Consider the following 72,089-nt stretch of genomic DNA (forward strand, 5'->3'; position numbering starts at 1 on the left):
TTTTCAGAGATTGTTATCTAATGGCTTAAATCAAAGAATGCTAAACAAAAAAAACAGTACCTATTGGAAGAATCTTGTCAGAGGAAAGGCTATACCAATCTACTAGTACAAATAGTAAATAAACAAGAGTACACATATTTTAATTATGCATAAATAATTTTAATTCACAAAATTCTGTATTCATAGGAATGTCAGTCTTAAAATAAGTAAGATATGAAGCATGTTTATTAAAAATATTTTCTAAATTCTATACAAATCTTCTTTGCACAGAAAATTTGACATATTATGGATTACCTAACTAATGGACTAATGGGTGAACTAACTAAGAGGTAGTCCAAAATAAACATGGCAGGATGTTTAAGAAAAGAAAGAAAAGAAAGGAGAAGAAAAGGGAAAAAAGAAAAATCACGTTTTAATATGTCATTTTAATGGCCCATTTAATCCACTAAAGCCATTTCCAACTTTTTAATTATATGCACACTAATCATGTTTATTAATGAAGACAGAGCTAATAATAGAAATATGTCGTTATTGTACAAATGATGGTTCTATGTTTTTAGTAATTTAGTTGTCATTCTATGGAGTAAAATCTTGGAGAGTTTGAGGACATAGAGATGTTTCTGATTATTTGACATGGCTCCTTCAATTTATAGTTGAGGGTAATGAATCATAGAGATGTGGCCCCCATACTTTAGAGTTTAGACCTTTAAATCCCAAAGTAAGTTTTTCCCTTCCTCAGTTCAAAAATTTCCTCATTTTCTACCCAAGGGTTAGATATGTACATAATCATCAGTTAAATTGTTGTAATTTTGCCCAGCAATCCTGACAATCAGATAATATATAATTGAATATTAGCACATTTCCCAAAGTCTAGGCTATTGAGTCTTATCTTTGAATTCATTGTAACAGCAATATAAATGAACATTATGTTAACAGAATTGTACACAGGTGAAAATCCAAGTAGATTTTTAAAATAAGTAGGCAGATGGTTCTTTTCAGGGAAAATAAGAAAATTACCTGGGGTAAATACAAAGTCATATATATTTTTTAAGATTTTATTTATTTATTCATGAGAGACACGGAGAGAGAGAGAGAGGCAGAGACACAGATAGAGGGAGAAGCAGGCTCTGTGCAAGGAGCCTGATGTGGGACTCAATCCCGGGACTCCAGGATCACGCCCTGGGCCGAAGGCAGGCACTAAACCACTGAGCCACCCAGGGATCTCCCCAAAGTCATATTTCTAAAATAGATACTCAAAAACACTCACTAAAGAAAATATTCATGTACATTCTAGGTAATGCATATAACTGATTAGAACAGAATGTTTTAAAATTAAAATCATGACATGTTTATAATGATGTATTCACCATTTTTCACTTCAAAATTATGTCATTAGCATTTTAGTTACTATCACATTAATGTTGCACAAAGTTAAAAAATTTTATCAAAATGTGTTAAATCATTTCCCAATTATTGGATTTTTAAGATTTTCCCCAATGTTTTTCTATTCTTGGGTTTTTACACTTAAAATAGAAAAAAAGTATAGCTTTTTTGCTTTAATTTAATAAACCATATTTTTCTTTTTTAATTAAAAAAATTGTGCTGAAGAAAAGTTAAAAGGCATAAGCAAAAATATTTAAATCATACATATTCCCACAACCCAAAAGTTATGATGAATATTTTGTCATATGACTTTCCATTATGTGCATACATAGATATGTATCAATCTATATATATGTCTATGCACACACAAATAACATATAAGATATTTTAGTTTGGGGGAGTTTGTACCATAAACAAATGTTTCTAAGTTAAATAAATACTTCTTATAAATGAATTTTTCACTTCTCACCAATTTCCAGATCTAATATGTCATAAACACAAGCTTGCAAAGACTTATAAAGAGAAAATTTTGTATTATTATAATTTATTCTCTGATTTGACAGATTCTTACAAAGGATACATATTTTCTTGCTAGTCTTCTTTAAACTGAAGAATAAGGATCCCTGGGTGGCGCAACGGTTTAGCGCCTGCCTTTGGCCTAGGGCGCGATCCTGGAGACCCGGGATCGAATCCCACATCAGGCTCCCGGTGCATGGAGCCTGCTTCTCCCTCTGCCTGTGTCTCTGCCTCTCTCTCTCTGTGTGACTATCATAAATAAATAAAAATTTAAAAAATAAATAAATAAACTGAAGAATAAAAATTTGTTGGAATATCTGTATGTAATAAAAATGTAAATATTATACACACTATTTTCTTTTCTATGGCTTTTACATAGCTTTTTATGCTGAATATTTTATCATTTCTGCAATTACTTATTAGTATGCAATGTGATAATCTACTCAGGCAGAATCTTAAATTAGACTTTTACAGATTTTTTTACTCTTGTAAATAATTTTGTCAGTCTACGTGTATCTTTTAACTCCTGCACATAACATTTACTATTTTTGACCATTTTGTTAATGAGAAAATTGAGGTTTAGAAAAAAAAAGTGACTCTCCCAAATAACAGATAGTGACTGAATCAGGACTTACACCCGAGTCCTTTGATTAGTAAGTAGCTCAGCGCCACATACCTATACCAATGTTGGGGTAAGAATTACTTGAGACGACACGTGTAAAGCAGAGTGCCCAAAACACCGCACATTAAAATATGCGGCTATTTTTATTGATTTATAGGAATTCTGCCTTTTTTCTTTTATAAAAGATGATCTTGTTTATTTATTTATTTTTTAAAGATGATCTTGTTTAGATGATCATGGAGACAAATGCCACAAGCATGTAGGTTGCCATTTCACTTAAATCAGCATATATTTCCACTCTTTCATGCCTAATTAACTCATTGTTAATATATATTCACAAATAATTTCAAAGCAACGTATAACATGAAGAAGAGATAGTCTATATTTTATTCTACTGTCTTTTTCTTTTTAAAAGTTTTTTTTAAGTAATCTCTATCTTCAACATGGGGCTTGAACTCATGACTCCAAGATCAAGAGTCGCATACTCTACTGACTTAGTCAGCCAGGCGCCCCTATTCTATTTTTTATCCCATATGTTCCCTACTATATTTCTATCCCTGCATAGCAGATCCCCCTAAAATATGGTGGGTTTAAAATAATCAACCATTCTATTTGTCCATGTTCCTTTTTGTCTTTTCTAACTCATGAGGTTGCTGATGAGGCTGCAGTCCCTTGGGTTGTCTGGATGGTGGTGGGTCTAGTAGTCTGAGCAGGGATGGTTCTACGGTCTAGCTAAAAAGCGAGAGGAGGAGGGTGACAAGAATGGATTTAGTGGCACAGAACTAAATATTCTTTTCATTTCCATGACATACCGGTTTGTGACCAAGAAAAAATCCTGAGGTCTTTCCAACTACTGCATTTAGCTCCAATTCTGAGATCTCTAGTCTTAATGCACTTCTGATGGTTTGATAATTTATAACTAAAATCCAAGGTGTCTGTCTTCCAAATCCATCCTCTAAGAAGCCAGCGTAGGCTTCCTCCCAAGGAGCAAGAGACCTCAACAACCTTTGAACTCAAGTCACAAGAAAGCAAAAATAAAAGATTCAAGGTCTCTCAAAGTATAGACCCAGGTGGCACATCAATTCTGCTGCATTTTATCTGTCCTAACAAGCCATAAGGCCAGCCCAGATTTCAGGATGAGGGGAAATAGACTCCATCTCTTGACACAAGGAGTTGCAAAGAATTTGTGTCTAATCTTTATCATAAGTATTAAAACAATGTTTTGTAGAACAGAGAAAAGAAATAATAAAGGAGGGAAAGAGAACAAAAAGGAGAAAAAGGAAGAAAGAAGGGGAAAAGAAAGGAGAAAAGAATATTTTTACACATGTTGAAAACTAAAATACAAAGGGAAATACACAGAGTATAATAAACTCAATCCTTTAAAACAGAAAATTAACATTTAATGAATTTTAAATTAGTAAAAAGTGATAGCTTTAAAAAGATTCGGCAGGTCAGGAAAGAATTTGGCTGAGGGGTTCTTGCTTAGGCATCTCATGCTATTGAAGTCAGATGTCAGAACAGCAGTCATGTCAAAACTTCATTTCCAAAGTAGCTTATCCTCACAGCTGATAGTGTTGATCATTTGCCAGTGGCCCCATTTCTCCACTGTTACCTATCTCAGTGTATATGGCTGGTGGCACGGTGGCTGCCTTCCCTAAGAGCAAGCAGTCCAAGAGGTGAGACCAAAAGTTTCAGTGAATTTTATGGCCAAATTTCAGAAACCATACCCCATCACTTTTACTGTATTTTATGGGTCTCACAGGAGCAAACCCAATTCAAAATGGAAGAGGTTTACACAAGGAGGGAACAAGGAGGCAGAAATCACTGGGGATCATTTTACATACATAGCTCCGCAAAAACAAAGAAAAAAATTATAATGCAATAGATAAAATCTAACGTTTAAGCCACCCAACCTAACAACGGAGTTAAAACTGCAAGATTCAAAATTATTATCTGTGAGGTGAGGCAACGATCACAGGTGTTTTGTTTTGTTTTTTTCAAGTTCAAACTCCACAAATAGAAATGATAAGTGTCACTGAGCCTCTTATAGTGTGAATTACATGGAAGAGAATGAGGGAGGAAAAGGACAGTGGCATCTCTGCCAGGAGGCACAATCCTCTAGGGCTTTCATTTGACTGAAAAACTAAGTAGACTATCCCCTAGCAAGAATAATCTCTAAATAAATTTTCTCTGCACACGAGAGTCACCTTTTTTGATACAAAATAAAAATAGTTCACTGCTATGGACTGAACTATGTCCTCCCCAAATTCATGTATTGAAGCCCTAATTCCTAAAGTGACTGTATTTGAAGATTGGACCCTTATGGAGGTAATTAGGGTTAAGTGAGGCCAGAAGGGTGAGTCCTTAACCCAATATGACTGGTGACCTTATAAAAAGAGAGAAAGAACCAAAGATATGCATGCACAAAGGACAAACCATATGAGGACACAGGGAGCAAGCCATCTGCAAGCTAAGGTAGAGAGGCTTCCGGAAAAAAATGTGCTGACACCCTCATCTTGGACTTCCAGCCTCCAGAACTGTGAAAAAATAAATTTCTCTTCTTTAAGCCACACAGTCTGTGGCATTTTATTATGGTAGACCTAGTTAACTAATACACCTATCAAAATTTAAAATATATTGGAGGGGTGCCTGGGTGGCTCAGTCAATTAAGTGTTTGCCTTCGGTTAAGGTCATGATCTCAGGGTTCTGGGATCGAGCCCTACATCAGGCTCCCTGCTCGTGGAGAGGCTGCTTCTCCCTATCTCCCTGGCCCTCCTCCTTGCTTATGTTCACTCTCTCTGTCTCAAATAAAGAAATAAAATATTTTTAAAAATACATTTGAAATTAATAAGGGAAAACTGGCTGTTAGGGTAAATGTAAAAATTGATTCTCTGTTTTAGAGTTTACATTCCTGTCTTATGATTAATCTTTACCTTGGATAAATCTTGGACACTTCTCATCTATAGATGTTCTATGGCATAAAAATAGTCAGGGGCTTGGATGTGTGTTTACTTTAAATAAGCAACATTAACAAACTAGCATATCATTCCAATTCTTTATATATCTCAAAATTTTGGCCATTATAATTTTGAAATCTATTTTTTTCATTTTCATCTTTTAAAAAATTATTGAGGTATAATCGACACATATCATTATATTAGTTTTACACATACAGCATAATGCTTGCAATTTGTATGCATTGCAAAATGATCACCTCATTTAATCTAGTTAACCGTCACCATACATAGTTACAAATTTTTTTTTCTTTTGATAAGGACTTTTAAGATTCACTCTCTTAGCAACTTTCAAATGTGTAATGCAGTATATTCATCATGTTATACATTAGATCCTTATACATTTTTTTGAAACATAGAATCCTAAGTACATAATTTCTGATTGAAAGGATAGGTATGCTTTTCAAGCCTAGGTCATTATTGAAAGCAGGATGTACTACCCTTTAAACTCCTGTAACAAAGGATGGGCAGTTGGGTAGAAAATGCTTTTTTTTTCTGGTTGCCAGTGGCAATGGGAAACTCTCAGGCTGTTTCCTCTGTGTCCACCCAGCAGGTGGTCTGGCCTAAGTCTTCTTGTCTTCTAGACATTTTGTTTTCAAAGAGAGCAACCCTCCTTTGCAAAAGGCCCCAAACTAGCAGAATTAGGCCCCTTTGATGCACCTATTTCCTCCGAGTTGTATTTACCTAAGAAATTTTACGCACAGAAAGGAAAGAATGAAAAGGATATTCAGCTACTGTCTTGTAGGAATGAGATTTGTGTTGTCACTTCCTTTAAGTATCTTAAAACACGGCTGAATGGAGAAGGATTATGGGTCAGTAAAATACTGTTTAAAATATTCAGTGAATGAATAGCATGAGACATTTATCATAAAAACAACAGTGAGCCAAAGAAACAAGTCCTTCACTGAATGCAACTGCATCTACCCTTAATTCTCCATCACACATACTGCTGTGAGCCATCTTCCAATAGGCGGAGTTTAGGGATCAGAAACCCTTTCACTTTTGCTGAATTTTCAAAGACTTTCCTGTCATAAGAATAGTCATTTGTCGTTTTAGTTTTATTTTCAATACTTGCAGCCTTTCTTTTAGAAATAAGTCATTGTAGCATAATCATCTATCTTGAAGCTCTCTTATGGTTAATTTAATTTTTAAAGTCTAAGCCATGAATGTATGAGTTTTATTCATTTGATCCAGAAAAGGATATCATTTTTTATAGTACTCAAGTTTTCAGAGTATTTCCTGGGTAAGGTATGAGTATTAATTCAATTAGATAGATTATTAGCCAGCATAAGAAATAAAGAAGTGATACGGTTTGTAATTTAAAAATAAAAAGTGAAATCTAGAGTTAAAAACTTAAATTCTGGTCCCAAAGCAGTTACTGCTGACTATATAATATTAGAGTTAAATCACTTCACTTTTTTTTTAATGTTCTTCTTTATTCATTTAAGAGCTTGTAGGATTATGGTATTAATCTATTGTGAACTTTTTTTTTATCTGTATTTTCTACAAAGAAGAAAACTTCCATAAATGTTAATTGGAAAAATTAGCTGTCAAGGAGCAAATGGGATCAAGAAAATGGGTCTGCCTAAACATTTGGGGAGGTAAAGCCACTAGGAATGCTTTTGCATGTATGGCCAAAAGACTTTACAGAAAGATTCCTCCTAAAAGAAGAGAAAATCAGGCTCGTATGGCTAATCTCTCAGTTGTCAGAGGAGGCCAAGTCTGAGTACATCCTGTCTGTTCTGTTCTGTCCCATGGACTTATACCTAAATCTTAGCTCATGGGTAGCCTATGTGTTAAAACCGAGACAAAAACATAAATGGTGGTTTCTCTGGAACACTTGTGAAACACTGAGAGATTACATGATGTTTGTATGGAATAGGTAGGACACTTTTCCAATTGTGGAGAAAGAGACATTTTTGTCCACTTCTGCATAGAAAATAGCATGGTTTCTATGCGTTGATGGCTCCAGCAAATACAAGGGAGTTTAGTGCACCCACAGTTCTGCCCATTAACAGCAGCAAAGGGGATGGGACTCAGCCTCACGAGGACACGGCTCTCCTGGCACAGACATTAGGTTCTCAAGGTGGATCCTAAGTGGAGTCGCACCTTCAGACCACAGACAAAACACTTCAGGCAAGTAGACTTAGAAATAGCATTTGTGGGGCGCGTGGGTTGGCCAGTGGGTTAAGAGACTGACTTGGGCTCAGGTCATGATCTTGGGGTCCTGGGATGAAGCCCCACATCGGGCTCCCTGCTTCTCCCTCTGCCCCTCCCCCACTACTTGTGCGCGCTCTCTCTCTCAAATAGATAGATAGATAAATAAATAAATAAATAAATAAATAAATAAATAAATAAATAAATAAAATCTTAAAAAAAAAAAAACAAAAACAAAAGAAATAGCATTGGTAACAGAATACATTACACAATGTAGTTTTTCAGGTATTTTTAAATTCACAGTATCAGAGAACCAGAGCAGGTAGGAGAGGCAAGGAAGCATATTCTACTCCAACAGAGCAAGCATGCTCTAGATTTCTGTTTCTCATAGTTTTCCATGAAGCATTTCCCACAAATGCATGAAGGCATATTTGAGACAGTTTGTCAGGATGTTAAGAAAAGACAAGAGGAAAAAAATTGAGATAAATGATATATCTAAAGCACAGAAAAATGGAGAGAAAACCAAGAATCCTAGCCATTTTTGAATGAAGAAGCATAACTTGAACAGAAAGAATAAAAAATAATTAAAGCTTATCTGAGGTGAAAAAAAATCTCTCTTAATATTGTGTTCTTACTATGTGCTAGGCACTTTGCTAAACACTTCAACTAAATTACCTCATTTACGTTGTAAAATAATCTCCTCAGCTAGTTTGTATGAATCCCCATTTAGAGAGGAGGATATTTAGCCTTAGAATGGTTAAGTAAGTCCTCATTGCACTATGACTATATGACAGGGGAGAAAAAAGCCCCAGTGTGTGTGTGTGTGTGTGTGTGTGTACATATCTATACCTATATATGTATACATATATGCATATGTATAGTTTTATTTTTTATGCATGCATATTGAAAAAGTTTAGCATGAACTCCAGGAAAATATATTTATACCTAGATATAACTCAGTCACATTTTTGATGGTTATACATAAAAGCATGAAAAGTATCCAAGCAGAGCTGGTGCATTAATTATAAAGGAAAACTATTGGCCTGTCTCAGATATTTTCTGTAAAATACAAAATATTCAAAAACAAATGGACTGATGACTACATAGTTTTGAGAGAAAAAGTCAACAACCAAAGTGTCCTTTGTTTTCGTGAGCAACGCACATGCAAAGAGTCATAAAATATAGAACACAGGTGGTCTTTTAAAACATGAGGACCCAGAAATGAATACATATTAAGAACTGAAATATATGAATGACTTAATACAATTGAAAAGAGTTAACCATACAAGTAAATCTAAACAATTATAATCTAATTACAAAATTAAAGGCAAAGTTTTAAACTGTTCTTAAAAGAGAAAATACATAATTTCAAATTTAAGTTTAGTGTATTAATCTGGATTTAAAATAACAAAGTTTTTCATATCATGTGAAAAAAAACCCTAAGCCCTATTATTTATACAAGTATATAAATTTATAAACATGCATATATAATAGGATAAAAAGATTATCTAATACTGGTAAGAAAAGATAACAGCCATGAAAGTTTACAAGCAGAATAATATTTTATAGAGATATACAAAGTCAAAATTATTCAGAAAAAAAGGTAAAATAAGCCTGCAAATATCGTAGCAGGGGCTTTAATATGCATTTAAATCTTTTATGATTTAAGTAGGCCCAAAATCAATGAAAATCTAGATCTGTATATAATCTGAATCTGGTTGCTTAATAATAGATATGCATAGGTCTTAGTATACTCCAAATTGAATAAATATTTATTGAGTTCCCATGGTACATTTTCAAATGTTATCTGTCATAGGAGAAAAGGAAAATCTCAATCAATCCAAAAATGCTAAGTATATCTATAGATTTTTTTCAAATAATACAGGAAAAAAAATGTAAAGTTATACATAAAATAGTAACAACAAAAAAGGTAAACATGTATAAACTTGAAAATAGTTTCTAAATAATTCTAGTATCAACGTGATATACAAAATTACAACTAAAAAAATATTTAGACACTAAAGAATGGCAGTGCTACACTTCAATCCAATGTGTTACCAAAAGCTTTGTGCTGAGCTGAAATCATAACTGTAATTATGTTGGCTAGTAAAGAATTGGTGGAATGAACAAAGTCCTCAATCTACAGTCCTAATTCTGGACTACTCTTCGCTCTAACTTCCCTTGACTAAGTAATTCTTCCTTGTTACGCCTAATTTCTTAGCATGGTTTAGATTTCCACTCAAATGTCATTTTGCTAAGGAAGCTCAGTCTCAACCTTCAAATCATATTAGTCCTTGATTTTGTATATCATTATTTGTAATATATTTTGATTATGAATTCATAAGACAAGCACAGGTTGACAATAGAAATAGGAGTAGGATAAAAGGAGGTAGTAGAAATTAAAACTATAACTGCCAAAATGTAAAAGCAAGCCCAAGGGCTAGGAGATACATTTGAGGAGCCCCCTTATAGCAAAGGGCACAGGAGCAACGCAAAAAGCAAACCTAAGAGAACTCAAGTCAGGAGATCTGAAGGCTAACAGTTAAGAGTTCGGAAAGAGAGGTAACAAAGGGGGGGAAGGGAGCTTAATCAAAGAAGTAATAAAGATGGAATTTCCCAAAACCAAAGAGAGTAATCAATCTTACACTAAAACGGTTAGATGTTTACCTCTGAGGAAGGAAGTTTGGGTGAGGGAAAATAATTAGAATTTTAGTTTATATTTGTATCCTTCTGTACATTTTGACTTTTCCTCCCACAGACAGGAGTGCATTTTTAAGCTGACTTCATTTTTTTTTAAATTTTTATTTATTTATGATAGTCACAGAGAGAGAGAGAGAGAGAGAGACAGAGACACAGGCAGAGGGAGAAGCAGGCTCCATGCACCGGGAGCCCGACGTGGGATTCGATCCCGGGTCTTCAGGATCGCGCCCTGGGCCAAAGGCAGGCGCCAAACCGCTGCGCCACCCAGGGATCCCTAAGCTGACTTTATAAAAATTTATAAAAACAACATAAATTGGAGCATTAAGGATGAGATGAAAATTTATCTACATTTTTTTTTCCTTTTTGTCTTTAAACAAATCTTTTCAGTGTTTTCCATCATGGTGTTTGGAAACTCCTGCCTTCCTTTCCCTGCTGCAGTCCAGACCCTAGCTCTTCTCCTAAGCTTGGTAAGCCTCCAAAGATGTGGAAGCCAGAAAGACCTGTCAGGGGAGAGGGCCAGGAGTAGGATGAAGTGAATAAGGCACTCACCTCTGGTCTGAAAGTGCCAAAAGAACTCAGTAACTTTAATGCAATATTTTAAAAACTCAAAATTAATACAAAAGAGATGAAGAACAAAATATCAACATTTTCGATGAAGCTATGGGCAGTACTCCTAAAATTTTTTTTGGGTTTCAGGTTCCAATATGGTTTGGCACAGCACTGCTGCTGAGCATAAACACATTTCAGGGTCTGTGGTATCATTTTAAGGGGTTCAAGCTCATTACTTCTCCCACTTTGTACCAGCCCATGATGGCTTGAGGTGAGCGTCAGAACAGAATGCATCCTGAAAAGAGATTGGTTTGAGGATATGTATGGCCTGTGAGAGGAAGTGAGGCGCTCTTCCTCATGAGATGTTTCTTGAAGAATCTATTCCTATCTGTCTCTATAGACAATTTCACTAGGAGTGTGGGCACATTGGTTGAGGCACGGAGACTATTTACAGCTATGAAGAACAAGGGACATAGAGACATCCTCAAGCGATCGCAGTAGGATACTTACCCCTTCCTGACCAATATGTCATCTACCCCCAACAGAAAAGACTGCTACAGCAACCAACACCCACAAGATGCTGCCACTTATGGTTTCAGCACTGGGCTCCAGGAATAAGCAAAGAACAACCATGATACACCTAAGTGGATACAAGAGGAAAGACAAGCACAACACCTAGATAAGATGGTGCAGAGCAAAACAGAACTGTCAGAGGAAAAAAGATAACAACTAACCCAGAAAATAATAATAAAAACACATAGGAAAAGTTAATGACAGTACATGCATACACCCACACACACACATAGTCATACACACACACACTATAATCCTTCTAGGACTTAGGAAACAACGTGATTTTTAAAGTAAAAACATGGTGAACTAAAGAGAGAACAATTGCAATGGGACTGAATGGTCAAGTGGAAAGGAGAAATACAAATATATGGCAAACATATAGAAAAACACAGAGGAATTGGATGGCATGACTACTATAGATTGATAAATGTGTCCATAAACTGGTAGAATTGACAGAAATGGCAGGCACGGCAGCCAAAACTGCTTGGGTATATCAAACAAGTTGTACCCGTCCAAATGATTCAGAAGAACATCTGCAGAATCTGAATACACAGCAGCAACATTCTCCAAGGAAGATGCAAATCAGCTGGCCTCCAAAGGTCTTATTAAAACCTTAATAGCATCTGGGCGAATCAAGTTCACATCAGACTATCTGAGAGCATACCTGTTTTCTTCTAGGCCTTGCCTTATGCACATAAGCCTAGAGGACGCCAGAATGGAGCCTTGTCTGAAACCTGCTAGAAACCTCCTCACCTGAGCCAAGTGCACTTCATCAATCTTGAGGTACTCAATGCACAGTACGATTTCTACAGTACAGTCCCCAGCGCTCTGGTCTGAAACAGCTTGTCATGCATGTTCGCAGCCTCCACAGCCTAACACAGCTTGATCGAATTACCTTCTTGAGTGCAGTTACCCAGGGGTTTCTAGGAGAGCCCAGCTAGAGAGCCCATCCTGCAACGAAGCCTAAAATGGGAAAATAGGAGTTCCAAGGGAAAAAGCGACAGATGTTGGACAGGAAATTGTAAAGCGAATAACATTTAAAATTTCTCTAAGCAGAGGAAGGGCTTGCATTTTCAGATTATAACATCTCACCGAATTCCAGGAAGGGCTCATCAGAAAAGGCACATATTAATGCTGTATACATCCTGATAAAGTTCCTAAATTCTGAGGAATCATCTTAATAAACTTCCAAACAGAAAGAAGAGGATATTTGCAAAGGAAAAGCAATTACATCTAGCGTTGAACTTACTATCTGCAATAAAGGGAGTGAGAAAGGAATTCATCATTCACCAGAAGAAAAAAACAAAAAAAACAAAAAAAAAGATATGTGCGAATATGCAGAGATTCATAAATATTTTAAAATGTGTCCTCCACTGGAGGCACTTACTAGACAAAGGATTCTAACCAAAAGAAAAATTAGCAGAGCAGAAACCTCAAGAAAGGAGAAGACAAGAGGACAAAATTATCATGAAAACATGAACTTTGAAATTAAAGGCAACTATGTTTAGTTAATTTCAGGCCTTTGGGGTATAAGCAAATGAGATGTGCTCAACTTCTACGATATGTCTTTTCAGAGAAAGGTATTTACCCTGGGCCTCAGCTTTCACTTTGCTTGATGGTTAGAAAGTGGGGGAAAGTAGAGCAAACTTGAAAGACTTAGTTGAAAGTAAGAGTCACGGCATCAATCACAAACTGATCACACGTGTGAGAGAATTAAGCCATAGTGTTGGGTGCCCTGGATTGAGATCCCTTTGAAACACGAGCTTAGCTCAACTAATACAGTGGGTTGGACCAAATGAAATTGCTGATGTTCATTTAATAGTTATTGACCTTGGAAAAATGACAATTTTATATGGTTCAATCGAATAGTTCCTATTTCACAGATCAGTTGAATTTCTGTATCATAAACTCAGAAGTCTCCCAGTACATGTTTTTGTACCACTCTTTTCCTCAAGGGGACTTTGAAGGAGGTCCTAAGTAGATCTTATTTCTTCAGGACAGGAGGATTTCTTTGTAAACAAAGAAATGAGTGAACAATGAAAGTGACAAAAAGGAGAAATGCTATGATTTTTTTTAAATTTATTTATGATAGAGAGAGAGAGAGAGAGGCAGAGACACAGGCAAAGGGAGAAGCAGGCTTCATGCACTGGGAGCCCGACGTGGGATTCGATCCCGGGTCTCCAGGATCGCGCCCTGGGCCAAAGGCAGGCGCTAAACTGCTACGCCACCCAGGGATCACAAATGCTATGATTATATTCTGCTAGAGGGTATAAGGAGAGTAAGGCCTAGAGGACTCTTCTTTCTAATATTTGTTTCAAGAATAGGAGAGATTTTTGTAGCTATCTTTGTATTGTCTATTTGTTTATATTCCTCATGTGACATTTTTTCCATGTATGATTATTTTTAAAGCCTCAGATGAAGGTAGATTCCTCCAAAAAATACTCACGCTTGCTTCTAGCAGGTACAGAGAAATACTACCAATCATTTAAATGATTAAAGACTCATTTAAAATTAAATTTACAGTTTAAGTTGTAATATGATAACACAGGCAGTATTAGTTGGTGCTACAAATCCATGAGGGAGCTGGCATATGGCAACAACTTCTCTGGAAGTTGTTTTTCCTTCAGTTTTGGCTCAGGGTTGAAGCAAAGGTTTTTGCATTCTCCTGGGGGTAAAGAGAGATGCAAATAGCTTAATCCCTCTTCACCCTTATCCTGAGGCTTTAGCTTTTGGCTGTGTCTATTTTCAGGGCTCTCCAGGCAGGGCAGACCTGGAGCCTTGAATTCAGCCCTTTCCATCCTGCTTCAAATCTCATAACTGAAGGTCAAGTTCACCTCATTCAACAAAAGCTTCAGTCATTGTGTTCCTGCTCCAGGTTCCTACTTTGGTTAGACACTATCTTAAGAAGTCTTAAATTAATTTCTTAAAGTTTTTTTGGGGGGTTGGTACTTTCTTTTTTTTAAGATTTTTATTTATTTATTCATGAGAGACACAGAAAGAGAGGCAGAGACAGAGGCAGAGGGAGAAGCAGACTCCATGCAGGGAGCATATGAAGGACTCCATCCCAGGACCCTGGGATCACGACCTGAGCCAAAGGCAGATGCTCAACCACTGAGCCACCCAGGCATCCTGGTTTTTCAATATTTTCAATGATGTTTTTAGAAAATATTTTACTCAGCATTTTTACTTGTGTTGGTGGGAATATTGATTCAGATAACCTAGTCAGTCCTATTACCACAAATTAAAGTCATTGATAAATGTAAACAAATTATTTTCAAAGATAAATTTAAAAGAGTTTAGAATTTGATATATCCAACACTTTGATATCCACTCACTTCATGCACTTCCACCTCCTCTCCCCATTATTTTATTTACATCTTCTGATTTACATGGGGACTGACAAGCCAATTTGAACCCTGTATACAGGGTTCAAGTTATGTTTTTGGAATTGAAATTCCCATGTGGAATGCCAAAGACTCAATGGCTCTCGATTACCAGATATTTGATACTTGAGTATCTCTGATACATAGCAAAACATTCCTTAACTTAATATCAAAATAAATCTCCAACTATGTGTCCCAAATATTTTTTGCTTGATGATTAAAATCAAGACAGAAATTTGACAAAATGCATGAGGTAATTATAACAGAAAGAATAATGAAATGAATAGATATCTTAAGCCCTAGGTAAAAAGGAAAATGAGGATCCTCTTCTCAAAAATACATAATTTAGAGTTAAAATATTAGTCAATGAACAAGAATGCAGAACAATCCTCATCTTTCTATGAGTACAATGTGAAGTTGTAGTATTTGCATGTGCTGTTTCTTTCCTTTCTCATCAAGTTCTTCCTTTGAGACAATTTACAAAAGAAATTCTTCGTACATGATGTCTCCTTCATGGACTCTTAAAAGTATTGGCACTATAGACACAAAATGTGCAATGAAACATTCCTTTGTTTTTTACATAGTTCCATGGGAAGGAACTTATGCAAATTACAGTCACAGACAAAACATATCCTGATGACATCATGATTTCACTGAAAACTTTCCAACTCTAAAAAAACAGAAAACTGTTTCTTCCATCCTTACCCTCCCCCACCAGTGGCAACAGGCACATCCAGCTGTTGTTTTCACAGAAGGGAGTCTGTTGAAGCACCACCCTATTTTTGCTGGTCCCATCCTTCAGCATATTTTCAGAATGCTAAAATCAATTCCTCATGTTATGGTCAAGGCTAGAGTTCTTTGTTCTATAACTCCTTTCTGATTAAAATTTTCAAGAAAGTTATTAAAAATAATAAACAAAGAAATCAGAGTACATGTTATTAAGGGATACACATATTCTTGCTTGCCATCTTGATAAAATGCTAAACTGTTGCAAGCTGTTATAAAAATGAATATATAATTAAAACCATAAGTCAAATAAATTAAAACCTTTAAGAATTTCATCATAATAAGATATATCAATTCAAAACAAGGTTTTAAACTGATTTTGGTGGGGAAGTTGAAAATGTCATACTTCCTAGCTTCATCATTGTGGTTTAGGCAGAAATCATTCGGGCCAATGCAGATTAAAAATAGTGAATGCAACTAATTTCTTTTTAGAGGAAAATATCCCCACCAGTGCTATCATTGTTGTAGTGGCAGTATCAAAATCTTTACATTTCAGTCCCAAATCCCGAAGAAAATTTGTGGAAATTCAAAAATATATATATTTTCTGATTATATGACCAGGTATTTGGTGCTCTACCCTCCCAGGCACAAAAGAAGTCTCTGAACCCCCAGAGCAGAGGGCATAAGTGCCTAACACAGTGTCTGGTAATAGAGGTTTGCAATATATGTCATGAGATAAATAAATCATTCACCTTAATATAAACATGTGGGATTTGGTGAGAAAGGGGTAAAATGTAGGTATATGTTATTTCATACTGAGCTTTTTTTGCATAAATAAAACTTTAATATGAAATAGTGAGTCTGTTGTGAGAAGATTTATTTTTATTAAATGTATATCAGATAGCAATTAATTGGACTAAAATTCAGGAAAAGAATTTCCATTCCAAGTGCCTTACTAGGGCCCACTGCTTCCAATAACTGTCATAATGATAACTTACTAACAACCTGTTGAAGATGAGTTAGGAAGATGATGGATGGAAATACCAAGAAAAATAAATAAAAGCAAGACTAAGTCTCTGATGTTCTTTGGGGCCTTTCTGAACTTTTGCTTAGCTTCTTTTTCTGTACAATTAGAGAATTAGACTTGAATTGGTGATTTTTCCAATTCTTTTAGCCAAAGTGCCCTGACAGAAATGCTCTAACAGTGGAGCTGCTGTGACTGAAGCAGTCATCCTTGGGGCACGAGCTGCGGGCCTAGCTTCCCTATGACCGAGGCTGAGGACGCCTCAGAGTGCAGCTTCATGAACAATGCACCAGGCAATGAAAAGAGACTCGTAAACATTTAAAATTTTAGAAAAAAAAAGACAGGGTGGGGAGAAAAGAAAATGTGTAGGTAGTTAGTGCCTACCCCGTTTAAAATGCCTCCTTAATTTTACTCTTTTATAATATTTTGAAAAAACAATAGAAATTTTTCATCATTTTTACATGTTATTTTTTTTCATAAAACAGAACTGGAGGATTTTTACCTTCTCACTAGTTGTAATAGTTTCGTTATATCCATCCTAAGAGATAGTTGTGATATTCTACTTGGTTCCAACCAACATCTATTTCTCCCTCTTCCTTTCTAGTAAAATTTTGATTTCTTTTTCAGTATGGCAATATGCCCAGTTAAAACTAATTACTTCCCCAGACACTCTAGCATGTTGATATGGTCAGAATTCTGGCCAATGACATGAAAGCAGAAGAATACTAGGTGGCGGGCGGGGGGGGAGGGGGTTCAGGAAAGCTATTGTTTTTTAGACTTAAAAAATACTTACTTGTCATTAATTTGTTGAATAAACTGTTGGTACATGTTGTTTGCCCTCCCCCTTCTTATTTATGTCTGCATGGAATATGGACATGTTGGTAGAGGCCCATCAGCCATTTTGCAACTGTGAGAACAAGATTCATAATGTCTACAAGACAGAGAAATGGAAAGAGACTGAGTCCCAAAAGGCATTGCAGAACTACTGTACCAGCCTTGTTCTAAGTAAGAAAAAGTAAACCCTAATTATTTAGAGCAAACTCAATTCTTAACTGATATAGAAGTCAAGCTTTTCTTCCAACCATCCCCCAACCACCCACAAAATCTTTGCGCACACTGAGATAGCACCGCTGAAGCCAATGGTTAACATCTTCTAAGTTACAGAAATAAAAGCAGGTAATGAAGATGACAACACTCAGCATCACATGGAAGGAATCCAACCTGAGTGAGGCAGAGATTCACAAAGACCGAGGGATTAAGAGTGTATTGGGGGGGAAGCTGGTGGTGGGTTAGAGACTAACACACAATTGTGTATGAGGCCCAAAGTAAGAGACTGCTGCAGAGTGTCTATAGAGATTGGTCATTAAGAACTGTGACTGATAGAGAAGCAGTGAAAGTAGCTGTAGGCACATCTGTAGGCAAGGAAATAAATGGATGACTCAGAGGAATCTACATAAATCTCAATAGAGCAGACTTCTTGAGGAATGGCTAAAAGCAATAATGAAAGCACGTTCAATAGCATAAGGAATTGGAGAAATGTTGGGAACCTCCAACTAGTACAGACTCAGATCTATTCCTGAGCCCTCAATAATACGAGTTCAGGATTTTCATATTGTTATGCAAAGTGGGCTTTGAATTAGGAAAGTAGAGAGCATGTGTCTCAAAGAAAACTAAATTTGATTGATCAAATTAAAGGAATGTGACATGTCATTAACCCTAAAGGAGATGGTCATATATTAGGTTCACAAATGTAACACATAATTACTCTTATTTGCAAAGGAAATGCAGCTTCCTTACTTCTTTTTAATTAATCTAATCATCATCTTGCTGTCCCATGTAGCCACACAAGCAGTCAATTGTAGATGATGAGTAGGAAAGAAGCTTCCATTTATAAATGAATGGTATCTCAAAGTCCTCACATTTACACAGTTTAGTGTACTTCGATCTCTAGTTTGAGATTAGGGAGAGAGAAAGTTCCCATGTGATCTCATAGTAGCAGAGAATAGGTCTTCAATTTACTTGTCTTCCTCTCTCAAGGGGTAGCTACACTGATTTGGTCCATAGATCAATGTCCACTGGTTAGCAACTAGTTCTGTCTGGCGATTTGGGTAACAGGCTAGATTTTGGTCAGGCAATCTTAACACTCTGAGTCTGGTCTTAGACCAGCCTACCTAATCACTAAGAAGGAGTCCCCTTAGTCAAAAGAGCATTAAAAGCACTGTTAGGTGAACCTAAAATCTGTTCTTGAAATTAGGATTCCAGAAACTCCCATGTGCTCTAATACTTACCTGAAACCAATGCATTGTCTTTGAAGACTCACATTGAAACTGTCTGAACCTTCAAAAAAAAAAAACAAACTTTGAGTAACTGAAGCACAAGATCTATACTTAAGAACAAGTTTAGACCAAGTGGAAAACTGGTGAAATGGATCCAGAAGCCTTGATACAAAGTCTTCAGCTTTGGAAATATTTTATCTAAGTAAAATGAATCAGATCCAAACAAAAAGGCAGAGGTAGGCAAATTTGCTCTCTCTGCTTGAGCTGAGACATTCACCTTCTCTTGTCTTCAGACATCTGTACTCCTGGGCTCCAGGCTTTGACTTATACCAGAATTTACACCATCAGCTGCCACCACTTTCCCCATGTCCACCATTCCTCAACCTCTATCCATTTTAGGCCTTTGGACTTGGACTTCCATCACTGGCTTTCCTGGTTCTCTAGCTTGGAAATAATAGATTGTGGGACTTCTTGATCTCTATAACCATGTGAGCCAATTCCTACAATAAATCAGTCTTTCTCTCAACAGAGAGAGAGAACCCTAATACAATAGTATCATTCATATTTTCTCTTTTCTTATTGTGATTATTTTTGCTTAATTACTAAAATTACTGAGAAAGTTGTGTTAAAATCTCCAAATATGATTGTAGATTAGTCTTTATTTCCCTTTTTATGTATTAGTTATTATATCATGTATGTCAAAACTCCAGTTTTAGGCATATACACATTTAAATTAATTCTCCTGATCTACTCAACCTTGTGATTAATGTTATATAGCTATTCAGCTTTATTATGAATAGTATTTGCATGGTATATAATTTTTCATCATTTTTACTTTCAAGTTCTGTGTGCATCTTTTGGAGACAGCATATAGTTGGGTCTTGCTGCTTTATACAGATTGATAGTTTGCTTTTAATTAGAAAACTTAGTTCATTTACACTTAATGTAACTATTGATGTCATTAGTTCTAGATCTGCCATTTTGTGTCATTTTTTCTCATATTATTCTTTTGTTGTTGTTATTATTGCTTATCGATTTCTTTTTTCCTGCCTTCTTTTGAATTAATTAATTATTTTTAGTGTTCCACTTTTATTTATTTGCTTTTCAGTATATCTATTTCATTTTTTTTTTTTTAGTGGTTGCTCTAGGAATTATGATGTCTATCTTCAAGTAATTACAAACTATATAGAGTCAATAATGAACTACTTCATATAAGATATATAGGAAACAATGTAATACAATTATCACCCTATATTCTCTGTGCCTATATACATATATATATGCACAGATATATGCTTTGTAGATATGTATATTTGTACATATACACACAAAAAAAATCTCCAAAGTTGATTTAATTTTTACTTTATATGATCACAAACCTTTTAAAGTAGTTGTACTCCACCAAGGGCAATATGCCTCCCAGGAGACATTTCACAATATCTAGAGACATTTTTTATTTTCACAACTGTGAAAGAAGTGCTGCTGACAACCAGTGGATAGAATCCAAGGATGCTGCTAAAAACTTTACAGTGCACAGGACAGTCCCTCAAAACCATTGCAAAATATCTAGAGTGCTGAGGCAATGAAGTTTAAACATATAGGCCTTACTTCAGTTACTTAGGGTTTCAGCTAATTAAGGACATTTCTTTACCATATTCAAAGTTCCTCCAAATTCAGCCTTTATATTCAAACCTGATGCATTAAGCTCCCTAAACTCATGCTAGGTACCTATTAGCTAATGACCAATCACTAAGTTCATTGAGCAAACTAATCATGTTGTGTGGTTCCACATGAGGAATTTAAAGACAATAGGAAAGAAACCGAGAATTCCAAATAAGAGTTTTCCCTACCATTTGTGTTCTTTTTCCTCTTTCTCTCTGGTGTGCAAATACTATCTAGTAATCATTGTTTGGGTTATCTTCATTTGAAAGGAGTAGAATAGGAAGGCCATTTTTAAAAATATAGCAAATTCTGTTTACATATTAAATAAATCCTAACAATTTAAGCTATTTTGAACAAAATTATTGTACATTTCTCTTTTTTTAAAATTTCTTAAACTACAGTGTGTGGTTTCTTTTTTCAAATAATCTCTTCCAGTTTTATTAGACACACTGATAAAATGATAATAAAGTCAAGTTTGTCTAAGAGCACAGGATTTCAAGCTAGACCTAGGCTGAATCTAGATTTATCACATCCTAAATTCATAATACTGTTCCCCCAATCCTCCAAGCCCGTGTTATTATCATTTTTTTAAAATCTGTAAAATGGAGATAATGCCTATAACACAAGATGGCTAAGAAACACCTTGGACCTAGTAGAGCAAAAAAATTTAGATAGTCTAAGGCTTTATTCCATCTTGGAAAACTGGTTTGTTGGCACACTGACTTGGCCCTTGTGCGTAAAGAATTATCCCTGGTAAATTGGAGTCGGCTGAGCTATCTACTATGGGTGACTGCACTCATGCCTCTGTGGACACAGGTCAGCACTACTGAGATAAGATCCAGATGCACTGTCACAGATCACTCATTCCAATCAAGCCTACAGAAAGCAAGGGGAATGGGGAAGCGTTGCCACTGAAGTCTTTCATTATCTTCCCAGGGAAATGGTATGAAGAGGCTGAATAAGCTGCAAACTGCAGCAAGTCAACTCCTTATCCACATGTCACAGAAGTCTGCAGCTTGCAGACTTTCTGATTTGCCCTTGGAAGGCCTGGGTTCCTGGGCATTCTGAAGTCCATAAAAGAACAAAGACTTTAGATCCAGACAGTAGGCCTTCTATTTTACAAGACAGCCTCAAAATTGACAGAAATACTAAAGTCACTTTCATACCAGCCTCAAAAGTTGACTAGAGGGGCCTTCTCTAGTCCTGGGAGAACCATAAAATCAAAACACACTTGCACACACACGTACACACACACACACACACACACACACACTGTCCCTTTCTCACAAGCAAATGGCCTATCTTCCACCACGTACACTGACCGCCACAGCTGCCTTCCCGACAGGGTATTCAATCACACACATGTCTTCTGTTTGAAGACTGTTTCCACCTCCAGTCAGGCAGGTTGTTTTCAGCACATCTGACAAAATAGGCCAGATCTGCACAGCAACATTTGAGAGGAAGTGCAACAAAAGACATCCAGCTGTGCTGAATTAAAAGGTCTTCATTCATCACCTTCCATCAGTCAAAAAGCAAAAGGAGGCTGACGTTATTTGTAAGAAATTTAAGGGTGTTATTATTCACCTGTAATTAAAAAGAATGGTTTGATTTGGCTTACAGCCTGGAGGAGAATGAATGCTTTTATTTTGCCAGGTTATGAATTTTTCCAAGTACTGAATAGGCTCTGAGAATGAGGCAATGAGATGGAGGGGAACTTCTTAAGGTTGAATTTTCCTCAACCTGTATTCACTTGCTTTTTTTTCTTATTTTTTTTAATACAGTGTTTCTTTACCTTTGCTCTTCTGCTTTGGAGTTCCCAGAGAATAGAAATCAAGTGGATTTTGAATCCATCAACATAAGAAAGTTCATGTAAAAGGTTTTAGATATCCCAAGAAGCTGAAATCTGTGGAAATTTATTACAGATGGACAAAGTTGCATTTCCCAGATATACTACATATTTGGGAAAGGTATAGAAATATGGCTTTCTGTGGTCTATACTGAAAAAGTACACACAGTAAGAAAACTAGAAATACCTTTAAGATGTTTTATACATCCAAACTTCTGGAGGATGGATATAGGGATTTGCCAAGCAGGATTTTTAATAGATTCTTCTTCAACCATGCTTTTTATTCCAGGAAGAGTTTAAGGCTATTTGAAGACACACAAGTACAATGTTAAATTATTAATTGGATGAGAAAAAAATACAGAACAAAAGGAAAAGCAAAGTAAGAAATATGAGATGAAGCTAAGACTGAAGTATATAATCCAAATAAATGTGTAGCAAGTTCCTATGTAAACTGCATATGCAGCCCTGAGTTTCCCATCAGCAGTGCAAAGAGAGATCTAACATCAGTTATGTGGTCTGTAATGTGCACAAAAACAGGAGAGGCACATGTATTTTTCAAGTATGTTAGCTAGCATGGTCTGACAGTCCTAGGCTTTGGGAGGGAGGGCTGAGGAGAAGTTCCCAAAATTACATGCTGGGGAAGGTAAACATTTTCAGTAACAATCATAAGTTTTTGTATCTTCAGAGTATTCATGGTTTAATTCTGATATCAATAAGTCTAAAAACAAAATTTTCTTCAAGATTGTCAAAATCGTTGTTGGAGGTTAATAGAGAGCAGGTGCCCCAAAGGCAGGCCTTGATCAGCATGAGTAGCACATGAGGACAATATTGGGCCAGGCCCTGGGAGCCCAGCAATTTGGGGCTTCTCTGTATCCCACCACACTGAGCAGTGTACACTGTGTTGCTGGAAAGGAAAGGATAGGGCCGGTGAAATTAAAGCTGCTTGGATGCCCTATATAATATTTGGTATTTTGAAAACACTTTACACTTGCCAGTAAGTAAATCCAGATGGAATTCAAATAAGTTTAGCCAATATTATTATCCTGGCTTGCTGATGTGGAGAGTCAGGTCTGATTGATTTGCCCAAGGACTTTCAATTCCTAAGGAGCCACCATACAGCTTTTTACCACTTCCTGTATATCCAGTGGGCCAAAGAGAGTCCTGGAAGAAAACAGAGACTTTCACATTTCCTGTTCTTGGCTCAACCCAGCAGGTCACAAAAGCCTCTAAACAAAGGAAAAATGTCCATCCTTATAACTTGGCTGGTTCCTTTCCCAGTACTTTCTTACAAAGCAACCCACAGTCAGTTTTTTCGGACCTACTGCCTAATTTCTGTTGGGCTATTTTTTATTTTTTATTAGTCTCAGGTTATTTTCCTGAACAGTTATGAAAAACAACTTTTCCCAACTTACTTATAAGAAAGAAAGCTATCTGGACTCCAGATAGCTGGAACCCAGAATAGAACATACACGATTTAAAGTTTGCATCGATGCATTCTCATTTCTAAGCAAAACCAAAATTACTGTTAAAAATCTCTGCTATTTCCAGGATGGACATTATACATTTATTCACTGGGGTAAATTTCCCAAATTTTCCTTAAGAGAAAAATCATCTCATTTGGGCTGTTTAAAAAAAAGACACACAAAAAAACAGACAAACCAAAAACAACAAAAAAAGCAAATTCCTCAGCCCCACTAAGACTTGCTGAGTCAGAAAATTTCAGAAGGCTGTATGGGAAATTATAACATCAAAGACTGTGGAATCTCATGAAGCCTCAATTCAGATCTCACTTCGGCCACTTAGTGGCTGTGTGTCCTTGGTCAAGTAGCTTATCCTCTCTGTACCTCTAAGTTCTTCAGAGTGAAATGTGAAATGTGAACCTGTCCCTTGAGAAACCCCCAATTTAAAGGCAGTTTAGTAAAAAAGGATTCAGCAAATGAAATCTAAGAGGGGCCAACGATAGTCTTCGGATCAGTCTATTTCCAAAAAACTTGGTGATCTTTAAAAAAATTGCCTACCTTCTTCCGAGTCCTAACATAGTGAGAATGAGAATATAATTTTGAAAACAAAGGTGCATTCTCAGGCATCATTTACATATCTAGAAGGATGTGACCATCAATTTTAATCACGCCAAAATTTTAGTACAATTTAGGAAGAAATTATAAATAAGCTCCTCTAGCATTCTATACTATCTGTGCTTCAAATATTTTCAATCTTAAATACAAACATTAACCGAGCAATGGTGAGACTTTATGAAATGTTTTAAGTAGCTCATTTCTAAATAGCTTACCAAATTACAAAAAAAGACATTTGTTTTTTTACAAAAAGAATAATCTACTTGCATGAGTGGCAAAACTATCTTAAGTTTAAAACCCTTCACAGAAAGGACATGCTTAAGAAGACACAGGCAGGGTCTTGATCTTGACTAATCAGTGGAAACATTGGGAAAATATATCAAAATTAAAAATAGAGCCAGAATACATAAATAATGACTACATTTCTTAACTACTTCACTAAAACTGGGTGCTGACAGGCCAGATGGCACAGGTCATTAGTGCCTTTTGGCTTTGGTGTCTCTGCTAACGAAACTCAGGACTGGAAACTCCGGACTGGAATAGCACCACTATTGTTAGGGCCTCTCAAAGCAGAATAGACTAAAAGGCCCTCCTGCAGCTGAGGAACAATGACTTAAAATTCTTTTGTTATTCTGCAATGCCTCAAAATTCGTTAAATCTTGTCCTCTGCCACCCCTAAGGCACTTTGGGGACTTAATTAAGTTATTGTTTGCAGACGTGAGATAAATTCAGTCACATCACAAAAGAAACAATTTGGTTCCAAATGTTATACACACCTCCCTCTCAACAGTAATTCAAGATTCAAGACCTATATGAAAACAGTAATATAATTGTGGGTCTCTTTCTAAATAAAAGGGCCAGAATAATGATATTGAAAACAAAAACAAAACCAGGAACGTATAAGCTGCTAATTTTATTATGCAACTTGTTCACTAAACTCTGATGATTTTTTTAAGTGTAAATACAGTTGATGCTTGCACATATTTGTTGGCAAAATATCAGACACTTTAGGTGGAAGAGAGTGAAGTACTAAAGATAAATCAGGTCATTTCTGTTCCTGTCTTCAGGAAGCCCTAATGCCAAGCCCTGATCCCTTGGGTATCCTCCAGAACCTCTGGTGGTCAAGAAGATTGTGCTGCTAGGAAAAACGCTAAAAAGCTCAAAAATGAAAAAAAAAATTTTTTTAAATAAAAAGCTCTAAAATGGATTAAATCACTAAATGATTATAAAGCTTCTGTTCCTTTTATTGTGTTCGTCATAAAATCTACCCCTCTTATTTGAGAGAGGTCACTATTTCTGTCTTGAAAAATTTCATGCCATGGTTAGAGCTTTTGTAATGAACAAATCCAGAGCAATGTGGGACATTGTAGTATGAAGTGATTCTTGGGTCACTACGGGTCTCATGAATCCCAGATTAATCCTTCCCTGTTCTCTCTCTTGGCTCCAAAGTCAGGTCAAAGCCAACAGTAAATAATGTCTCATACCTATATCTGGCACCAGGAGTCTCCTGCTAATTTAGCTGGAAGCCAACACAGCCAATGGTGGCTAAGCTCTTGGCAGTCTGGGCATGCAAAGTTTTTAGGTAGCACATGTCTGCTCATGATCTATATATATATCACTTGAAACCGAGTTTATATCTTAGCTAAGGCTATATTGTCCCTACACAGGTTTCTCATGCTACCCCAGACCTCTTAGCTAACGTTTTTCTGTACTGAAGCTCTTAAGACCCATCTATGTTTGCATAGTCTTGTGCCTTTACTCCTACTCCTTTGCTTAAGGCCCACCACCCCTATGGAAATTGATACCTACCTATATAAAGTGTACCTTACCAAAGCTGCAATGGCCTTTCATGGTGAAGTTTTCACAGAGCTGAAGCCTAAATCTTAAAGCCTTGGAAACCCAGCCACACCCCAAAACATACGCCATGGCACAGTATCCAGATTGAAGGTATACAGAGTCTCCTAATAAAATGCAAGGCTTAAAGTCCTGACCCAACCCCAGGTTTCTCCATATGTATTTTTATCTACAAACTATATGCTTTGTCTTCTGTTTCACAGCATTCCTAAGGAATGAATCAAATATGCCAAGATGAGAGTGAAAGTGGTGTAACAAAAAAGCATCTTCTCATCTCTCTAGGGTTTGTACCCATTGTGAATAAGTCACAAGAGTCAGCAGGTGAAGACCCAAACTCTTATCTTATGAATGTTAAGCTGCAGAAAGTTACTTGATGGGGCAGACCCTAGCTTCCAATTTGGCCGCTTAGGTCTTGAAAAATTACCCAAAGGAAATGTTGAATTTGCAGAGCAAACACACTTCCCCAGGTCATTTCCTCTCTCTAGACCTGATGGAGAAAGAAAGAGAAACAAGAGACCACCCCCACCATCATTTGCAAGAATCTAATAGATCAGCGCCATCTCACTGAGAAGCAATGTTCAAAGGCAGATGCCCAACATGCAGGCATCCCCTTTGACCTTCCTGGGAGGAAAAATGGTTAGCTGGGGAACTAGGAGCTAGGAGTGTTATATAAATGAAAATCACTCCAGTTGGATAGAACATTAGGCATCAGAGTGAACTATTTCTGCCCAAATACTTAAGACCCATAAAAAAGTATTTCTTTACTTACAACAATTAGACAATCAGTTTTGTAATCTATTCTATTTCTGCATTTTCCAGAGCTCCTAAGATGCTTAAATCTAAGTGTATTTGCTCAATTATAATAGTTTCTCCTCTATATTTATTTGTACTTAAATATAAAGAATGCATCGAATAACAAATTTGGAATCCTTTCTTTATTTTATAAAATTTAAGCCTTCCACATTTCAAGGAGTTATAAGACTTGTTCTACTCTGGGTCACCAATCAAATGTCATTTACCATGATGGCACATTACAAGACAACCCTTCAGAAACATGGGTGTTTTGTCAATACAAATATAGTTTACTGATTTTCCAAAAATATTGTTGATAAGTCCTAGAAGTAAACAGGTGCATACCTTTTTTGAAATTCAGACCTTCTGTTTCATTAATGAGGGCTACAGATGAAGGGGAAGTCAGGGTGATCAATAGTTACAAATTAAAAGTGAAATCAGTTTCAAAAGTGTTTTCTGATGTGACATATAAATTAAGTTTCTTTGGAGAGGACGAGAAAACAAAGATTAATTCAAAATAGAAAACTCTTTTGTCACAGGTCAGGTTGTTTACACACCATTAAGCTCATCCTTTTTTTAGAATGGCTCAAAAATATTTGACTAAAATCAGTGATAAAAATAAGGGGAGTGAAAAGGAAATAGTCTTGAAATAAGTATATTTTATTTAAGTCCTTTGTATTGATCAAATGTCAGTGTGGATAGCAATATTTAGTCTTTATAAAGTTCTTCACAGTTTGATCCTCTGACACCACAGTTTTCTTCATTTCCTGACCAACGGCATTGTATGGCCAACAGCTGGTGCCTTTAACCCAGCAGATGTTTTTGTGGCTCAGTTGTATTCATCATACAAGCAGAGTCCAGGATTTTGTTTTCCTTCACACCCTTCTCCCACATGCAGAAACTTCCTTCAGAAGACAAAGGGAGTGTGCATAAAAACACACCACAGGGTGTGGATGAGTTTAATAAACACAGTCTCCGGTGTATAAAGCGCCTAACTCTTTCCTAGTACAGTAGGATTACACAACAGCCACTGAAGTAATTTGCAAATGGTTTCTATAAGACCAAAACCCACAGCCAAAGGAATCACATAATCATAGAATATTGAACTTGGATGGGACCGGTGCAGTGTGTGTCAAAACCCAGTAATATATGGGTGCTTAAATTTATTTAAGCTCATACTCCCCTCCCCCATGTTAACTTAAACTAATTTTGTTATAATATTATTACTTAAATATGTGCAACCATAAATCAAAGAATAAACTTGTCATACCTCTAACTTCTTCACCTGATTGGGACAGATACTACTAGATATAGGTGTCTGTGTAGTAAGTGAGTTGTAATCATCTTTCAGGGTGAAAATCATGCCAAAATATCAGCATGTGTTTGTGTAGTTTCACTTCCACCTTTTACTGGCTGTGTTATTCCAAACAGGTCACTTGTTCAACCCGTGCCTCATCTATAACAATAGAATCCATCTTATGGGTTATAAAATTAAGCAAAATAATAAAACTGTAACACTGCATACTGTATAGTTACTACTAAGTAAATGGTCATGATCATTTGTTTTCAAAACCATATAGCCACCAAAATTCAAAGTTTATTTAATTTACTGTAATGCATGATAGGAATTGTTTGTGAAAGTACATGTAGTGAAAGTGGGTTCATGGGCCATTTTTTGAATAGAATGTTATTAAAAAACTTCAAGAATATGTTCACTAGTTCAGAATAACTGGACAATATATATAATTAACTGCCAGTTAACAATTTTTTAAAATTTAATAAAGTGACACTCTAAAGTTGTCTTGTCACTGCAAGCAAGGTAAGTTAATATATTTTAGAAATCCGCATTAAATGCATTGTTTAGTTTAACCATTTCTCAAATGGAGAAATAAATTACATACCGCTGGTATTAGCTTTAGAATGAGGGAAAATCCAAAATCTTTGATGGATTTTTCATTTAGATTTTGGTAGCATGAAATTCTCAACCAGGTCAATATCTGAGACATTGTAAAATCACAAAGAAGTTAGGAAGTTTGGATTCCTTTCCAGAGTTCTTTGTTTTCTGTGAAATACTGAAATATCTTCACATCACAAAGGGAAATAACAATTTGACAGATGTGTCCCAAAATAATCAGGTTGGCATTTATGGGGTGAAGAAAACTCTCGTAACCATCACAAAAGTGATAACTAAATCATTTAAAATTATAGTTATTTCTGTGTCTAATAGTTTCACCTGCTTAAATTTATTATGTATGAAAATAAATAATTTATTCATCTCATATAGACATAACAACAATATGTCTGTAAAAAATATATTTCAGAGGACAGAATTTTTTCAATTCTTTGTGTGGGATCTTTTTTTTTAAAGATTTTATTTATTTATTTGAGAGAGAGAGAGAAAGAGGGACAGCAAGAGAGAACATGAGCAGGATGAGGGGCAGAGGGGGAAGCAGACTCCTCCTGAACAGGGAGCCAGATGCAGGACTCAATCCCAGGATTCCTGGATCATGACCTGAGCCAAAGGCAGATACACAGCCAACTGCACCCAGTTGCTCCATTTGTACTGGAATTTTAAAACCAATTTGAAAGCTAGTATGAATATAACGCTTTTCCTGCATTCAGATATACAAAGCATCTAAAACATTTTCAGAAGTTTCCATCATTTCAGTAAGTTGTATTATAATTTTCAGATTTATAACTAGATGTTTTTAATTAACAACTATATGCATATAGGATTCTCACATCAAAGATTTTCAATAAAATCTTTCCCTACTTATATATATTAATTACATCTTGAAAGCATTTTCTATATTATTAATCACTGATATTTACATGATTTTTCTAAGCACCAACTAAGAAAACAAAAAGACCACCTTCCCCCACCCCCCAAAGAAACCCAAAAACCTATCTTCGGGGAGGAAATTGCAATGAACAAAAGATGAATTAGGAAATAGACCTTTGAAAAAGAATTTTTAGGCTGGTGGAACTGACATGTATAATATGGGCTATTAACTAGATGTATTTAGTGAAATTTGAACTACTCAAACAAGAATCAGAGGAAGTAGAGCTTATATTGTAGGAATCCTCCTATGGCATATATCTCCTTAAAAATAAGCCCCAGTATCAGTTGGCCAGCAGTGTGGGCTGTGTTCATACAGCCTGATGTCCTTCTGGTGTGGTCCTAGCTGACTGACTGTTGTTAGCTAAACTCCTTCAAGGATCTTGGCTGGAACAGCGGTATCAACTGGAACCTCTTGCTGAACATCGTGTCTTATCCTCTAGCAGGCCAGCCTGCTTGTGCTCATCCTGAAATTTTAATGTGAATGAAAGAGATCTCTCATGTGAAAATGCTTTCTAAGCTTCTATTTGCTGCTGTTCCACTGATCAAAGCTGGTCTCAAGGCCAGTTTACATTTAATAGAGGAAAGCAAAGCTCCACTTCCTATTGGGAATAATAGTATTATTCCCATTTTGCTATTTGCCACACCCGCAATATTTCTTTACACATGTCTTTTTGAGTTAATGCCTAAATGTCTCGAAAATTCATGCATTTTTCTCTTCCGGGACATTCCTTAGAGTTAGCTATGATTACTTTTCCATTAGATTACTGCAGTGACCATCTAGATGGACTCCCCTTAGTCATGCCTACTGCCTTACAAGAAAGCAACCAAGCAATCTTTTTAAAATATAGATATTATTTGAATAAGAATATCAAATTAGACCTGGAAAATGTTTTCTTTATGTTAGGATAAAACCCCAAGTCCTTACTAGGCCTATTAGGTCCTCTATGGTATAGTTCACACACGTTAAGTATATGTGACCTCCCAAGAGAGTGAATAAAACATGTACGATGACAGGAGAGCTTTGTTAATATTAAAATACACCATTATACTAATGAAGTGATGAATTTTGAGTAATTATTTTGTTTTCAATACAACTTGATTACAAGCACATATAACTTAATTTTTAATAATTGCTCTGTTTATCAACTGGCCAGCAAAATCCCCGATAATTTAACAATCTATGTTCATAAGTAGAATGACCTGGACTAAACTGAAAGCTTCTCTCAATAAAGAAAGTTTGGGTTGAGGTTTGAATAATGGGACCAAAAAGAATTGGGGAAAGGGGATGAATATTTCCATCATTTGTAATTTTACACTTACTTGGATGATTTCTTAATTGTTGAAAGCTGAGATCACATCTGTTTTTCTCCCTGGTGCCTATCAAAGGACTGGTTTAGACCTAATAAGAAATTTGAAGACAAGATTAACTTTCAGATATCTGAGCAAAGACTAAATTGTAGACTTATGTGAAGATTACAATATTTCAGAGTCATACTTTGCTACTGTCTAAAACCAATATTTCAAAAACACATAACCTATATTTTTGAGCTTTATATCAGGAATGAGGGAATTCAGGTTCGAGAACTAATTCAGCCATTACCCATCTTTTTAAACATTCTTGGTCTCAGTCTCCTCATCAATAAAGTGAGAAAGAATGTTGACATGGTACCTGTCTTTTCCAATTTTTTAATTATGTGATATGATTCTGAGACTTGAAATAAGCAGAAAATTTTAGCATAAGGATAACCTTCTTTCAGAAGTGAATGCATTATACATTTATTTATCTGAATTTGCTTTAAATTTGTAATGTGTTTTCAATTTAAGTACCCAGAGGATATAATTATATATAAAAATTAAATTGCTCAAAATGTTAAATGTAGACTTTTTAAAAACCCAGGAAAATAAAAAATGAAGCAAAGAAGAATAAACATATAATATGCAAACAATAGAATGAAATTAAATAGCAATCTCCTCATCGCAACTAATAGAGTAACTGTCCTAAATTTGTGGAGTACTGAAATGCCTCACATTGAGAAACATGCTGAATTTCCTAAAATTTTAACACATGGGACCTGCTTATGAAGCATCTGGAAAATCCCAAAATCAAAACATGCACTTAAGCAGGACAATTTCAAAAGAGTATAACCCAGAGGCTATGTCCCCCAAGCTGAGTGTGGCAGGAAATAGTTGGGCCCCCACATGTCAGGACAAAATTTCTGCAGCACTTCTCAATAGGACATTTAAAAAGAGAAAAGCAAATAGGCAACACAGCAGTAGGTATTTTTTAATATATTTCAGATTTTATTCAAACAAAAACAACATATGGGATTCTGAAGTAATTCACAATTCATTATAATGAACCAAATAAGAGATTTTGAACCTCTTGATACCCAAAGTAATAGATTGTGTTTTCATGATTTTGTGAGGCTTCTGAAGTAAATTCTAGTTTACTGAGGAATGTACTTGACCTAGGGCATCAGAAAAACAAAGTGCAAGCTCAGCTCTTTGATGTGACCTTAATCTCTCAATTTGCAATGTAAATGAAAATAGATGGTAAAAGAATAGCCTATGGCGGCTAATTGTCTGGTTTTTAATCCTAACTCCTCCTCAGGAAAAAACAAATGTATTGAATAACTGTACTTGATAAATGAAGTGTCATGTATTTTGTAAGGTAACCACTAAAGAATAGAAAGTTATAAATTCCAACTAGAAGATGGGAAAAAATGCAGTCACAGAAATAACACAATCACAAAGAAAGCAGAAAAAAAATATATATACAACAAATTGTACAAACAGCACAAAAATGTTGGTAGAATTTAACCCAAAATAGATCAGTAATTATACTAAATATAAATGAGCCATATGTTACAATTAAAAGGCAAAGATAAAATAGATTAAAATGCAAAAACCAAATAAATACTTTTTTAAAAGATGCATATTAAAAATAGGAACACAGAAAGTTTAAAATTTTAAAGTTTTAAATAGATATATCTTATAAATGTTAACCTCCCTCAAAAATGGATTTTTAGTTATAGCAATATTAAAAAAAGAGATGTTATAGCAAAAAGCATTATTATATTTCAACAGGGCCATTTCACAATGAAAAAAAAATGTAATACACCACAGATCATCAAGAGGTTCTAGAATCTTTAAGCTTTTCTGTATTTAATTTTAAAAATTGAAAAAATTAGAAGAACAAGAATACAAATTATCAAAGAGTGGGAGATTTTAACAAAATTTTCTTTATAAAGATATAATAAAAAGGAAAAAAAAAACAAAAAGGATATGGAAAACTTGAATAGCTTTATTTAAAAATTGACCTAGTAGATTTTTCCAGGCTATTTCAGTCAACAACCATAGAATGTACATTCTTTTACAACATGCACATTTATAAAAACTGACCATATCCTGAGCTAAAAAGTATGTTCAATAAATTTCAAAGAAATTAAATCACACAAGCCATTTTCTCTGACTAGAAATTAATGGGGAAAGAAACCAAACCAACATAGAAACCTCCCTAAAGTTTGGGAATCAGATGATACATTTCCTTTTTGAGTCATTCTAAAACTCATATTAAAATTAGAAAATGTTTAGAACTGAAATATGAGCCAACCTTAGGGATGCACCTAAAGCAGGAGTTAAATAAAAATGGATAGCTTAGCACATGTTAAAAAAAAAAGTAGTAGAGGGATCCCTGGGTGGCGCAGCAGTTTAGTGCCTGCCTTTGGCCCAGGGTACCATCCTGGAGACCCGGGATTGAGTCCCACATCGGGCTCCCGGTGCATGGAGCCTGCTTCTCCCTCTGCCTGTGTCTCTGCCTCTCTCTCTCTCTCTCTCTGTGTGACTATCATAAAAAAAAAAAAAAAAAAAAAGTAGTAGAATGAAAATTAATGAATTATTGTCATGTCAATTTCATGTCAGTGAAATAGGAAGAGGCTAGTATAAAAATGCAAAGAAAAAGAAAAAAGAAGAAAGGAAGGATAATGAAGTAAAAAACAAAAGTTAATGAAATAGCAAATAAGCATGTCATAGAGTCAACAAAGCTGAAAGTTGGTTTTTAAAAATAACATACAATAGCCAAATTCTTGAAAGACTAATCAAGTAAAACAAGAGAAGACAAAAAATAATATCAGTAATATAAAAGTGGACATCGTTATTACTTATGTACATATTAAAAAGATAAGATAATATTATGAACAAGTTTATTTCAAAAAAATGGAAAATTTCAACAAAAGAAAATAATCCTCCCAAAATGTAACTTACCCAAATGGACTCATGAAGAAATAGAAAACCAGGACAGTCTATTCTAAAAATAGTCACAAATCTTCCCATCAAGAAAATTTCAGGTCTGGATGGCTTCTACAACACATTCCGTGAAGCTTACAAAGATTGACTAATTCCAATATTACACAAATACTTCCAGAGAATAGAAACAGAAGGAACACTACTCAAATTATTTTATGAAGTTGGTATAAGCTTGGTAACAGCTCTGAGAAGAAAATTAGCAGAAAATCACTGGCTGTATCTCTAAGGAACATTGATGTAAAAAACTAAGCCAATAAAAGTAATAGAAAAATATATTAAAGCAATAATTAGCAACTTGAGTTTCTTCCAGGAATGCTAGCTTGTTGGCACATTAGAAAATCAATTATTATAATTCACCATATCAAAATATTAAGTGGAAAATATTACATAATCACATCAGTAAATGCAGAAAACATATCAGATAAAATGTAACATCTACTTTTAGAAAATTTCCTGATATAATAATGATATTTGTCAGACACTCAAAGTAATATATTTTAATGAGGAAAAATTGAAATATTGCCTTTGTGATTTAAGCATATGTGTACATCTTATCTAACCTTTTGTATATTTCATAATAAATGTTGAAAAAAATCCCAGCCCTCATGGAAAATATTTGCAAGAAATAAAACAGATAAATGAATATTGACTAGAATTTATAAACAGCTCTGGCAAGTAAATAAGAAAAAGATAATCAATAGAAAAATAAGCAAACAATATGAACATATGACACAAAATAGGTAAAAATGAATGGTTAATAAAAACTCCTACATATTAGCTTCACCATAATCAAAGAAATTCCAGTTAACATAAGGACAACCTAGCATTCTATTTCCATCAAATAGGAAAAAATATCTAAAACTTTTATTTTCTAAATTAAATAGAAAAAAAATGATCTATAGGAAACATGACAAAAGGTTAATAGCTTCTGAATCTTGGAGATGTCTGTGGATACTTTTTTTGTCTTTTGCCTTATTATCTGAGTGGGAAATGATTCCTAGTCAAAATTTTAAAACTGTTTTAATATAACTACAAAAAAATTTGTATTTGAGATCAGAGACTTAACCTTGAATCTATGTTGAATCTATGTTCACTAGCTGTGTGGCTTTTGAAAATTTTATCCCCTTGCTAAAGCTCCATTTTTTTCATTTATTAAACAGGAAATATATTAATCATTGTATATGATTATTTGTAAGGATTAAAAAGATGAAAATAGGAACAGTGGAAGGCTTAAAGAATGTCAAAAAAGTGGACTTCTACAAATGTTTTCCTTTCTTTTCCAAGAGAAATTGAATTATTGAAAGCAGATTATTTTGCACATTATCTTAATTTTCATCATCCCATTTCTTCATCTATAAGATGAAATGATAACACTTCATGCACCTGCTCCAGGCAGCCATGTGAAGCTAATATGAGAGCTCCCACTGGCTACCCACTTTACTTAGAGTGGAAGCAGGTCTTCACAGTGGTTGACAAGGTACTTCCTGAGCCATCCACTCCTTCACACCCCTCTGTTACCTTTCCAAACTCTCTTCATCTCTTCTCACTTGACCCCAGCCACACTAACCTTCTGGCTACCCTTGAATTTCCAGGCAAGTGCCTACTTAAAAACTTTGCATTGCTGTTTCCTCTGTCTAAAACACTCTTCTCAAAATATCCACAAGGCCAACCATCTCACCTCTTTCAAAGTCTTTTGCTCAAATGCCTGCTTTTACTTTCCCCATGATGTATCGCATGTACCTAGAATAGTTCCTGGCACATGGTAGGCACTCAATAAATACTTGCTGAAAAAATGAATGTGTATGAAAAGCTCACCCTTTGGGAAAATATATGAGTTTTGGAGTTTTAAGTGAATTTTTGTTGCCCAAAAAGCAACTGGGCAATAACTTCATGATTTATGGAATTGCAGATATTTTTGAAATAAAAATGCAAAAATATTCACAGAAATAGTTCCTAAAAATAAACTATATTGACATTTATAGTCCTTTAATTTAACTCCAAAAAATTAAATAAAACTTGTGAACCAAGACAAACTTTTCCTTAAGGGACTGTGACTACATCAGTGAGTAGTACTGTTTCAGAACTCCAGGCTATCAAGAATAGAGGAAGGTGGTTCAGGATGTCTATAATTGATGATGTAAATGTGTCCAGTGCTAAATTCTCAAAAAAAAAAAAAAAAAAAATCCTGCCCTTGGTGTCCCAGAATAAATGGTATCTGATAAGTTCAAGATTAGTAGTCATGAGTAATTGATACCATTATATGGTATTTCCAGAATATTCTCTAGATAATTGCTGTAATAAATACATTAGATTTGTGTCCTATAACCACCCAGTGGAAAAAATAGACTCACAAAAATAGACTCACAAAATGTGCCAGACTGTTGCTTCTTTTTCATTTGTTTGCTTGACTATAAGTGTATATATTTTTTCATGTCAAATAACATTCTGAAATATAAGTATAAAAAATAAATTTAAATAAGACAATCGACTCTAATTTTAAACAAGGGTTTGAATCTCATCCCAAGTTTGTAAAAGTGGGAACAAAGCTGGCAGTGATTACTTAGTCACACCACTTGCAGTGTGGCAGTGAGTGGCCAAGTCCTCCCAGCACATGTGTGGCCACTCAGGCACTGCTCTGCTGTACTCTGCCTTAAGATTCTGCAAAAAGTCCAAGCATCTTGATCTTATTCCTTTATTCTGTTTCTAACAGCTGTAAGAATTAGAGATGCCCTGATGGTTGAATCAGAACATTTCCCAGTTAACAAAGCAAACAATGGTGTAGCAATTCAACTAGAAACGTTTTTGGTCTGAAGTATGTTCTTTTCTAGTTCAAGCATCTGAGAAAGGTGCTGATACTACAGAATTGAGGGAAACCATAAGCCAGTAGGACCTTTAGAAAGAACTGACATATCAACTAACATCTCTCTAAGGGCTCTAATAGAGGTAGGGTTTTTCACTATACAGTTCTCTGTAAAAAAAATTAACCGTGGTTTTAATGAACTTCGGAATGGAGTATGTCACTAAGTGATGTAGGGGGAAAAAAAGGAAATAAAATATGTTTTCTTTACCAGTAGTATATTTAGAATCTGGTTTGAAAGAAAGAACAGGAGCATTTGTATGTTTTAAAATACAACATCTGAGGAATGGTTTCTAAATGAATCTAGAAGTATTCAACAGAGAGACACCTAAATGGACTAGATTATTTTATGGAGAAACTAAATTAGAAAGGAGGTAGAGACAAGAAAGATATTCCATGCTAAGGTGTGGATAAAGGGGCAGAGATAGGATAGGCAGGCTGGGATCTGACTGATATAAGGGGCTGGTGCCATGGGGATAAGAATCGTGTACTAGCCTTTAACGAATTGTAGCATCCTGCCCGGAGTTGTTTTATTTATATTGTATATACACATATATACTAATTTTAGTGATTCTTTCTAACTATATACTGACCTTATCTTCCCTATTTCTAGCCAAAGATCTGATTAGCAACATCCAGGCCCAGATTCCCATCAAGCCCTTTAAACCATAATCACAGCCTCAGAATAAAAAATATCAATGCTTTCTATTAATCATGGGGCCCAGCATAGCACTCTTATTTTCCCCTCATAAAACAGAAAACAAATGTTCACTAAACAATGAATTTGATCTAACCAGCTTAAAAAGGAATGGAGCGAAAGGCATCCCAGTGTGGTTTCTGGAGCCAGACTCCCTAGGTTCAGAACATTGGCTCTCTCACTTCCTGGAGGCCTTCCACTCCAGGAAAAGTCTATGCACCTCCATGTCTTCATCTATAAATGGAGATAATAATGATACCTCAAAGCATGATTTTGAGGATTAATTTAGTTAATACTTCTAAAGCATTTTGAATAAGGCCCTATATAAGTGCATATACTACCACTATTAATAACATTAGCTTTATTACTGACTGAGCTGAGAAAATAGTCATGTGGCTTATGCAGAAAAACACAAATATCATACCATAGGAACATTTTTAGTATTTAAGATTTATTATGTTAGTTTTGTTTGCCAGAGTAATTACTTTAAAATTAATCTTCAGCATACGGCAACAAATAGCTAGAATTTAGGGAGACCTTCAGGTCACTAAAAAGCCAAAAAATACTCCCAAACTGTAGGTAGTCCATTAGGAGGACTGGGACGCTGGTCCTTGTCATATACATCGGGTCAATACAGAGGATAGAATGTTCTCAGAGGTTGTATGAATTCCTAAGACCATTAGGTACTTTGCAATTTGAAAATATTCTTTTCACTGTACTTACAACTTTGGGAATAAAAAAAAATAGAAGAGAGGGAGCAGGAAGATGATGTCAGAGTAGGAGGACCCTAGGCTCACCTCATCCCATGAACACAACTAGGTAACTATCAAATCATCCTAAATACCTCAGAAATTGGCCCAAAGACTGGTAGAACAAAATCCTTAACTAAAGGAAGAGAAGAAGTCACATTGAAGAATGTAGGGAATGTGGAGAAATAGTTAAGGGCAGAAAAAGATCACAGTTGCTGTGGAGGAAAGGAAATCTGTGGTTGCAGAGAAGGGTGAGAGAAACAGGACTACAGAGGGGAACACATAAGGAGAATATTTCCGCAAAGCCACTGGCTTGGAAAGTGAAAGGGGCTGAATTGTGTTTGTCCTTGCAACCAGTGGGCCCTAATGCCTGGAGTTTTAAGGTCAGCAGGCTTGGCTCAGGGAGAGCCCAGAGACATTGGGGCTGCTCCTAGAGAGAAGGCAGGCAAACAACCTGAGGCAGACAGTGTGGAAACAGTGATCTGAAGAACAGCTGGGGCACACAGACGGAGATTATTCACTCCTCTCAGAGCACATTCCTGAGAGGCAGTATTCACAGAGATACCTTTCCAGGAACAATAGAGCTGGCAGGTGCCATTTCCTGCTTCTGTCCTCAGCACAAACGCAGAACCACCTGCAGGAAACAGTACAGCACTAACACTGGCTGCCTAACTTGCTTACACCAAGGTCGGCTCCCCTACCCCCCTCCACCTACACACAACGTGCTTTGGTGGGACTTCCCCTCTCTGTCAAGCTTGCCTTGGCCCCAGTGCAGTGGACCCCCTCCTCCAGAAGACCAGCACACCCCCTACTCCCTCATACATATGACACATCTCCCAATGAGAGAGTTCTGCAGGGCTTCAGATCTTATGGAAGTGATATTAGGTCTTATTTCATAAGCAGACCAGAGCATATCTCAGCTGCAGATTTTTCCCATTGAGAACTTAGAATATGTCATGCCACTCTCATTGGGCTTGTGAAGTTTCTGTAGAAAAATCTCCAGCTAGCCTAATGGGTTTTCCCTTGTAGGTTAATGACTTTTTTTTTTTTTTTTTTTTAGTCTTGCACCTTTTGATATTTTTCTTATCACTGTATTTTGCAAATTTAATATACTATGTCTTGGTGTGGGCCTGAGATTATTGATTTTTATGGGAGTTCTCTGTTCTGTGCCTTCTGGATCTAGATATCTCTTTCCTTCCCCAGATTTGGCAAGTTTTCAGCTATTATCTCTCCTTTTTTTTAAAGATTTTATTTATTCATTCATGAGAGACAGAGAGAGAGAGAGAGAGAGAGAAGCAGAGACACAGGCAGAGGGAGAAGCAGGCTCCATGCAGAAGCCTTATGTGGGACTTGATCCCGGGACTCTAGGATCATACCCTGGTCCAAAGGCAGGCACTAAACCGCTGAGCTACCCAGGGATCCCTCAGCTATTATTTCTTGAAGTAAATTTTCTGCCCTCTTTTTTTCTCTTCTTCTAGGACACCTATAACACTGAGTATTATTATATTTGATGAAGTCACTGAATTCTCTAAGTCTATTCTTCTGTTGCATAACTCTTCTTTATTTCTTTTGTTCAGCTTCATTGCTTTCTCTTACTTTGTCTTCTAGATCATTAATTCATTCCTCTCCTTCCAGCCTCCTGTTCATTGGATCAAGGGTGTTTCTAATCTTGCTTTAAAAAATGAGAGAAAGAAAGATAGGAAACACAAAAACAGTAAAAATGAATATTTCTGTAAACATCAGTCAAGGAATTCATAGGATATAATAACATATACCTAAAATGTGGAGACAAGAATGGATTCAAACTTAAAAGATCATCAACTTAATATAGATTGCTATTGACAGGAGAGATTAAGTGAGAATTTAAGAGTAACCATATATCAAAACCACTAATCAACCTGCATATAATAAAAAGAAAGAAACCCAAATATATGAGTAAATAAATCAGTAAAACAAGAAAGACAAAAAAGAATCAGAGAATATCTCCAGAAGCAACCACAAATTAAGCAAAAAAAAAAAAAAATGGAAATAAATTCATATCTATCAGTAATAACTTTGAATGTAAATAGACTAAACACCCCAATCATAAGATGTATGGTGACACAATGGATAAAATGACAAGACTAATCTATATGCTGCCTACTAGAGACTCATTTTAGACTTAAAACCACCTGCAGATTGAAAGTAAGAGAAGAAACATTTATCATGCAATGAATATACAAACAGCTCTCAGACACATGAAAAGATGCTCAACATCACTCAACATCAGGGAAATGCAAATCAAAACTGCAGTGAGACAATGAGATATCACCTTACACTGGTCTAAATGGCTAAAATCAATAGTACAAGAAATAAGAGGTGTTAGCAAGGATGTGGAGAAAGGAGAGCCCTTTTGCACTATTGGAGGGAATCCAAAGTGCTGCAGCCACTCTCAAAAACAGTATTGAAATTCCTCAAAAAGTTAAAAATAAAAGTACTTAAGAACCAGCAACTGCACTATTAGGTATTTACCCAAAGAATACAAAAAACGCTAATTCAAAAAGATACATTCACTCTGATGTTTATGGCAGCGTTATCTACAACAGCCAAATTATGGAAGCAGCTCAAATGTCCATCAACTGATGAATGGATGAAGAAGATGTGGTATGTATATACATTATGGAATGTTAATCAGCCATTAAAAGAGTGAAATGTTGCCATTTGCAAGGACATGAATGGAGTTAGAGAGAATTAGGCTAAGCAAAATAAGTCAGAGAAAGACAGATACTATATGGAATACATGGAATTTAAAAAACAAAACAAATGAGCAAAGGGGGAAAAAGAGAGAGAGAGAGAGAGAGAGAGAGGAAAACCAAGAAACAGACTCTTACTGTAGAGAACAAAATGATGGTTACCAAAAGGGAAGTGGGTAGGAGGATGCATTAAATAGGTGATGGGGATTAAGGAGTGCACCTGTCATGCTGAGCACTGGGTGATGTATGGAATACTGAATGACTATATTGTACACTTGAAACTAATATAACACTGTATGTTAACTAATTGGAATTAAAACAAAAAGTTAAAAAAAAAATAGAGGGGACTTTTTCTGACTTTCCAAACTAAATGTCCACTGAAAGTGGAAAAGACATATTTCCAAAGCATTTTTTCATTCAGATGTACACATCATAAGTGCTTATAGCTACAGAGTTAAGTGTCATGCACAGGTTGTGAAGAGACTGCTATTTTCCACCAAATACCTGTGATTTTCTTCCCCATGTGCTGTTGTCACTGAGAAGCAGCTCTCTAGTAAGGAACTACATTTTCCAACACCTTTTATCTTGGTGGACTCCTGAGACTCAGTTTCAGTGAGTAATAAGTGAGCCAAAGTGATTTTTTTTCAACATTTCTGTCATGAGATTTTCCACTCTCTCTTCTCTTGCCTGCAGGCTGGATTTGAGGCTAAGAATAGTCACAGATGCCAAGTATTTCCTAAGCCTGGTCTCTACATGCTGCAGGGAGGAGAGCCCGTGCTGCCACTTAGACCTGATATGAGTGGGAAATAAATTTCTATTATGTTAAGCCACAAAGAATCTGGGCTTTCTTTGTTTCAGTAGCTAGCATTACATTGGTAATAAAGGGGTATAAATTAGAGACTAGCCCTTGCCCAGTAGCACTGATGGCCAAGCCACAAGGCAAAACTCGACATTTGACCACAGTCTTCAACAATAAACATGTAGATGTCTCATTAGACAGCACGATGAGAGAGTATCAGACTACTAGGAAAAATTACGAAGAAATTCAACTTCCAAAGTGACCCAAACTCTTCCAAAGTGACCCAAAGCTACAAATCTTGCAAGAAGCTACTGCATGTTCACAAATTAAAGCTTTTTCCAGACCAATGAGGTTCAGATAACCCTTGAAGAAACATCCAAATGTCTGGGTGCTTATTTAAAAACAAAATAAATCTCTAATCCTTTTGAGGCCTTTATATTAATGACTATTACTATAGTGGTTATGGGATGAAATCATCTATAACTAGAAGAGTTATAAAGCAGTAGCTATAAAATTTCTTAGTAGAAAAGGAAGCCATCGGGTCTTCCTTAGACCACTCTCTCTTTGTAATTATTTCTAAATCATTACCTTATGTCAACCATCACTACAACAGGAACCCAATTCTTCATGACTTTTAAAAGAGATACAGAAGAGGAACTGTCAAAAACAATTATTGTGCTTGAGAAAGAGTGAATATCTGTTTTTAGTAAGAGAAAATGTTTATGTAAAGGGAAAAGACTATAAGAATTTAATAGATTTAGTACTATAATAAAGAATGATTATACAAGACTGATGTCTGCAAAATCTAGTAAAAGCATGCAGTCCACTCTCCTCAGTAGACCCTGTCTCCATTTAAATGCTTAGTAAAAAGTCAAGCCGCTTGAAAGGAAGGATTTTACTGTCCTCCTGCGAAATCAGCTTTATGAGCCATTTGCTCAGCTTGTCCTGTGTCTTGTCAGGTGTGTCTCATGTTTACCATACTTGTCAGCATCTGTTCTCACCTTTCACTCAGTTGTACCTTTTAATGCATTGACAGCTTCCTTCATCAAATTTAATGGCCTCTTTCAGACAAAGGAATAATTGACTAATCAGATCTTCTGATTTGCAGTAACCCTAAAGGAACCAGTTTCTGAGCAGTCCCCCAGACAGTTAAAAGCATGGCCCAGGCCCATAAATGATGGTAGTGCAGAAGTCATCAGGTACCTGTCATGCTCATGGAGCAGAGGACTTCACACAAGGAGGGCCTCTTGTTCTGCTTCAAACCCTCCCCCTAACCTTCCCCTTATTATTTTTTAACTAATGCAAATTGCTTACTTCTTTGCAAGCTAAAAAACTAGTATTTTTCTTGAAGACTATCCTAAGATTTAACTATTATAATGTAAAAAGGCAGCACTCTTACAAATATTTTGCCAGTATATGCATCAAGAAACATTTCAAGCTTAAGCTCTGTGATATTTCATTTCTAAAGCACAAGAAAAGCTCCAATTTCCTGACAGCAACACATAGAATCAGACCTCTACCATTGTATTGAGTGGCCATTTGTTGTTTTATGCTCCTTAATTCTGCTCACAATCTCTCAAATGTGTCCCAGAGGAATCACACCACTTCCCCCATTCTCCATCCAGAGAATTCACATTAAATGGGTCCCATTGAGTTTCAAAGATGGACTAAGCAAAGCACTACAGCTCTCTAATGATCAAAAGTAGTTAGGGCAGTACTGCTCAATCTTTGTCCATGGTATGGGCCACAAAAACAAACAAACAAACAAACAAACAAACAATATTATTAGAATGCCACACTGAGATTAAAGAATGGAGCTGCTCCAAGCCAGAGATGATTAGCCTGGTCTCTGCCTGACTGCACTTCAGAGCAGAAGAGATTTGACACCTCAGCACACCTACAACTTATTTAAGGCATACTAGTATTATTATAGTACCCAGTGGGCTTGGGCACACCAGTTGAGGAGCTAGGCTAAGAGAGGCATTCAAAAAACAAATCAGACCAATTTGAGGATAAAATTAAATTCTAGTTTTGGCAGGGTGCCTGGGTGGCTCAATTAAGCATCTGACTAGATTTTGGCTCAGGTTATTTCAGGGCTGTGAGATTGAGCATCCCATTGGGCTCCACACTGGGCACAGTGTCTGCTTAAGATTCTTTCTCGCCCTCTGCATCTCCCCACCACTCTCTCCATCTCTAAATAAATAAATAAATAAATAAACAAACAAATAAATATATATATAAATAAATAAATTCTGGTTTTCGCTATAGGGAAAACAGAATCTATTTTTCTTTCTTTTTTTTTTTTTAAGATTCTATTTATTTATTCATGAGAGACACACACAGAGAGGCAGAGACACAGCAGAGGGGGAAACAGGCCCCATGCAGGGAGCCCGACATAGGATTCGATCCCCAGACTCCGGGGTCACGCCGCGGACTGAAGGCGGCGCTAAACCACTGAGCCATCGGGGCTACCCAGAATCTATTTTTCTATAGACAGGCTGTGATAATGATTTGATCCTGGCAAAGGCAGGACTATTCTGATAGGCCTGAGGATGAGGACCCATGGGCATGTATTTGTACACACAACGAAAGACCTCCCCTGAACATTTCATTTATAAGAGCCAATGAAAGCCATTTTGCATTTATGCCACTTTCTGTGATGTACATTTGAAGCTGTAATTTCTATTACATTCAGATAGACCTCTGTATGCACCATATTACAGTGCAACAGTTTTTCATCTGTTGTCTCCCCAGCTGGACTGTAAAGTTGCTGAGGATAGGAGCTATGTATTAGTTAGTTTCATATGCCGAGTAGAGTGCATGGCCCAAATGTTCAGGTATTCCATCAGGATATATGATTGATAAAAGGAAACGCAGGGATGCACATTTTTAATTAAAACTTTGAATGAAATGGAATGAGGATTTGTCCTGTAGTAATCTTTAGTTCTTGGAATGGCTTTATAAACAAGGCCTTAAGAGTTTGGGTAACTTGGAATATAATATATGGACAAAATGAGTTAAATGACTACTTAAAAACTATATTTGCAAAATTGATTATTCAGTCTTTCAAAGCTGTAAATATCCCCATCTAAGTCAAGTGGTCTCAAAGTTCTAGTAAACAAACAACTAACAGCAACAGAAATGCTCAAATTCTTATCTTTCAGTTCTGTTCTTTGGTAGTTATTTATTCTGTCCCCTTTCCCTAAATTATATAATCTAAATGCTTCCTCTCACCCCCTAAAAGAGAAATCAATTCTGATTCCCAAATCATGAAAGTCATGGGCAGATGGGCATGTTGCCCAAAACAAACCAGGGCACAAATCAAGGCAGTGGCTTTGATTTTTAGACCTTCCCCTCAGCAAATCTCTATGATTTATCTATCACAAAATTATCATTGGGTTTACTTTGGTGATTTTGAAGTTTATTCAAGGGGAAATTAGGATAAATTAGAACTGCCTTTCTTTCACAAACAATACACTGAAGTTCCCACTGAGATTTTAGGAACCAGGGTTGGATAGGAAGATTCACGTTGTTTTGAACCAAGCAGGATGTTATTTACAGTGCTCTGAATATGTTAATTGGACAGCAGGGTAACAGGGAAAAGGAGAAAAATACAAGATAATTTTTCTTTTCTTTCTTTTTTTGAAATAGGAAGCACTTCATGAATATGCCTGTTGTCCTTACACAGAGCCATGCTAGAGTATGTGTTGTTTTAATTTTAATAAGTCCCACTAAAACAAGCATAAGATAATATTTCAACATTTCTTTCTGCATGGAGAATCATAAGCTGAGTTCCATAACTTTTTTTCCTAGAACTGCATGATACTTTCCCTGAATTGTCTTAGACTGGTCCCCACTAGAAAACAGTTCAAAGCCCTTAGGTTATTTTGTTTCGTTTTAATTTTTATTTTAGAGAGAGAGAGATCAGGGGGATGGGCAAAGGGAGAGGGAAAGAACCTCAAGCAGATTCCCTGCTGAGCAGGGAGCCCAAAGCAGGGCTCCACATCATGACCCTGAGTCATGACCTGAGCCGAAATCAAGAATTGGACACTCAATTGAGACACCCAGGCACCGCTAAAGCTCTTATGTTTTAATGTTTCAGTAAAAGGTGTGTCAAATCCTAGACTCTGTCATCTTCTAGTCATCCACTTGAAAAGAGAATCCCATGCTGAGTTAGTTAATGAGTTAGTCTCTGCTTTAATTACAAAGAAACCACAAGCAAGGCTTTCCTTCCTCTTATTCCCACTCTACAAGAATACTACACATCATTAAATGAGTATTAGGTAGTGAAAAACTCCAACTTCTAGTCTCTTCCTTATCAAACTAAAAAACACCTTTCTTTTTTCCTTCTTTTAAACTTTTTTAACCTCAGTTTACATATCAGTAAAACAGTGATGTGCCTCCAAGTCTATTTCTCAACAATTCAATGATTCTATAGCACTGGTACAAGGGAGTTAAGAGCATATGAGACTATGCTGTACATTGTTAGTTATTTCTGGAACATTGATAAACTTCCTAACTGAGGTTTATTTTAAAGCTATACCAGTACATCTCCTAGGTCTACTACCATGAGAGATATGTTCCTGTTAGGGGCGTGAAGTGGTGATGGAATCAAGGAAAAAACACTCAATTTTACAAACTTATAAGTGCAAAAAGCCTAATTACTAATTTATATAGAATTTATTTGCCAAGTCCTAGTAAAGCATCTCCCAAGTTATCACTAAATTACATTTGTATACTATGAAATTAAAGGAATTAATCAAAGTCTAGGACTAACAATCAAATATTTTCCAGATTATAAGAGGAATTTCTACCCATTGTAAACTTGATAGAACAGAGTGAACAGTAATAATATGGCCCCCTGAGATAGAAATGGAAACACTACCAAAAATAAGAGATTAAAAAGAAATTAAGAGAGATTAAATGAGAGAGAATGAGGTGTAAAGAGATAAGAAAGAAAAAAAATGCAATATTCAAAAATGAGAAAGGACAATCCCTTCAATAAATGCTTGTAGGAAAACGGAATAGCCACATGCAGAAGAATGAAACTGGACCTCTATCTTACAGCATACACAAAAATCAACTCAAAATGGATTAAAGACCTGAACATAAGACCTGAAACCATAAAACTTCTAAAAGAAAACATAAGGGATAAGTTCTGTGACGTTAGTTTTGGCAGTGATTTTTTTTTAGATATGATACCAAAAGCAAAGAAGACAAAGCAAAAATGAATCAGTGTCACTACACCAAACTTAAAAGCTTCTGTACAACAAAGGAAATCATCAACAAAGTGTATATGCAGCCTGTGGAATGAAAGAAAACATGTACAAATCATATATTTGATAAAGAGTTAATATCCAAAATATATAAGCAACTCATACAACTCAATGGCAAAAGAAGCAATTTAATTAAAGAAAAATAAGCAGAGGACATGAAGAGATATTTTTCTATAGAAAATATACGAATGGCCAATAGTTACATTAAGACGTGCTCAACATCACTAATCATTGGGAACATGCAAATCAAAACCACAATGAGCTATCACTTCACATGTATTTGGATGGCTATCAAAAAAATGACAGAGATAACAAGTTGTCAAGTACGTGGAAAAATGGAACTCTTATGCACTGTTGGTGGGAAGGTAAGTGATATATCCACTATGGAACAATACAATGGTTCCTCAAAAAATTAAAAATAGAACTATCATATGATCCAACATTCCCATTTCTAAGTAATGAATGTTTCATTCCTTTCATTTCCAAAGGAAATGAAAACAGGCTATCAAAAAGATTTCTGCACTCCCATGTTTATTGCAGCATTATTCACTACAGCCAAGCTGTAGAAACAAACTAAAGTGTTCATTAATGGATGAATAGATGTTATATACACAATGTATGTGTATATGTATGCACAATGGGATGTTATTCAGCCTTTAAAAAGAAGGAAATCCTGCTATTTGTGTCAACATGGATGAAACTTGAAGCTATAATGCTAAGTGAAACAAATCAGTTAGAGAAAGACAACTACTGTATAATATCACTTATATGAAGAATCTAAAAAAACCAAACTCAAAGAAACAGAGACTAGAATGATGTTTATCAGGGACTATGGGGGGTGCGGTGGGGAGAGGAGAGAAATTGGTCAGAGAATAAAAACTTCCAGCTTTAAGATGATTAAGTTCTGGAAATCTAATGTATAGCATACTGATTATCACTAATAATACTGTATTATATACTTGAAAGTTGCTGAGAATAAATCTTAAATGTTCTCAGCTTAAAACAAAACAGTAATTATGTGAAGTGATGCAGGTGTTAGCTAATGTTATGATAGTAATCATTTTGAAATGTATATGTATCAGATCAACACATTGTATACCTTAAACTTATACAATGTTGTATGCCACCTGTATCTCTCTAATGGTGGAAAAAAACAAAAACAAAAACATGCAATATTCAAATAAAATGTATGTTGGAGACAAACTTGTTTTTTTAATAAGTGAATTAATGACATAGATAAAATTGAAATATCCTTCTAAAATACAGAGAAAAAATTTAATTTTAAAGATTGAAAGAAAAATTCTCAAGCATCTGGGGGAAATGAAATTACAAGCTATCAATAAAGAAACAAAAATTGGAGGAGAGTCATACAATTTATCTGAGGAATAATCCAATTTAAACTGGAAAATCTCCCCAAACCTCAAAATGTGGTAGAATTGGATGACCAGAATGGGAATTAAGGGTATGGTGTTAAAATAAGGTGAAAGGTGGATGAAAGGTGTTTAAGGAGTAGTTCAATCCCTAAAGCCTGAGATGTTTTCTCTTACTACATCACTATGCCATGGCTACTCCATCACAGGTGGCTGCTCTGTCTGTATCCCTGAAGAAATCCCAAGTTTTATCATCTGGAGAAGTTAAAAAAGAAATTATCTGGAAAGGAAGACTCTAGACATAGTTAATACTTGATTATCTAATGAAAATATGGAATTACATGACAAGCAATCATCATTAGCTCTCCTAGATCACCCCACACTGAAGTTTGAAGCTGGCAATCTCATCCATCTGTCTAATACTTCCAATCACTTTTTACGCCTCCTTTCTTGATCACGATCGGAGATTCTAGAAGTGCCATCTGATAAATTTTCTCCTAGATGAGATAAAGACCAAACCAATCAAAAGAATAAAAGAAATTTGGAATGAATGGAAACTAGGCAGACATATTTTCAAAAGATAACATGTTAAAAAGAAATCATCAGCAGAGAGATCAGACAATAAATTATATCCATGAAGCAAGATGTATGATGTCCTCTAAGAAAAAAATATTTAGAGAACTAAAACAAACTCTTAAAATGTAAGGCACTATAGGAAAAAAATATTTTGAAGTAAAATACATAAACAAAATAAAGTAAATTTTAAAATTAAAAAATAAATAGTATGAAGTTAAGGAAATTAGCTCAGCATATAGAGCAAAAGAACACAAAGATAAAAAATAGTAGAAGAAGATAAGAAAATTGAAAGACCATTCTAAGAGATTCAACACCTGAGTAATGGGGGGGGGGGGGCAAAGAGAGTAAAGGAATGTAGAAAAATGGAGTGATGGGAGGGAGAAAATCATTAATAAAATATTTTGAGATAATGTCACAAGGATTCAGAGACTTGAGTTTCTAAATGGAATGGTCCACTTAAGTGCCCAACACAGTGTCAGAAAGCAGACCCACAGTAAAGTACATTACTGTAACATTGTACAAAAATGCAAAGAGAAAAAAATAGCTTCTAGAGTAAAAAGTCAAACAACAAAAACAATGAAACAAAACAAAAAACAGGTTACATGCTAAGAATTAGGAATGATAATGGCTTCCAGGAATCATCACCAGGAACTAACAACACACAGCAATGCTTTCAAAATACTGAAGAAAAATTATTTCCAATCCAGATTCCTACACAGGAGGATTGGAATAAAGACATTTTGCGACATGAATTATCTTTGAAAGGTTATCTCTCACCTCCTGCTCCCAGGAAGCATTGGCAAGATGCTCTACCAAAATGAAGTTGACTGTGAAAGAACACATGAGCAATAGTAAACATGGTCCAACACAAGAAGAGAGGTGAGGAAAGGGAAGGTCCTGGATGAATATAAAGGGAGCAACCAATCCAGATTGCATGGCAAAGCTACCCTCTTGTCGCATATGGCAACATTCGAAGCAAGTGAAAGTCAATATTCCTCTCTGTTATTGATGCAATTCATATTGGTGGTGGCCTATATCTGATATTAAATGACGAAGAATAAAGAATGGTCTTAATGTGAAAGGTTGCAATGATGCCTGCTATCTCTCCTGTAACCAAAACTTGTCAGAATCTTTTGATTCCCAAAGACAACAACAACACAGAAGAAAACACAAATCTTCCCATGGAATGAAATTTTAGTATATAACACATTTCATCAAATTTAAGAAACTGTCAATTGCAATCTGCAATTTATATTAAGAAGAAGGACAAGCAACCAAGACTGAGGATTTAATAGATAACACACATGTATAGCTGAGTCACCAAACTGCTACATCCTCTCTAATGAAAAGTAAACCCACCATGTGGAGAGACGGCAGGGAAACTAGCATGTCTCAAACTTGACACCACTTGGAGAGAGAAAAATAATCTCCCCCTTGGAATTCAAACCATAAGCCAATACTCACACAGGTTTGTGGCGTGAATTCACATTATTGATGTGGTTCAAAAAAACAGAAGAGTTTTAACCTAGCTCATTTAATTTGGAGTAGTTTCAGGTTGGTAGGACCTCAGATGACTGGCAGAAGCAAATGCAAATCCTCTCTAGAGGACTCAGTTTTGAAAATCCTTGATTCTAAGATGCATCCCAATTTCACATTTAAACGATGAAAGAACATGTGCCTTAGAACTCATGACACAATGTTTATAAATGCATAGAACGTTTCAGAAAGCAGGCACGACAGGGTGAAAATGGTTCCATCTGGTGAGAAGAATGAGTTAGTTTACTTAGGAGAAGGGGAATGTGGATAGTTATTCTTATCTTTTTCCCTTTTATTGGTTTCTGGGCTGCTTTAACAAATTACCACGAAATTCAGGCTTTAAAGCAACACAGGTTTATAACCTTTCACTTCTGTAGGTCAGAAGTCCGACAAAGGTCTCACCAAGCAAAGGGCAAGGTGACAGGAAGACTGCATGCTTTCTGCAGGCTCCAGGAGAGAATCCATTGCCTTGCCTTTCCCAGCTTCCAAAGGCTATGTGTATTCCTTGGCTTATGGTCCCCTTTCTCCATCCAGCAGTACCACATCCCTCTAATCTGCCATCTGTCCTCATGTCTCTCTCTAACTGTAGCCAGGACATGCTCTCTAATTTCAGGATTTATGTGATTAGATTAGGCCCTTTCAAATAATCTGGGATACTCTCCCTATCTCAAGGTCTTTAACCTTAGTCACATCTGGGAAGTCCTTTTTCCCATGTAAGGCAATGTACTCACAGGTGCTAGAGATAAGAATATGGGCTTTTTTTTTTTTTTTTTTGGAAGAGGGGGGCACATTCCGCCTCTGCTTTTCCTTTGAATTCAGTAATGTGTGATGTATTACCTAGTAAAGAATTGAAAAAAGTAAGATATATTCCCTACAAAAAGAAATTTTAAAGGACCTCTGATCTTGCAATTCCAGTTCTAGGATTCTACAGGTACGTGAACAATGTGAAAAAGAGCTGTATGTACAAGGTTATTCACTGCAAATTTATAATATCCAAAGATTGAAAAGAACCTAATAAACACCCACAGAATAGAGAAATAAGTTGTACCCGCATACAAAATGGAATTCCAGGGATGCCTGGGTGACTTAGAGGTTGAGCCTTTGGCCCAGGGCTAATCCTGGAGTCCCGGGATGAGTCCAATATCGAGCTCCCTGCATGGAGCCTGCTTCTCCCTCTGCCTGTGTCTCTGCCTCTCTCTCTCTCTCTCTGTGTCGCTCATGAATAAATAAATAAAATATTTTTAAAAACTGGAATTCCGTGCAGCCATTTAAAAGAGTGAAGAAACTTATTATTTAGTACTGATATGGAACAATCTACAAAATTAATTTTCTTTTTTAAAGGGAGAGAGCACAAGTGGGAGTAGGAGGTAGAAAGAAAGGGAGAGAAAGAATCTTAAGCATGGAGCCCCAGCATGGAGTTCCAATGCTAGGCTGGATCCCATGACCCTGAGATGGTGACCTGAGCCAAAATCAAAGTTGGGCCTTTAACTGACTGACCCATCCAGGCACCCCCAAAATTAATTGTTAAGTAAAAAAGGGCAAGGAGCAGAAATAGTATATATGCCTGCATGTGTACATGTGTGCAAATAATGTGTGTCTTTGTACGCTTGCTTACATGGTCATAAATTATCTCTGAAAAGACACACAGGAAAATGATAACAATGGTTACTTCTGACAGAGGAAAACTAGACCCCCAAAGATAGTAATAGAAGAAAGGTTCTTCATTATATCATTGTGTACATTTTAGATTTTGAGCCATTTTAATGTATTGCTCGTTAAAAATACTTTAATTTAAAATTTAAAAAAAGACAAAAACACTCATATTAGTGTTTAAACCAAAGTCCAACTATAAATTATTTAAAACAGCCATATTTTAATAATAAACACAAATAGTTACCAAAATATCATACCTGTATATTTATGAGGTTAAGAAATAAAAATAAGGGGTGCCTGGGTAGCTCAGTCAATTAAGCATCTGACTCTTGATTTCGACTTAGTTCATGATCTCAGGGTCCTGAGATCGAACCTGCATCAGGCTCTACACTCAGGGTGGAATCTGCCTGTCTCTCCCTCTGCTCCTTCTGCTCTCTCTCTCTCTCTCTCATAAATAAATAAAAATAAGAGTACTGAGAGACAGTATTTAATCAAAGTAGAATGTAAGGTTAAATTCAAAAATTGAGAATTAAAGAGTTTTTCATACTATTAAGGGTATGACCCTCAAGGAAATTGTGAATCAGGAAACAATGTGTTGAGTAATAAAGTACTGTGTGTGTGCCTTTATGGATCATGCATGCCTTTATCCATAAAACTAAAAGGATTTAAAATAACGAAAAATTGACAAGCATACCATCATTGAGGGAGGCCTGAAACATCTAAACCATGGCAAAGCAAGTAAGTCAAATATAAATTTAGAAAACTATAATAAATTGATAAGGTTTATTTTAAATACATTTCTGAGAATATTCTTACCGCCCTAAGCTTGGAGGGGGAGAGTCCCATAGAATATAATTTCTTTCACAAACTGTACTATGGCATAACTGAGAATATTTTGTAACTCTTAACACTTAATGAAAACTACAGTGTACCTGATAGCCCTTGGAAAGCCTCATCTCTGATGAAGTCAGGATATTCGGTGGACAACTAGATCTACTGACTTCCTAGTTACCCTTTCCCTTTCCTCTAGTTTTAAAGCACATGAAGTTCAAATTCATGCCTCAGAAAGATTGAAAAAAAAATCTGTTATGTAACTTAGGGTCATTCATAAATGTCAATGCCATAAATATTGAATAAAAGAATGCCAAGAATCTGGTGAATATGGAAAATGTATGCTACAAATAGTGAGTACATGTGCAGGACAGAAGAAAAATCTCAGATAAATCATCTGAAGTGGGATTTGCAGTTTTTCTTCTCTGGCCACAATGCAAAAAAGGATAAAAGTAAAGGTAAAACATAATAAAAGTGAGAAGCTTTTAGGAAACTTTAGGAGACAGGGCCCAGCTGATTCTAGACAAAGACATAGTTTAAAAATATTTCATGATTAAAAGGAAAAGAATGAACACAAGTAAATTAACATTCAATTTTAGAAATTTAAGAACAATCATAAGTAATCTTCAGAAAAGTAGGACAATAAAAATAATAAAGAAAATGCTGATAAATTATGAAGCAGAAACATATATGAAGTGTTGACTCTTTAAAGCAAATTAGTAAATGCCAAATATAATCAACACATAAAACCCAAACCAAACTGAAAATGGGAAAAAGATTCATATGTTTATATCATCAAGTTGGAATGAATAAAGAGACCACTTACATATTTTTTATTTTCACACAATGTATAGAATACTGTGTGGGTAAAGCCTGAAAAAGATCTCCTTTCTGCTTATTTAGGAAAATAATTTGTATAAACATAAAATGTAATAGACAATTTTAGTCACTATTAAAGTGATTAAATATGTCTATTGTGACATATGTAAATATGTGTTGCCATAGTCGGTCACATTTGAGTAGGGGATGGGGTTAAAAAATAGGGATACCACCCCTGGTGTGATCAGGGAAAGCATCACACTCCACAGTCAGAGCTGACCTGGGTTGTAAAGCAAAGAGGAAACGGAGACAAGTGGAAATCATGGATTCTAAAGCTTCTATTCTTCTGCTTCTGACAGCTTCAGAGCCAAGAGTTCAAGGGAAGCCATTGCTGCCTCAGTTGTTCCTTAGCTAGCTTCCATTTGAGATTTCAAGCACGAATTATCTCAAAATCCTCCTCCTGCCTCTTTTCTACTCAGAACAACCTGAAAAATGCAGATTTATAGAAAGAACAGAAAATACTTGGGATTCCTCCCCTTCACCCAATATACACATACACACCCTTCCCTGGGAAGGCTGACTGGAAAGAAATTGGGGAAGAAAGTTATTGGTGTATTTGAATATGTCTTCAGAAGTCTGAACTTAGATAGCAATCCAAACCTAAGGATTCAAAAATTTTTTAGAGCGTACTTCATAGGCTACACGTGTCCAACCATATTGACTAAAGCTTACTAGGAGACCTGACATTCAAGCCAAAAATAATGTGAGGAAGGAATCTAATAAATATTGAGTGCCTTTCCAGACAAAATTCTAATTATTTTTCATACATTATCTCATTTAATTCTCAATAAAATGTTTAGGTTCACTTGAAAATTGAAAAAAAAAACACTTATTGTTAGAGTGTGTTTAAATAATTTGCTTGAGTGTACAAAGGCAGACAGAACTAGAGATTTTTACCCAGTTCTAAGTCCAAATCCTATATTTTTCCTTCTTGAATCAATTTTGTGTTTATTGTCATTTTAAAATGTGTGTTTCTCTTGCCATCTGTCTTGTCTCTTTTTTCTAAAGGAGTTTTTCTCATGCATTCATTTTTTCATTCTATAGACCTTGATTTGGGTACTTAGCTTCTTCTCATAATCCCTCCTCTAGCTTTCAGCTGTTACTAAGATTTATTTCCTATTAGAAAAGCAGAGACAAATGTCAGAGGGCTCCTGTGTTGCACACTGGCGACTTCTGGAGGGAAATGATTATTGAGTTCCTTTGTGATGGATTTCACATCTGTTTGTAGAAGTAAAACTGTAGTAATTCTTGCTTGTACATGGGCTTTCTTTCAACAAATGGTGTGTTTTGTTCTGTTTCCTCTTTTCTGAGTTTTAATGACCACATCCTTCAAAAGACCAATGTAGAATTATGCTCCAACTTCCATTTCCCTGCCTAATGCCAACCCCCCTGCCTTTTCTTCAGCTCTGCAGAAAATGTGATGTGTTATCTCCAAATCCTGGTCTGAGATATCTCCACATAGAAAATATACACAAACAAGGGATGGATGATGGATGGACAGGACAGATAGATGGATGGGTGGATCTGCACTTTTGAGTATACACTCAAACTACTTTTGACTCTTCCAAAGATGGGGTTAATCATAATAATCTAGCATTTACAAAGATCGGGTTCCAATACAAAACAAAAAATACTATAAATTATATTTTCTTTTCCTTCAAGTGTGGGAAATATATGGACTCATGAATATATTGTGATAAATGACAAGGATATAAGACATATTGAGACATGGGTTCTATTTTCAGCGTGCTATGTGCATGGAAATTTTTCACTATAGTAAGTAATCTTACTAACATAACTAAAATTAAATGCGTAGCTAAAACTAAGAGTAAGTTTGGCTTTATAAGCAGTGTCTTTTCTGTTTGGATGAAATGTTCCTTCCATTAAGGTAGAGACAAGAATCTCTTTTTCAAGGCATGCTTTGAAAACTATTTCCTCAACAGCTTGGTACAGGTGTTAACAGGAAAAAGAACATTGCTGGAAGCAATTCTCAAGTGAACAGTGAAGGTGTAACAGGACTCTTGGTAAAATATGGTCTTGATCCAGAGACAGGAAGGGATCTATGAATCATTAGAACTACAGAAGAGAAAATTGGATTTTACTCATTAAGTTGCTGAAAAGTGGTATCAGCAGACAGACTTATGATACAGCAGTCTATGATACTAAAGCATTCACTGTTATCTCAATGTAAGATACGTAAAAAAAAAATTTTCTTGAGTATTTGTGGTGCTAGTCTAAAATCAGCAAGTTATAGTATAAATTTCCATCCATTTACAGTAACAACTGAAAGCAATTGAAGTTTTAGAAAAACCATATGTAATTGTGAAATGATGCATCAGGGAATTCAACATCTAAAATGATGTTAATTATATTTAGTGTGGTTTTCCCAGGAAGCTGGGATGGGGAGGATTCTAAATATAAACATAGAATAGATGTTTATATTTTGGGGTTTACTGTAGTGAAAAACAATGGAAATCAGGATAGCATCTCTGATAATGTCACAACAACAGTGACAGTAAAATTAATAAACCTGATGGAATTGTCAGTATTTGGCCATCTTTTATCTACAAAAAAAGGCAATTTCTATAGTAGCTTAATATATCCTACAATGATATTTACAAATTCAGAAAATGACATACACACTGACTTCTGAAAGAATATAGTAATTGTTTCCATATTTGGTAGAAATTATATATCATCTCTCCTGTACCCAGCACCCACGGAGGCACTAGATGGGAATAAACCTGTCATTCTATGACAAGGTAGGGTAAGAGTTATAGGCATTCTATCAGCTCCAAGAAAAAGAATTGTGGATCAGAATAGAGAAAAGGAAGAAGTGGAATAAGAAAAACAGAGGACAAGAGTTTCTGTAAAAGTAACTGCCTCTCTTTAAAAATAACCATAAGAAGGAAAGAGTTCATGAGTGGTGATGATACTAAGATTTAGAGGAAACTCAAGGGGAAGTCAAAAACTTTGAAAAAACTGGGGAACATTCAGCATCAAACCTAAACTCCTGGGCAAGTGATTCTTCTTAAACTGTTGACTGCTAGTTCCTAGAGGTTTTTAGGTTTCTGATTTAAGATCATTATTTCTTTATAAGCCCCATGAGACTAAAACATCATGGAGCTCAAGAAAGAGAGGGCCTGGGGATAGGTGCATGCACTCATGTCCCAGTTCAGATGGAAGAGCACTTGGATGCTGTGAGCCATTTTACAGAACACCATGAAATATGGAATCATTAAGTCAAGTAATTACTAAACTTAAAGGAACTAAATGTGTGTCTGTGCTAAATCAAATATTGCATTAGAGTTGTATGTGGGGAAATGAAACAAAAGTTATAAAAAACATTAAAAATAAGTGTATTTTTGATATTTTCTCTTTAAAAATTGTCCTTTATTTGACTTTCACAGTAAGATAACTTGACCTGGTTTATGAACTACTACAGCTCTATGGCATCTGCGTTTCAGAATAGCTATGCCAAAGACACTTCCTTCAAAGGACTGTATGAACAAATAAAATAATAATTTGTTTAAAAAAATGCTTTGCTGTCTTTAATTTCCTGTCATAGATTTTGTTTAGGATTTTGCCATTTTTGTCTCAAGCAGAAAGAAGATCTCTCAAGGAAAATAGTCCCCTATTAATAAGGTTCTGAGTTCTAAACAAACACTAATCATAGAGATATTTTGATAGCTAACTGTAGGACCATAAAAAGGTCTCCCTTATGATGTATCTCTTCCCTTTAAGAAGCTTAAATTGGATAAGAGGTTTATTTAACTTAGAGGTTCCATATCATTTTCTTCTCTCTTCTTTTCCTAATTTATAACCCTGCTCTGAAAAGCTGGCCGCTTAACTTGCTATTTTTAATGTGAAGGAAACTAAACAAAAGCCCTTACAGTACTTCTCAAATATCTGAAATATTAAACAAAAGTCTATTGACACAGAAAAATGACCAAACAACTGCTAATGATTTTCCTATAATTTCCGTATTTTTATCCTATTTTTCCTAAAACACTAGCCAAATTCCAGGAGATGTTTTGGTTTTCTCACTCGGGGCCCCTGAACCAGCCCTAACACGCAGCTGCAGCTCATTTGCAGCAGGAGGTGTCCACACGGCCCACCCGGCCCTGAGAACAGGCACTGCTTCCATGACACTTCTGGAACCAGTTTAACCAATCTATGAAGAAGATGGCTTCTTGAGGTGGCTGTAGGAGAACAGAATGGTAGTAGTTTGAAGTGGGAAGAGAAATGGTGCTCAAGTGGGCAATTTCATGAGAGAAGATAACAAAATCACCTCCTTACTCCTGGCCAGCTGAGTGTAATACTGGCTGACAAAGAAAAGTCTGCCCTGTGAGTCTAGTCAAACAAGTAAGGAAGGAAAATAATATTCTTATATTTACAGTCAAAAGGTAATCATGCTATGATGTCTTGATATGGGCACCAAGGTACCTTGATTTGGCAGATATATATTAACCCTTGTGTTTCTAATTAAGGAATTTCAGTAGGATCCCCGCTCTTGCCTTGAAGCTAACTCTCTTTCCTCCCATCAAGTGTCTTACCTGTCATATCTCCATATTTTCGTTCCTCTATTCTACTCAGGAACATTAAATGTATCTCTGTGTGGCTAGTGGCCTGAATTTAATGGATCATAGAGAAACGAAAAACAAAACACCAAAACAACATATGGGATACCTTGAAATGTAGGCCATTATCATAGTATTGTTACCTGCGTGGGGATTAGACTCTCTCTGTACACGGTTTTGGCTATGTTGCTCTTAGGCCAAATCACCATTTTCAATGCTTTGAACGTAATGGAGAAGAGGAAATGCAGAAACATCAGGACCATGAGACAAAGCCACCCTCCAGCCCCAGCCCTTGTAATCCAACAGTAACAGTCACATTAATAGTGTCTTGGGCTGTATAGCAGCACGGGGCTCCAGTACAGCTTTTATGACCTATGTTTGCAAGTCTGTGGATTGTAGTCATGTTAATGGCAAACACTTGGTGCCCTCAGAGAAATTTCACATTAATAAAACCTACAAAGCACAGTTCTGTTCCTTTGAAGTTGCTACTAAACATGTAATATTAGCTTGTGAAGCATTAGATGAGGAAATGAGCTCGATAAGGACTCTTGCAGTAATAGCTCTAAATTGATTATTTCCTTCCCAAAATAAACTTGCCAGGCAGCCCTGTGGGCTTACTTCCGAAGACTTGCTCTGCCCAGGAATCTTATCACAAGGAAACAAACAGCAAAAACCCAGACACGTTGTGATAAGGCACATTCACGAGATATTATTACATTTATGAGATTCAGTCTTTTCTCAATGAGCCTAAGATCCCTTGAGTGTTGCCATGAATTAAATATTCATTAACTACATTCTAAACACGGGAAGAAGAAAAACAATGCCTTTTAATGTTACATAGTCAAGCACAATAAATCCTTAGTTAAGTGTGAAGGAAAGCAAGTTCAGCCTATGTGTGTTGTAGTATGAAAAAGTTCAAATACAGAAGTCATATAAAAAGGAATGCAAAGAATGATCTTTCAGAAGACATCCATAGCACACATCCTTGAATTTAACACTACTTTATTTGGGTGTCATTCATCTGTACTTTCTGTTTGAAATCAGAGTTAAAAAGTCACATTTGCTGTTAATAACATATTTTTTAACTCATTATTATTATCTTTTGAGTATGTATCTACATAAAAAAAATAAATATTCCTTTAAAATAAAAAAGAAATAAGCCTATTCAGGAAATAGCCTTTTCTGCATTCCTTGGACGTCTTCAATCGCTATTAGCCACAAAAGAAAGAATTTGGAACTGGGAATTCTTGTGGTTTGGGTTGCTATAAAGAAAAGACCCCTTCTTACCCAGAATCGCTATGCAATAAGGTTAGCTCTGTTTAAGTATATTGTTGCTACAATCATTTACAGATTAATGTATAAATATTTATTTATATAATTCAGGTTCCCAGACTTTCCATCTAGATTTGTAGTTCTTGCCATATTCATTCTGGTTGAGCACTGAGTCCAATTTGCTATTAGGACATTTTAGGGAATTGTTACTCTAATAAAAGAACAGAGTTGAGACCACTGGGATAATTACCACTCTTTTCTCTTTTCAGAAAATTCATTTGCAGCAGTCTAGAAACATAACTTTAATAATCAAAAATTGTTCGAATAAAGTAAGATCTTAACCCCCACAATTCCCATTTAAAAGACTGACAATTATCATTGCTTTCTGTTAACATTTTAACCTTTGAAGAAGACTTGAGGTCAACGTCATGTTTTTCTTACACTGTATAATTGTGTGATCCTTTCTTTAGCCCTTAAAACATATAGATGACCATATAGTATGTTCTGATTTTTTTATTGTCTTAGCTTGCATATGTAGAAGCGTATTTTTTTCTTATTTACTAAGCTGCACTCCTTAACATGTTCCTATTTCCCAGAGGCTCCCAAATGACCACTGGTGGACCTTTCCATCAAAGAAATTCCCTGTATGACTCGTAAGCAATAGTCCAGGGAGATGATTCTGAGAGGGGCAAACTTTCCAGCTCCAAAAGCCTTCAAGAGAATTTTGGATTCAATAAGTATTCGTTGTTAGAGACTACTGTATGCATATAAGATGTTTAGCAGCATTCTTGGCCTCTACTTACTAGTTGCCAGTAGCACTACCACCACTACCCAATCATGACAATAGGAAATATCTACAGATATTGTCAAATGGGAGGCAAAATCTACCCAGGTGAAGAATCACTGTCAGAAGAGGAGCTGTGGCTCAGGGCTCCCCTTAAAAGACAAATTGCACTTTCCAGCTGATCTTAAAGATAGTCTCTAAAATATAAAACATGTCCTCTTTCTTAAAAGCCTCCAGCAACAACTAATAATTTTGAATGAAGTACTATCCTGAGCAAGATAATATGTAAGAAATACCTATACAAACCCATACTATAATCTGATATTTAATTCAAATAATTGTAGGTAAAATGTTGCCAGTAATAGGACTCCTTTACAAATATATCTGTTCCTCCTAACATCTTAGATGTAGTCAAGGTTATATTATCCTCATTTTATAGATGTCGAAAATTAAGTGGTTAGCCCAATCAGCAGAGCCAGTAAGTGAAAAAACAGGTATAAAAACCCAGAATTTCTTTTTTTAAAAGATTTTATTTATTTATTCATGACAGAGAGAGAGAGAGAGAGAGAGAGAGGGAGAAACATAGAGGGAGAAGAAGGCTCCATGCAAGGAGCCTGATGTGGGACTCTATCTGGGGACTCCAGGATCACACCCTGAGCCGAAGGCAGATGCTCAATCAACTGAGCCACCCAGGTGTTCCAATCATTCAACCCTTTCTATACTCTACCAAGCAGCAGAAATTAAATTTACCTTCATGAAATTATTCATGTAACAAATATTAACTGAGCGATTATTATGCACCAGTTCACTATTATCAGTGAATAAGACACTAAAATTTCTGTCTCCATAAAGCTTTTATTCTAATGTTTAAAACAAAATAAATAGGTAAAATGTAGAGTATATTGGACTGTGATAAGGTCTCAGGAGAAAAATAAATCAAAAAGAATAAAAGCTATGAAATTTAGATAGGGTGGTGGAGAAACATGTCATAGAGAAAGTTATGTTGAATTATCTATGGAAAGAACTTTCCAGGCAAAAGCAGGTACAAAAGTGAAGAAAATTCCTGGAAAAGAGAAAAAAGCAGGGACAAAGTTGTGAGACTTGAGTGAGGGTGGCTGCTGAAGGAACAGGGAGGAGCTGGTATGGGCAGAACAATCAGAGAAGAATAGTAGTCAAAGAGGGCAGAAGGAGGACCCCTGGCATGGGATGCAAAAAATGAAGTAATGAGGATGCACCCTGCCCTGCTGTTGGTGCATTCACAGCCTCTTTTACTTTAGATTTCCCATGTTATTTCTGCATTGTTCTTAATTGGTCTCAATGCTATTCTGTGAGAGATGTTTTCATCAGACCAATTAAATGGGCATTTAATTCAGAAATCCTGGTAAGCAGACTGTCCTTTTTTCCCACCATACAGAGTGCTTTCATTAAAAATTCATTTCTAGTATAGCTATCATTTTTAAAGCTCCAAAGAATATATGTTTTTATGAACTACTTTTCAAATATATGCTACTAATATTATTTTTATCCCTCAAATTTTGTCTGCATTTGTCCATGTCAAATGATAAACTTCTTGTCTGAATTCTGGTCCTCTAGATTCTATTTGCCTAAAGTTTCTGACTTGGATGATGTTTAGAATAGCTTATAATTTAAGGTCATTTACTAAATTCATTTATGTGTTTCTTTACCTTCAAATTGTTCTGATAATAATTTTGCATAGTCTAGTATCTACAAACTGGTCTCCATATTCTCCTGAAACATCTTCCACTAGTCATTCTGTTTTAAAGTGCCATGAATCTTAGTTAATATTAATCAACGTGATCTCATTATAAATGCTATTCCCAGAAAAGTTTAAACATATAGTGCAAATAAAATGTTGTAAGGTGCTATCTCATACTTTTCTAAAAAATATACATAAAAAGACTTTTGGAAAAAGAAACTTCTTTAGAGGACTGATACGGAATCTGGAAATTAGTATAATCCTTACTTTGCACTACTGTTGGACTTAAATTTACTTAAGTAGCTAATTACAATTAATGTTTCATATTATGAAAGAAAGTAGAGAATTTTTATCTTCCTTGAAGAGATCACAATATTTGCTTTGAAAAAGTGCTTGAAAAACCTACTTCTAATTGAGGGTAAGAATTCAAGGGACTTCTTAAGGAGCAAAATTATCTCTGGACTGTTTTGCTTAAGGAAAATAAAGAAAATGATCTGCAAAGGGAAGGAAAGAGAGAAAAGACAAAGGGAAGCTGAGGAGTCTCTGTACAATAGAACACAACAGTGACCCAAGGAGCCAGGGAAACTCAACAAACAGCTACCAACAAGTGTTTTAGTAATAGGTCCTTTTATTTCTTTAATGAAGAGTTATTGAACGTTTTAAAATGAGCCAGGAACTATTCTAGGTTTGGTTAGATAGAAATGAAGAAGGAAATAAGTACTCCTCCTCAAGGAGCTTTCAATCTTCTGAAGCAGTCAGACAATAAATTAAACAAAATAGATGTAGAGACAGACAGACAGACATAGATGGAAGATAGATAAATAGATAGATAGGGTTTTTCTTGGCATTGGGTATAAGAAAAATGCTAAGGTGATAAATTTAAGCACAGAAGAGGATAGGGAATATAGGGTCAAGGGCAGCAAATATAAGCAAGTTTTTCAGGAAAGACCTCACTGAGAAAAGTATGTTTTAGAAAAGAGGTGAATCAAGGGAGGGAGACAGGATGATGGTATGTGAGGAAGAGCCTTTCAGGCAGGGAAGGCAGAAGTGTAAAGGCTCCGAAAATAGAATGTGCCTGGTGTGTGTCAGGAGGTGTGAGGAGACTGGAAATGCTGGAGCAGAGCAAAGGGGTCAGGGAGGTAATGAGGTGCCAGATCACTTAGGAGCACTTGCTCTGACTAGAATGTAATGCCATGGACGGTTTGGAGTAGAGGAGTCTAAATTAAAATTTTAGGAGTTGTTCTGTATGTTGTGTTGAGAATAAACAAAAGCAAAGCAAGGACAGAAGTAAAGAGACCAACTAGAAGTCTACTAAATGATACAAGTGAAATTCCATGGTAGCTTGGACCAATTGGGAAGCAATGGATATGGTGGGAAATGGTTAGGCTATGGATATATTTTGATTTTGAGGTTAGAGATCCATCAATGTGCTAATAAGTTGAAAAAGAACTATGTGTGGAAAAAAAGAAGACCATTAAAATTCTAGAGTTTTTGTTTTGAGCAATTGGAAGATGGAATTGTTTTAATTGAAATGAGAAACAAAAGAAAAACAGATCTAGGGTGCAGGAATAGTCAGGTTTAGACCTGTTAATTTTGAGGCATAAATTATGCATCCAAGTGGAAATATATCTAAGTGGAAACCCCAAGTAGACAGTTAGACATATATAAGACTGACATTTAGAGAAGAGGGTCAGATGGAAGATACAAAAAAAAAATTGAAATTAAAAATGCATAAATGGTCCTAAAAGCCATGAGAATAAAATGATTTCCAAGGGATGAATTATAGATGAAAAAGAGAACAAAGGCAAGTTGATACTCTGGGGAACTCCAACATTAAGAGGTTGATGAAGGGGACGCCTGGGTCTCAGTGGTTGAGCATCTGCCTTTGGCTCAAGCTGTGATCCTGGGGTCCTAGAATCGAGTCCCATGTCAGGCTCCCTGTAGGGAGCCTGCTTCTCCCTCTGCATACGTCTCTGCTTCTCTCTATGTGTCTCTCATGAATAAAAAAGAAATTTCTTTCAAAAAGAGATTGAAGAGATGGAAGAAAAGGGAGTCCAAAAAGGAAGGGCTAATGACATGGGAAGAAAACCAAGAGATGGTGATGTTCTAGAAACCAAAAAGGAGCCAGCAGCATAAAATGATCATAGAAACTGGAGTTGAATTTTAGCCAAATGGAGGTCATTTGAGACCTTGTTAAAAGCAGTTATGATGAAGGGTTGGGGATAGAGCATAAATAGAATGATTTCAAAAGAAAGGATAAGAGGGAAATTGGAGACAGTGAAAATAGACAAATGAGTCATTTTGCTATAAAAAGAAATATAGAAATATTGCAATAGCTAAAGGGAAGGGAATTGTCATAATATCTCTTTGTTGTTGTTTCAAGATGAGAGAAACAAGGGAATAGATATATGCTGATTGGTAAAGATCTAGTAGAAGGAGAAAAGAATGATGATTTCAAATAGAGAGGAGAGAGTTTTCTGAACTCTCCTGTGCCTTAGTAGGTTAAAGGTGATGTGATTTGTTGTAGAAGTAGGATTGTTGACTTTGCTAGGATATGACTGCTCATTCATAGTGACAGGCCAGTGTGAGGAGTGCAGATGTGGGTAGAAAGGAAGAGCCATGGTGGGGGCCATAGAACTCTTCTGATCGATTTGATTGTAAGGTGGAGAGGGAGCAAAGTCACCTGCAGAGCAGGAGGCAGGGGAAAGAAAGTAGTGCAAGTGCTAGGAAGAGAGAATAAAGCATGGAATCATCACCTAGCAAAACAGGAAAGTGAAATGTGTTAAGGAAATATATCAAGATTGCTGGGAAACTCTAAGAGCTGAACTTCTTAACTCCAGAAGTTAAGTGAGACAAGTCATCATGGTTGAGTTTTTCTCCAGCTACTTTCAGTCATGTAGGAATAGGCTAAACTTGGACTTAACTGTAAACAGGATAGTGGCTTGACCAAGTGAATATTAAGATGGGAAGAAGGTTGATGCTTTAGGCAAGAGAATGTGTATAATCACGGGCCATGGAATTTTACCTGGGTAAGGAGAAAACTAGAAGTTGCATAATGAGAAAGTGGTAAGGTTAATGGATTTTTATTTTTATTTCCCAGTGGGGTCTAAGGATTATATTTGGAGTCATTTTCTGAAAGGTAATAAATTGAAAAGATGGAAAGAGGTGGTCAGAGAGTGGGATGCATGATACTAAACTGATGGAGGTGTCTCTATTATTAGGAACAACAAGAACTAGGGCATGTCTGTGGGAGAGAGTGGCTGACATAGAATAAAGAACAATATCATTGGAGGTCAGGAATCTAAGAGGCAATTGGAAGAATTCTTCATGTGTATTTTAAAATCCCAAGAATAACGATAGGAATGACATCAGTGAGAGTGACAGCAAGCCAGGCATCAAGGAATGAGTAAGGGAGAGTTTGAAGGCAGTAAGTAGCTATGTCAAAAAGGTGGTATAGCCTGATAGCATAAGAGAAAAACCTAGGGAGGGGTATATAAAAGATAGGAGTTATGGAGAGTGGTCTGTAAATAATGAGGAATGGGGAGAAAGGCATCTTGTCCCACTCCAAGCCCAGTGGTATGAAGGGTCTGGATAGAAATCATCCACTCCTTGAGAGGCTAGCAAGTGCAGAGATTAGATTATCCATTGGAGTAAGCCCTTCAACTGCTGTGCAAACCCCTTCTCCTTCCTATATAAGTTTCTTAAAACCCATGATGGTCTATATTGCTTGGGAATGCTTTATGTAATTGGGTTTTTTGAAGATTAATGAGGCCCTTCCAGGGCAAAATCCTCTACCTAGTAGGCCACATGTCATGACCAAATTCCTCTATTCTCCCCATTTCCATAGAATTACATGTTGATAATCTACTGAAGTTTCAGGAAATGAGGATATTTGAATGAGTTTCTAAGGCTTCCTACAATCCTATCACTCTTGCTAAATTCGTATTCAAATTAAAAATGAGAATTTGTGACAGAAAATTCCCAATGTTCTCTCTTACCCTTGGACCCTTCCCAAATCTTGCTTTAATCCTACATTTAAAGAACCTATATCTTCTATTCATGTAAAACCCCATCGTATACATAAGAATCTCCAAACTTTTACTTCACACAAATCAGGTGTCTTCAGTGAGACAGACAACACCACTGGCCAGGAACATGGCTTTCTTAACAGAGTGAAAAACAAACTTACAAACCCTCCCTCAGGTTCCCCAAAATTCTAACTCTGGGCAGGTAGAGATGAGGACTAAAGCAATGCAATAATGAGTGACCGCTTCTTTCAATGAGATACCCCCAATTACTCTGCCCCCTAGGCAAATCAGCAGTAGTCTTGCTGTACAAGCAATGGGTAGTGGCTAGTGACCCAAATGTCAACTTTTTAGCTACACTTTGTTGATCTTTCCAAAGATGGAAGAGGTGAGAGAGAGAAAGGAAGGGAGAGAGAGAGAGAAAGAAAAAGTTTCTTGATTATTTGGGGAGAAGTAGCCATCTCATAAGCCAAGGATTATTACCTATATATCAATATACAAGTATTATTACTTCTATAACAGTATACAAGTGATGTATTAATTTCAGAATAAGTTGGTTATCAAAAAAAAAATCAACAAATGCAACATTTCATGGAACAGATTAGTCTTGTTTTAACCAGGGTCACCCTAAGCCAAACAACCATGCTCGTTATTGTGTGTCTTTTGCAGGGGTTCCATATATATCTACAATTCCCACATTTGATGTCCTCTTCCCAGACTCCTCTACCTTGCCTGAGTGAGAAGCCCATAGCTGTCAGATAATCAGTGAACTCTTTCTTGCCATCCTCACATAGTTGTACATTTTTTCTTCTCCTACTTTCAAAATTTAGCTGCTTTAGGGGTGCCTGGGTGGTTCCGTTGGTTAAGCAGCTGACTCTTGATTTTGGCTCAGGCCATGATCTCAGAGTCCTAGGATCGAGCCCTGAGTCAGGCTCCCAGCTCAGTAGGGAGTCTGCTCCCTCTCTATCTGCCTCTCTCTCTCTCTCTCTCAGATAAATAAATATTTTTTAAAAATAGCTATTTTATTTAATCTATTCAAGAGCAGACCTCCCATGCCTTCAAATTAATCTGATAAATGATTCTGTGCTAATGGGTTAAAGTTATGGCTAGAGGAGTCTCAGTTCACGAGATTGTAAAAAAGGAGATTTTAACTATATTTATCACAAGGAATTTCAATCCAACTAGATGTACCCTTTCTTTTTTATTTCTTTTCTTTTCTTTTCCTTTTTAAACAAATATTTTGTAATGCTGCCTTTACTTTTCAAAAATTAAACTCAGGCAGTAAAACTACCTACAGATATTTTAAAAAGTCTATATAATAAGTATAATACAAAGAAAATAAAAGAATCATTTATATTCAACAAAACGTTTCTATATGCACATCTGTGTACTCTAGAAGACACAGTGAGGCAGTCAGTGTGGAATTGCAATAACTAGGGCATCTGTAAGTACTGATCGCTAGATGTGATTTGCTGCTAATGACGTCATTCTTCAAAATGGTGAACAGTGTTAGTAGAGTTTCAAATAAAACAGAGTTCAGTCTTTCTTTGATTTACACGATGGTTGCTGTTGCAGGCACATTCCAGAAAGACCCCCAGTGAGTCATGTCTCTCTGTGACTGCCTCCCCTTGAATGAGGAAGGAGCTGGTGAATGACCTACTTCTTACCAACAGATTCAACAAGCAAACATGACAAGAGATCAACTTGGTGATTGCGTCACACCAAGCGGCAACGATGAAGGGATTTCATAGGTTTCATTAAGAGACCCTAATCAAGGGTCCCTCGCTGGTCAGTCAGAACAGCATTGGACTCTTGATCTTGAGGTCATGGGTTTGAGCTTCATGTTGGGTGTAGAGATTACTTAAAATTCCTAATCAGTTGATTTTGAGTTCATCAAAGAGAAAGTATCTTGAGGTCTTAAGAGGATCCATCAGGGAAGCCCTTTAAGTGAGAATGTAGAGACGGGAAAGACTCAAGCAGAAACCTTCTCTGTTGCTGGCTTCGAAGCAGGAAGCTGCCATGACTTCTGCAGCTGCACAGATCTGAATTGTGCCACCAGTTATGTGCACTTGGAAGAGGAGCCAATCCTTAGATGGGACCCGTATCCCAGGTTGACATCTTCATTGCAGCCTTGTGAGACCCTGAGCAAAGGATTCTGCTGAGTGTGCCCAGAGTAATGACCCATGACCCACAGAAACAGTGAGATAATAAATGTTTTAAGCTGTTAAGTGTATGGCAGTTTGTTATGCAGCAATAAAAAATAAATGCAGTTGTATTTTTCATATAGTCAATGTAAAATAAAAACATCTAAAAATTATTTATGTATATATGTGAAACACGGGTTGAGATTCAGATCATCACAAATAGTGTTTTTACCTAGACTTCTATCCAGTGGCATATTTAAATGTCATTTGGAACATACTAGAATTCATCTATATATAGACAATCCCTCCTCTCTCTGCAGGATATATCCACCCACTAACTGCCTATAGTAACCCACCAATCACTAAAACTTTCCAACTTTCCACTTTGGAGGCTTTGTTTCCCTAGGTAAGACCCAATGGCCTATCAGACATTAACACACCCTTTATTACTGGAGCCAAAGTTCTGATTCTAATTTTTGAGCAGGGTTCTTCACTTTGGGGTGGAGGAGAGAGAAGAGAGGGGAACTGTTAAAGACAATTTTAAGAAGCTGATAAAAGCACCAGAGCCCTTTCTCTAGGGGGAAAAAAAAAGAATACATAAAAGGACATAAAATTTTTACATAAGATTGGGGGTATATTACATCTCTGAAGTGACATCTATGAGTTTTTACGAGGTCTCCCCTTACCCTAGGGTAGAGATTTCAGAGACAGAATAGGAAGAAAGTAAGACAATGACAAATAGATTGGGGCAGTTTCTTAGAAAACGAAGGAGTTAGAGACTATGTTTTAAAGAACTCCCTCCAGATAGGGCCCAGGAAACTCCTAATCAGCAAGTTGCCACCAGTTCATAAAGTTTCCTCTTTCTGGTTGCTTTGCTGCCTGGGAATGAGCTGAGAAACTGAGGAAGCTTGAGAAGATTCTTAAAGATAATGAATGAGTAATTACAATCATCTCTGTTTTACCAAAAGTCTAATTAAAAACAGTTATAGAGAAAACATGTGTTTTTTATCTTTCAGTTGTTTTGTAATCAGCAACAAAAACGAGAAAGTAATTCTGAAAATCAAGGAAACAGACATTTTCTTTTTTTTTTTTTTTCCTTAGGAAACAGACATTTTAAAGAAAGCAATCTGAGGTGCAAAGTAAAATCTTTAGTACATAATCAGGAACACAAAAGGGACATTAGCAAAAAATAAATATTAGCATTTTTTAGAGACCTTCCTTTTATATAGTCCATGAATATTTTGTTGCATGTGTAACCCCTAATTCTTTGCTCATTTAAATGATATGATTTTGACTCCAGGGATATTTGTTATAAATCAAGGAAATCGGGCATTTTTCTGCCATATGTATTGCAATTTTCCCCCTTAAAAAAATTTCAGTTGTATTTACTATGTTGACAATATTTTACGCCAGACAGAAGTTTATTTTGTATAGGTGAATGGTTTGGTTCGGACTCTCATGAACTCTTTATGAATTCTGGGTTCGAGGACAGTTAAGAAGTCTTTTCTTGCTCTCAAATACTAAAGTTATTATTATTTTCCTCTAGAATTTGTGTTTTTGTTTTAAATGTTTAAATATTGGGTATAAGGAGAAAAAGATTCAGTTTACTTAATTTTTTTCTAAATATTAAGTCACTTTGTTATTAATTAAATTTCCATATGTATTTGGAACTGCTTCTGGATAGTGTTCTGTTGCTGCCTATTTATTCAAAAGGATTAAAAGTTTTTAATTTCTGTTGCTTTTTTATATACTTTAGAAAGAGTAAGGCTGGTTCATCAGTATTAATTTTCTTTTTCAGAATTCTCCTGAATATACTTTCTTGAAAATTCCTCCAGATGAGTTTTACATTAGATATCAGTAACAATATCACATATGGGCATTATATTAATATTTGAGATTATATTAAATTTATAAATAAGCTTGGGTATACTGATGTCTTTATAAAACTGATTCTTCCTATGTAAGGGTATAGAGTATCTTTGTATTAATTTCAATGATGCATCATGTCTCAGAAAAGTTTTTACCTTCATCTCATATTTGGCATATTTCTAGATATTTTCTATTTGAAGATGGAAATATAAAGGAAAAATTCCTCTACTTTTTCTACTAGGCACCTGTGTATTAAAAAACACTATTTTTCTTAATTCACTATTTTGAAAACAGCTACCACTCTGAATTTTCCTATTGACAAGTATTTGATAATTCTTTTAGATTTTCTAATCTGGAAATAATGATAGTTTACTATATATCTATATCTTTATTTATCAAAGAAGTTAAAATGATTATTCCTTTAGTGAATGTGCATTAAATACTAGCTTTCCTAATTATTAGCTTTCCTTTTGAGGCAAAGCAATTTTTTGTATACTAAAACTATGTTTATTACATTTTAAAATAGGGGTATCTAACTCAATAAAATGATACTTTTTGACATCTATTGAATTTTTTCTTTTTATTTATTAATATAATGCACTGATGTAAACAATTGCTGTGAAAACAGCTTTGTTTTAATAACATCAGTTATTTATTAAAAAAAAAAAAAAAAAAAGAGAGAGAGAGAGAGAGGAACACCGGGTGGCTCAGTGGTTGAGCATCTGTCTTTGGCTCAGGGTGTCATCCCAGGTTTCTGGGATTGAGTCCTGCATCAGACTCCACATGGGGAGCCTGCTTATCCCTCTGCTTATATCTCTGCCTCTCTCTTTCTGTGTCTCATATGAATAAACAAGTAAAATCTTAAAAAAAAAAAAATTAGAAAGAAGGAAAGGCAGAGGAGGGCAAAGGGAGAGGAAGAGAGAGAATCTTAAGCAGACTTCACACCCAGCCTGGAACCAGAGGTGGGGATGGATCTCACAACCCTGAGATCATGACCTGACCTGAACCAAGAGCTGGATGCTTAGTGGGACTGAGCCACCCACGTGCCCCCTAATAAATCAGCTTTAAATAAGCACATTTAAATTATTTGTTATTTAATAAACATTATGTTCTGTGAGAAAGGTTAACTCAGAGGAATGTCAGTGATTAGAGTCTGCCCTACACAGGCAGGTTCAGCATCATACATTCATTTAGAGTGTAAGTTCAAATGCTCCAGAACCATCCATGCTCATTCACTTCAGGTGCTGTTTGCGTCTCTAGTTCTTTGGCTGCATATATGCATGTTTTAAAGTAGATTTAAAATAATGATAGCATAGTAATTACAAAAATGAATTTTTGATTATTTAAATCATGTCATTTTATGTGAACACTTAGCATTTTTATTTGTGTTTAAAATTTTAAACAGGTGTTTTAAGCTAATTTTAATTAGCTTAGTCAGGTAAGT

The 72,089-nt window shown here is 35.9% G+C and overlaps 1 long non-coding RNA gene across 1 annotated transcript; it reads right to left on the minus strand.

Moving 5' to 3' along the window:
• Window positions 1-17,440: 17,440 nt before the first annotated feature.
• On the minus strand, window positions 17,441-31,428 carry LOC140611702 (uncharacterized). The gene is made up of 3 exons (XR_012012848.1): window positions 31,315-31,428; window positions 18,936-18,984; window positions 17,441-17,578 (listed from the first exon to the last, which is right to left on the minus strand). It is a non-coding gene; the product is annotated as an uncharacterized lncRNA (long non-coding RNA).
• Window positions 31,429-72,089: the final 40,661 nt, after the last annotated feature.

The sequence above is a fragment of the Canis lupus genome, chromosome 20 (assembly GCF_048164855.1).
Source record: "Canis lupus baileyi chromosome 20, mCanLup2.hap1, whole genome shotgun sequence".
NCBI lineage: Eukaryota > Metazoa > Chordata > Mammalia > Carnivora > Canidae > Canis > Canis lupus.